Genomic DNA, 72,089 nt, shown 5'->3' with positions numbered 1-72,089 from the left:
CCTCCGATTTTCAGTGGTGTTAATTACACCTTTTGGAAACTGAGGATGTGTATATATCTTAAGAACATTAATTGGAAGGTGTGGAGAGTTGTCTCTAAGGGAAATTATGTTCCTATGAAAACTGAAGGTATAACTAGAGTTCTTAAGACTGAAGAGGAATATAATGATAATGATATGAAAGTTGTTAGTTTGAATGCGACTTCCATGAATAATTTGTAATGTGGTCTTGATGTGAATGAATTTAATAGAGTTATGGCATGGTGAATTTAATAAAGTTATGGCATGGTCATCTACTAAGGAGATATGGGATAAGTTAAAGGTCACATATGAGGGTACTAGAGATGTGAAAGATTGTATGATTGATATGCTGATCAGTGAGTACGAAGCCTTTAGGATGAACACTGGTGAGTCTATTCAGGGCATGTACACTAGATTCACACACATCATAAATTCACTGCATACATTAGGAAAGACCTATCCTACATATGAGATGATTAGGAAAGTTCTTAGAGGCTTACCTCTTGTTTAGGAAGTTAAAGCTACAACCATTTCTAAGGGTAGAGACATTAAGGCCATGTCACTAGACAAACTAGTAGGTTCACTTATCACCTATGAATTAGCTATTAATGAGAGACTTAATGAGCACAATAGGCTGAGAAAAGTAACTGCACTAAAAATGTCTACTAATTCATCTAGTGAGTGCAGCGAACCTGATTATGGAGATGATATGGCCATGCTAACTAGGAAATTCAGCAAGTTCTTCAGGAAGAACAGTAGGCTATATCAAAAGTCTAGGTATTCTGTAACTGCGAAGGGAGAGTCAAATTAGGATAGCTTCGAGGGGGGTGAATTGGGGATTTAAAAACTTTCTTTTTAATTCCTTTTAAGAATACTTAACTTCTTTTATTGTTTAACCAATTCTTTTACTTGTTTGTTTAATTCGCCAAACACACAATAACTTGGTTTCTTTTATACAATCAACAACACAAGCACTTAAACAACTAAATCACCAAACAACCTTTCAATCAACCACACTATCCAAACTAATCAAACACAATTTGAAAGCAAACAACCAAACCAAAATTAAGATATACAGTAGTAAGAAATTAGGACGATTGTTTGTTTATGTATGCCTTATAAATATGAATCAAGCCCTGTAGTTGAATGATATGCTTATTAAAATAAATTTGCTTCTTTTATATGATTTACAACCACACATCCACACTCTTCCCAAAATTCAAAATTCAAGTAAACTATTAGTTAATTTTCTTTAGGTGTTTTAACTAAGTAACGTACTCCCGTATGGTTTCCGCAAAGTATGGTTTAACCAACATACTCCCTTTCGGTTTCCGCAACCCAAATCAAAATTAAATTTTAAGTTTGTTTGATTTCCAAATATACGTAGTGTTTATGATTTCAAATTTAAACCATCCACACAATACAAATATGCTGAAAATAAAGAGTAAGGGAAAGAGAGAGTGAGACATAGGATTTTACGAGGTTCGGCTTCAACACAGCCTATGTCCTCGCCTTTGGAAAAACCACCAAAGGATTCACTAAACTTGTTCCTTTACTGGGCGGAACAATACCTTTACACACTCCTTCAAAAGACTAGAGCAGCACCTCTCTAAGCGATAATCCCTCGCCTAGCCAACGATCCAAAAAACCTGGAATCATCACAATCTACAAGAATATAATATAAACTCTGTGTACAAAAAACACTCTCAAAATTTGGAGCAGGTTGTACAAATTGAGATGTAAATTGTACTTCAAAAAACCAAAACAAATCAGAATATATAAAACTCTAAAGTTTTTAGAAGTCACTAATGGTTCCTTTAAAAGGGAAATGGAATTGCAACCCAGAACCGAACTTTGATATTTTCAATCTACAAAAGAACTTCAGGAGAATTTCAACACAAGATGAATTTCAAATTTTATCTGATTTCTCTCCTTTCTTGTGTTTTCTCTATCTTGTTTTTTTCATTACCCAAAGAGGTATTTATAGGCTTTTTCAAAGAATTATGTCCTCATTAAATTAGGTAGCATTAAATTATTGAAATAATTTTGAATTTCAAAATTTTTCAAAAAATAATTTTCTCATTTAATTAGGTAGCAATAAATTATTGAATTAATTTTGAAATTTAAAATTTTTCAAAAGAACAATTTCCTCATTTAATTAAATGATTGAACTAATTTTGAAATTCAAAAATTTTCCAAGGAACAATTTCCTCATTTAATTAGGTAGCATTAAATTATTGAATTAACTTTGAAATTCAAAATTTTTCCAAAGAACAATTTCTTCATTTAATTAAATTATTGAACTAATTTTGAAATTCAAAATTTTTCCAAAGAACAATTTCCTCATTTAATTAAATTATTGAATTTTACTCTTCTTTGCTTAATTAATCTTGGAATATTAACTTGTTTAACCTTAAAAAATGTGTTCCAAGACTTAAACTAAAGTCTCTAAGTCTCTTTGCCTAATGAGCTTCAAAATAAATAAATAAAAACATATTTTAAGCTCTTTTAACAAGGTGTTTCTTAGTTTCTTTTGACTTATGAGAGTTTCACATATCTAACTAGCATTTGGCTTTGAAGTATTTATAACAGTTCTTCTAATTATGGTCTTCTTAAATTCTTCAGCCTCCTTCAACCTTTTGAAACTTCTTCATTTGTCATTCATTGCCTTCAACATTCTAAGGAGCTTTCACTAGATTAACATTGAGCTTCAACCTATCAACCTTGAGAGTTCTTTTACCTAAAACACATCACCTAATATCATATGTTAAAGCATCCTTTATTTTGTTATCATCAAAATAGGATTGAAAAGCCTAATTAGGTCAACAATCTCCCCATTTTTAGTGATGACAAATGAGGAGCAAAAAATATGAATAAGCATAAAAAATCTCCCCTTTACAACTTGTTTTATTCTACTCCCCCTTACAATAAGCATTATTTTAACAATTTGTAGATCAAGATCAAACATGCTCATTGCCTAATTTTTCATTCTTATCGTGCTCAACATGCTCAAATATGATCCCCCTTACAATAAGCATTATTTTAACAATTTGTAGATTCAAGATCAAACATGCTCATTGCCCAATTTTTCATTCTTATCGTGCTCAACATGCTCAAATATGATTTTTCACTATCATGCTATCATGTTCAACGTGCTCAACATTCAATATCATGCTCTCAATCAAGCCAAAATTTTTGCTCCAAATACTACTCCTCCTTTTGACATCAATCAAAAAGGGTAAACATTTAAAAGAACATATGATCACACACTTCTCAATCATGCCAAAATTAGTATCATATTTCATATTAGGCATTCTTATTTCATATGTGTTGTGACATTTTTGAATTTTCAATCATGCATATGGTGCTCAACATTCATATTTGTGAAAAAAAAAACTTAAAAAAAAAATTGTCATACATAGTGCATCATTCAAATACTAAGATCATGACAATATTACCAATGCTCATAATCATGTTGTATTACTTAAAGATCAAGTGATATATTCATGGATACCAATATAAATCTTAGTTATTCATATTGAAATTTTTTCATGCACTTTTCATAGATTCTAATTTTTCATTCTTTCATGTGATCATAAGCATACATGGTCAAGATATTTAATAAATAACTTTATGCTTAGATTTTCAAAATACCAATTTCAAGATGCCAATTTTTCAAACATCCACATGTAGCATGCTGCATATCACATATTATAAGTCTATTTTACAAGCAACAAGGAAAGCAATTCAAACTTAGTGTTGAATTATACAACACATCAAAGTACATGTCAAAAAAAATTTGATCACTTAAAAGAGACAAACCCTAGGTGATCCTAGAGATTGTAGATATTTCTTTAAGTCTGGTTCCTTTTAGTTTACTTTTCTACCATGTAGTAGACCAAGTTCTCTTCTTATGGTTATAAATCTATCTTCTAAGAGTGGTTTAGTAAAGATATCAGCCCATTGGTCATTTGTATTGATGAATTCCAGATTTATGTCTTCTTTTTGAATATGATCTCTTAGGAAGTGGTGTCTTATGTCAATGTGCTTTGTTCTTGAGTGTGAAATAGGATTTTTAGATATGTTAATCACACTCGTGTTATCACACTTAATTGATACAGTTGTGTACTTTAAATTGAAATATCTTAATTGTTGTTTCATGTAAAGAGTTTCTGCACAACAACTACCAGCAGCTACATATTTGGCCTCAGCAGTTGACAAAGCCACAAAATTTTTTTTCTTAGAAAACCAAAAAACTAAAGATCTTCCTAAGAAGTGGCATGTGCCACTTGTACTTTTTCTATCTATCTTACAACCGGCATAGTCCGCATTTGAATAACCGATCATTTTAAAACCAGTGTCTTTAGGATACTATAGTCCTAAGTCCATTGTGCCTATTAAGTATCTTAGGATTCTTTTAACGGCAATTTGGTGTGATTCCTTAGGTGCTGATTGAAAATGTGCACACATACACACACAAAACATTATATCGGGTTTATTGGCTGTTAGATATAATAGACTTCCAATCATGCCTCTATAGTGCTTTGTGTTTATGGATTTTCCCTTCTTATCTTTGTCTAGGCTGATGAAGGTACTCATAGGTGTGCCTATGGGTTTACTATTTTCCATACCAAATTTTTGAATCATATCTTTTATATATTTTGTTTGACTTATAAAAGTCCCATTTTTTGCTTGTTTAATTTGCAGTCCAAGAAAATAGTTTAATTCCCCCATCAAGCTCATTTCAAATTCTTCTTGCATACATTTTGCAAATTCTTTACATAGATGTTCATTTGTAGCACCGAATTTTATACCATCTACGTAGATTTGAACTAAAAGTATATTATTTTCCTTATTTTTAATGAACAAGGTGCTATCAATTTTTCCTCTTAAAAATCCCTTCTCAATTAGAAATCCACTAAGTCTTTCATGCCAAGCCCTAGGGGCCTGTTTAAGTCCATACAAAACCTTAGTTAGTCTAAATACATGGTTAGGGTTTTCAATATTCTCAAAACCAGGGGGTTGTTCAACATATACCTCTTCATTGATATATCCATTCAAGAATGCACTTTTGACATCCATTTGGTATAACTTAAACTCTTTGTAGGAAGCATAGGCTAACAACATTCTAATAGCTTCTATTCTAGCTACAGGGGCAAATGTTTCATCATAGTCTATTCCTTCTTCTTTATTGTACCCTTTTGCTACAAGTCTAGCTTTGTTTCTAGTGATTATACCATTTTCATCCTTTTTATTTCTAAATACCCATTTAGTTCCTATGATCGAATGGTTTTCTGGTTTGGGTACTAATTTCCATACTTGACTTCTTTAAAATTGGCTTAATTCTTCTTGCATTGCAACTATCCATGATTCATCCTTAAGGGCTTCTTCAATATTTTTAGGTTCATTTTGGGATAGGAATGCATAATGATTGCAAAGGTTCTTTAGTGAAGGTCTAGTAGTCACACCTCTAGATGGTTCACCTATAATTTGTTCTTGAGGGTGATCTTTCTTATATTTCCATTGTTTTGGAAATTCCATATTTTCTATGAGTTCATCTTTTGACTTTTCTTTGATTATTTCATTTTCCTCCTTGATTTCTATCTCATCCTCCTTTTTGAATACATCATCTTTTTCTTCATTTTTAACCTCTCTTGAAAGAGGGCTAGATTCATCAAAGTCTACGTGAATTGATTCAACTATGATTAGAGTTCTTTTGTTGTAGACTCTATAGGCTTTACTATTTGTGGAGTATCCTAGGAAAATGCCTTCATCCGATTTAGCATCAAATTTTCCTAAGTTGTCTTTGTTATTTAGGACGAACACTTACATCCAAAAGCATGAAAGTACTTTATGTTAGGCCTTCTTCCTTTCCACAATTCATAGGGTGTTTTGTTTAGGTTTGATCTAATGGAGACCCTATTACTTATATAGCTAATTGTATTTACAGCTTCGGCCCAAAAATATTTGGGTAGGTCATTTTCATTAAGCATGGTCCTTTCCATTTCTTGGAGGGTTCTATTTTTCCTTTCCACAACTCCATTTTGTTGTGGGGTTCTAGGTGCCGAAAAGTTGTGATTTATGCCATATTCATTACAAAAATTTTAAACATTTTGATTCTTAAATTCTCTTCCTTGGTCACTTCAAATATTTGAGACATAATATCCTTTCTCATTTTGAAGCTTCTTACATAAAATGATTAATGAGTTGCAAGCTTCTTCTTTGTTAGCTAGGAACAACACCCATGTGTATCTTGAGTAATCATCAACAATTACAAAGGCGCATTGTTTTCCTCCTAAACTTTAGGTTCTAGTAGGACTAAACAAGTCTAAGTGTATGAGTTCTAAGGGTCTACTAGTTGATATATGTTATTCTTTTTGAAACTTTTCTTGGTTTGTTTTCCTAATTGACAAGCATCACACACTTTATCTTTGATAAATTTTGTTTTAGGCAAGCCTTTGACTAAATTCTTTTTGGAGAGTTTGGATATAAGATCCATGCTAGCATGTCCTAACCTCCTATGCCAAAGCCAACTATTTTCACTCATGGCTGCTAGGCAAGTTATGTCTTGAGAGATTAAACTATCAAAATTTATGCAATAAACATTGTTCATTTTAAGTGCAGTGAATAACGTTTTTTGATTCTTAGAATCTCGTATTATGCATTTGTCTCTCTTAAACATTGTTTCACATCCTTTGTCTCTAAGTTGACTAATACTTAGTAAATTATGCTTTAGACCATCTACTAACAAGACATCATCTATAGAAAATGAAGAGTCTTTACCTATTTTACCTATTCCGATGATCTTGCCTTTTGCATTGTCACCGAAGGTTACAAATCCTCCATCCTTTGGAGTGAGAGAGGTAAACTTAGATTTATCTCCCATCATATTCCTTGAACATCCGCTGTCCAAGTACCATTTATCCTTAGACGGAGTGGTCCTAAAGCAAACCTAAAAGAAATGATTCAAGTTGTTACTTTTGGAACCCAAAACTTCTTAATTTCCTTTAAATTTTGTCTATTTTTAGTATTTATCTTCCACTCATCTTTTACTTTAGTATACTTTTTCTTAAGTGGACAATTAAACATTATGTGTCCTTTCCTTTTGCACATATGGCAAGTGGTGTGCTCATGAATATTTGTTGATGAAGTACTTGCATAATATTTAGATTGATTTACAAAATATCCTATATACAAGTTTTTCTTTCTTTTGTTTGAGGCTCCATTATATCCAATTCCTTCTTCGTTGTTTGCCATCCTTTGTTGTCCTACCATCTTTTCAAAATTATCCTTTCCCCTGGTAAAGTTGTAGATGACCTTTTCTTTCTCTAGAATTTGGTTTTTGAGATCATTCATTTCTTGCATTTTCTTGCTATCTTCATTCTCTTGAGACTTAGCTAGTTTTTGAGATAAATTATCTATTTTCTTCTCAAGATCTTCAATTTTTCTTTTTCAACATGTTTTGCAGATTCAAGTTGATTTTTAAGTGCCTCATTTTTTTGTTTCAAGCTAATGTTCCTTTTTGAGACTTTAATAAACTTGTTATGTAGAAAGAGTAATTCATTTTGAAGTTCTTTGTAAGAGGACATGCTTTCACATGAATTACTACAAGATTCATTACACGAATCTTCAGAGAGGGAATAATAAGAGTTTACGTCTTCGTTATGCGCAATGAAGCACATGTGTGCTATTTCTCGATCACTTGGTTCACTTTCCAATTCACTCGAACTAGTGTCATCCCAAGTTGCCTTCATTGCAGGCTTCTGGTTTGATGTGCCCGCCCTTTTTACAATGATAGCAAGTGGGAGGATCATTTTTTATTTTTGTATTCCTTTTTATTGCTTTCTCCTTTTTCAGTTTTTGATCCATTAAATTTTCTAGTGAATTTTTTGTTTCTTCTTAAGAATTTTCCAAGCCTTTTAGTTATTAGAGCTAAGTCATCATCTTCTAATTCACTAGATTCATTATCTTCCTCACTTGAATATTCTTTCAAAGCTTTTAGAGTTATAGACTTCTTATTTTTGTTTTCAGTGCTTCTTTCTTTTAACATCATTTCATAGGTTAGAAAAAATCCTATGAGTTTCATCTAAGGAAGTTGTTTTAAGATTTCTTCCTTCCGTAATGGCTGTGGCTTTTGGTTCCCAAATAGGTGGAAGTGCTCTTAGAATTTTACGGATCATCTCATGGGTAGAATAAGTTTTTCCTAAGGCACTTAATGAGTTTATGATATGGGTGAACCTAGTGTACATGCTTGTTATACTTTCATCAGAGTTCATTCTAAAGGCTTTATATTTACTGGTTAACATATCGATTCTACTTTCCCTAACATCTACTGTGCCTTCATAAGTTACTTCTAATTTATCCCAAATCTCTTTGGTAGTTTTACATGTCATTACTCTGTTGAACTCATTTGCATCAAGTGCATAGTATAAAGCGTTTATTGCACTTGAGTTAATTTGCAACATTTAATAATCTGAGTCATTTAGTTCGTGTTATCTTTCTTTAGTAACGTCATTTTCCATCACTGTAGCTTGTGAGGATCATTTCCCTTCTTTTGGGATTTCTTTTTTACAATGTTCCATTCTTGCAGTCCATTGTTTGAGTAGATTCTCATTTCGTCGCTTCCAGAAGGAGTAATTAATCGACAAAAAATAGGTGGCCCTAGTTGAGGATTGACCCTCACCAAAGGGAGCTACTCCTATTTGTGTCAGTTAGATATTTTATATAGCTAGTTATTAGGTTTGCCTAAACTGGGCTCTCTATACCATTGAAATTAGGATTAGCTTCCCAAGTGAGGGGGCGTGAATTGGGAATTTAAAAAAACTGATCTTATTTAATTCATTTTAAGAATACTGAACTTCTTTTATTGTTAAACCAATTCTTTACTTGTTTTTGTTTAATTTGTCAAACAGCGACAATAACTTGGTTTCTTTATACAATGCAACCAACACAAAGACACTTGTAAAACTACTAAACACCAAAACAACCTTTCAATCAACCACACTATCCAATAAATCAAGCACAATTGAAAAAAAACAACAAACCAAAATAAGATATACCAGTAGTAAGAGAAATTAGTGTGCGATTGTTTGTTTGATGTATGCCTTCTAAATATGAATCAAGCCCTGAGGGAAAGATATGCTTGTTTAAAATAAATTTGCTATCTTTTATATGAATTTACCAACCACACATCCACCTCTCCAAAATCAGAATTCAAGTAACCCATTAGTTTAAATTTTCTTGAGGTTTTAAGCCAAGTAACGTACTCCGTATGGTTTACCGCCACAGTTGGTTACACCCCCAAGCGTACCCCTTTCGGTTTCCGCACCAACATCAAACATTGTAAAACTTTAATATTGTTTGATTTCCAAATATACGAGTGTTATGATTTCAAATTTAACTATTCCACAAATATAAAATGCTGAAATAAAGCGTAAGGGAAAGAAAGAGTAGACATAGGATTTTACGAGGTTCGGCTTCAACACTCAGCAACGACCTCGCCTTTGGGAACAAACCACCAAAGGATTCACAAAACCTAACCTTACCAGGCGAACAATACCTTAGACACACTCCTTAGAAGGCTAGAGCAGCATCTCTCTAAGAGAAAATACTCTTGTCTAGCCAACGATCACTAGAAAACCTAGAATCCTCATAATGATACAAGAATATAATATAAATTCTGGAGTACAAAAGAAATATCTCAAATAAATTTAGAGCGCAGTATTGTACAACAATTGAAAGATGTAAATTGTTCACTTCAAAAAAAACCAAATTGTAAAATTGAGAATTATAAAACTCTAAAAAGTTTTAGGAGTCACTAATGGTTTCGTTTGTGAAGAGAGAATGGGAATTGCAACCGAAAACGAGCTTTGGATATTTCAATCTACAAAAATTGTAGAATTGCTCCGAGACAAAAGATGTGAGTGTGTAGACAAAACTTTAGGAGAATTTGTCCGGCACCAAGATGGAAATTTCAAATTGGATCGTGATTTCTCAAGTCTTTATTGCGTTGTTCTTACTCTTTGTTTTTTTCATTCCCAATCGAGATATTTAGAGGCTTTTTCAATAGGAATAATGTCCTCATTAAATGAGGTAGCATTAAAGATGAAATAATTTTAAATTTTAAAATTTTTCAAAAAACAATTCTCATTTAATTAGGTAGCAATAATTACTGAATTAATTTTGAAATTAGTAATTTGTCAATAAGAATAATTCCTCTTTAATTAAAGATTGAATTAATTTTGAAATTCAAAATTTTTTCCAAGGAAAATTCCCTCATTTAATTTGGGGTTAGCATTAAAAGTATTGAATTAACTTTGAAAAATTCAAAATTTTTCAAAAGAAGATTTCTTAATTCTATTAAATTTATTGAATAATTTTAAATTCAAAAATTTTCCGATAGAAACAATTCCTCATTTAATTAAATGTTGGAATTAATACTCTTCTTTTCTTAATTAATCTTGGAATTATAAACTGTTCAACCTTAAACAAATGTGTTCCAGACTTAAAAATAAAGTCTCTAAGTTTTTTGCCTAAGGAGCTTCAAAATAAATAAATAAAAACATATTTTACGCTCTCTAACAAGGTGTTTCTTAGTTTCTTGTGACTTATGAGAGCTTCACATATCTAACTAGCATTTGACTTTGAAGACTTACAAGTATAGTTCTTTAAGTATGGTCTTCTTAAATTCTTCAGCCTCCTTCGCCTTTTGAACTTCTTCATTTGTTATCATGCCTTTCAAATCATTCTGAGGACTTTACTAGATTAACATTGAGCTTCAAACCATTCAACCTTGAGATGTTCTTTGACCTAAAACACATCACTTCATATCATATGTTAAAGACGCTTCATTTTGTTATCATCGAAATAGATTGAAAAGTCTAGCAACAGAGAGTCTAGTAGAGAAAAGTAAAAAATTGAATGCTCCCACATGTTCATTGCAACAAGGTTGGGAACTCAAACCTGACTGGTCCTTTGCTGAGAAGCCGAGTTAGGAAAAAGATAACAAACATGAAAGCATGTGAACGTCATGGGTAAAACTAAGTAGCAGTGACTCAGAATCGACGCAATGATTTGGAGGTTGGATAACTATGCTTGAGGCACATGGTGATGAGGTATTGTCTCTTGTTCTTTATCTTCATATTATTCTTCTAATGATGATGTAATTCTATCTCATGCCATTGAGAGGAATTGCAATTTGAAATATCATGTGTCTAAAACTGTTGAATAAAATGACCAAGGGTTAATGATGTGTTTGAAAAGAAATGTGAAAATGGTCAAAATTATTTGAAATTGCTAAGAACCTCATGCCTCGACCCTATCACAGCTTCCAGCCCCCCTTTCGGCTGCCGTGCCCTGTCCCCGATCGAAAATATTTAATCGTGGGGCGGGCACACCTGCGGTTTATTCTTAAAGAAAAAGATTTGAAAATTGCTGAGCTTAAGAGAAAATTGGAGGATAGCTCCAAAATTGTTTCTAAATTTACTAAAGGCCAACAAAATTTTGAAAAACTCCTTGGGGCCTAAAGAAATTCTATTAGCAAAGAGAGTCTTGGTTTTAATGCTGTTGAAAATGTGAGATGACGCTAGTAGTCTTTATTTATGGAAAATTTGTACGTAGTACAATTCAAGATCCTGAAATCCCACCTAAAGACAAGGGGTGAATGAAATGTTTTAAATGCAAACAAATCAGTCAGTATTTAGTTTGGATTTGTACAACTTATAAATAAACATGTGAAAATTAGACAAGTGTGGAGGGTCCAAAGGAGATCCAGACACTAACCCTTGGGATCCAAATAGAATTTGGGAACAGCGTCAGTACTTAGTCTTTCTTGCAGGTTTGTTTGAATGGATCGTCCCACCTCCAGGATAAGTGGTATTACCTTGGATCGCGGTGCTCACGCACATGACCGATGACCAAGTCCAAAATTTAAGGATGGAGGATACGTGACTATTCGACGACAAGTACTAAAGGGCACCATCATCGACGTAGGTTAGGTTGGGAGGAACCTTCTCTTGTCATGATGATGTTTTACTAGTTGATGGACTAAAAAACATTAAATTTTGCTGAGCATTAGTCAACTATGGGAATAAAGGCTATAGGGGATCATTTGAAAATGCAAAATGATAGTTGAAACTAAATCAAATACTGGAAATTCTTTCATTGCAAACTCGCCATGAAATGTATATTACACTACATTTGATAAATCTAGTTTTCACAACAAGTAACTGATTTTTTATTACAATAAATGAAGCTGTTGGTTATGGCATAGGCAATTAGCACACGCTAGCTGAATTTGTTGTCAAAATTAGTAAGAAAAGACTTAGTTTTTGAAAGATGCCTTAAAACACATTTGTGAACCGTCTTTCCATAAAAATAGTGATGCATGTCAAAGGGTAAGCAAACAATAAGCTTAAGAAAAAGAAAAATGATATCTACATAGACCACTGGAAATGCTTCACTTAGATTATTTGGTCCTAATTCAGTTCAAAGTCTAGGTGTGAAAATCATAGTTTCCGTGATGTAGACTGATTATTCTACGGTTCCACGGGTCTCTTCTCTCACATAAAAATGATCATGTGAACAATTTTACTAAGCTAGGCAGGAGAATTTCAAAAATCGAAAAAAGGCTATAAGAAAAATATAAGAAGTGTAGATCCTCCGGGTACTAAATTTGAAAAACGATGGCAATAGAAAAATTATTGGACCTAGAGACCATATCCACAAACTTTTCTGCACCTAGGAACCCTCAACAAATGGTGTGGTGGAAGAAAGACAGGTCACTACAAGAAATGGTAGATCAATGCTAATGGAAATAAGCTATCTAAATGTTAAGAAGCTAAAGCAATACGTACTACATATTATTATAATGAATAGGGGTCTATAGGCCCTCTTAATATAACACCTATGAAATCAATTGGAAGAGGAAAACGAACCATAGACAATATTTTCTATTTTCATGTGTTTTGGTAAAATGCTTTGATGCTTAGGGATTACTGAGCATCTAGGGAAATTTGATTCTAAATCTGATCAAGGCATTTTCCTAGGTTATTCTCTTAATAGAAAAGCATATAGAGTGTTTAACAAGAGAACCTTAACTGTCATTGAATCTATTCATGTTGTATTTGATGAATCTAATCAATTTTCTAAGAAAGATGATCAAGATGATATTGATGTTAGAAGATGCTTAGACAAGCTATCTATTAAAAATAATGTGAATGAAAATTTAAAAATAAATGATAAATCATCTGAAGATAATAAAAATGAGAGTGAGGTTCAAGAATTGCCTAGGGATTGAAAATTTGTTAGCTTTACCGTGATCCCAAGAGGGGGGTGAATTGGTATTTTTAAAATTTATCGCTTAGGTATTCCTCCTAACAGCAGTATGTTCACAAGCCTATGGTCAATCTAGTGTAAGTAATATAAATGTATCAGAAATTGAGTAAAGCAGTTTAATTACTCACACAAGCACCAAAAAGCAATAAAGAGAGTGTGACATGCAGATATGTATTCGAGGTTAGGCCAACTGCCTACGTCCCCGCCTTGGCTAACCAGCACAAGGATTATCACAATAACTTGCTCACTTAAACGGGTGGAACGACACCTATACAAACCAAGTCAAATTAACACGAGACTGGCCTCAACCTTTACACCAATCCTTACCGAGCTGGATTACCGCCCCCTCAGGCCATGCCTGGAATCTCTCAGATATACAATCAAAAGGTAAAATATAGGGGTGCTTTCACGTAAAGAAAATTTGTACCACAAATGTACGCAATCACAAACACCATAGATGATTTAAAATGTAAGCTCTTCGTGGTCTAAATATTCAACTCTTAAATATATTTTCTATCTTTGTAATACGTACGTGAGAGTGTCAATAACAATCTTTGTATTTTAAAATGTTTCAATCCAATGTGTTCACATAGAATATCAAACAAGCCTCAAGAATATCAATTAGTAGAATATCTCAATCACATGAATATGTATATGCTTGGACTTGCAAAATATATATGATCTTTGTTTTCAACAAAAAAAATATGAGTGAATAAATATTGCAACAAAATGTTTCACCTAAAAAAAAAATATCTCCTCAAATGGTTTTCAAAATAAAGAGCAATAGATATTTGTAAATGATTTTGAAAATATTTCGCAACCAAAAGCAAATACGAGCTTCTCAAGATGTTGCAACAAATATGCAATCTCAAAAGATTTAGTAAAGTCTTCTTAAGATGAACTTATTAGCAAAGTCCCCTAAGAATCCTTTTAGTTGGCTCTCAATAAAAATGGATCAATCTCACAACAAGTAGAGAGCAAACCTTCCTATCTAAACACTCAAGAACACTTACAGATGATTTAATGAGTTTTGAATGTACGCTAGAGTGTATTTTGAAGAGTATGAGCAATGAGAAGTATTTTGCTTGAAAGAGAATTTGATTTTCTAATTTTTCTAATCGATCCTTAATTCTCCCAAATGAAAGAGTATATATAGACATACCAAAATTTTTTACCGTTGGGGACCTATTAAGGATTGTTAGAAAAGTTTAATGATGTTTAAAACATTTTAACCCTGTTTAGAAATTTTAACTGTGGTAAAAAATTAGGTGCAACCCAAGAGGCCCGATCGACCAGAAAAAGTTCGATCGACCAGGACTCATATGGTTCGGTCGACCAGGGAAATTTTGAACTAAGTGGTTGGTTGACCGAAAGACCTTTTCCAAAGGTGGTTTTCCATTTCTCGGAGGTTCGGTTGACCAAGCCATTTTGAATTGGTTGGGTCGGTCGACCAAACTACTGGGATTTTTCCCGAGGAGCCTCGGTCAACCAAGTAGTTGGAGTTTATTTTTGTCTCAGTCGACCAGATGGTCAAACTTTTGACCCAAGGGGGTTTCGGTCGATCAAGGCTTTTTGAACTACCTTGTTCGGTCAACCGAAAGTGCACCAAGTGTGCATTTTGGTCCCATTTTGAAACATACAAACCCTATTCAAGTTCCTAACAAACATATGTGCAAATGTGTGTGTCCTAGGGTCATTTATCTCCAAAATTAAGACACCAAAAAAGTCCGGTGTTGGTTGACCTTTGGTCAACCGAAGGGAAAGCCCTAAGGTCATTCTACGGTCACATTTTGGTTTGAGCTTACAAAATAAACCATGCATGTGTTGTGTGTGCTTTTTACAACCAAATATCCTAATTACTATTACAGACCAATTTGACCACTAAATATATATTATAACTGAAAAACACGAACTGGTCTTCTACCTTTAAGCTTTCACATGCCATCAATGTGTCTGCAAATATAGGCTTGCACATGAACTGGATATTCATTAAACACAATCGTATTTATTATTATCAAAACCGGGCGTGACCTATAAGGTCAACAAAATTCATTAGAAATCATCCCTTAGATCAAATCATAGGTGAACCTTCACATGGTGTAGCCACCAGATCCTCCTTAAGAAACCTCATGAGTCACTTTACTTTCCTATCCCAAGAAGAACCCAAAAATATTAAAGAAGCCATAGAAGATGAGTCTTGGGTGATGTCTATGCAAGAAGAGCTTAATCAATTTGAAAGAAATAAAGTGTGAACCCTAGTTCCTACGCCTAATGATCATACAACTATTGGAACAAAATGGGTATATAGAAATAAGAAAGATGAAAATGAAATAGTAACTAGGAACAAGGCTAGAGTTGTTGCACAGGGTCATAATCAGGAAGAAGTGATAGATTTTGATGAAACCTATGCTCCTATAGCAAGAATGGAAGTCATCCGTATGTTACTTGCTTATGCCACTTTTAAGTACTTTAAGTTGTATCAAATGGATGTTAAAAGCGCATTTGTTAATGGCTACATTAATGAAGAAGTGTATGTAGAACAACCACCCGGTTTTGAAAATCATAAATATCTTGATCATGTATACTTGTTGTCTAAAGCCTTCTACTGATTGAAGCAAGCTCTAGAGCTTGGTATGAGAGGTTTAATTGTTTTCTATTATAAAATGGGTTTACCCATGGCAAAATTAACACTACACTTTTCATCAAATCTAAAAATGATGACATGCTCCTTGTGCAAATTTATGTAGATTATATTACTTTTGGAGCAACTAATGATGATTTGTGTAATGAGTTTTCCAAATGCATGTAAAGTGAATTTGAAATGAGCATGATGGGTGAACTTAGTTTCTTCCTTGGGTTGCAAATTAAATAAGCAAAATATAGGATGTTTATATGGCAATCGAAATATGTCAGGGACTTGCAAAAGAAATTTAATATGGATGACAGTAAAATTATTGGTACTCCTATAAATTCTTCCATCAAACTTGATAAAGATGAGCAAGGAACCCTTGTTGATGTGGAACTATATCGTGGCATGATAGGTAGCCTTCTATACCTCACAGCTAGTTGACCTGATATCATGTTTAGTGTATGCATGTGTGCTAGGTTTCAAGCCGCTCCTAAGGAGTCTCATCTATTAGTAGTTAAACGAATCCTTAGGTATCTAGTTGGAACTGTTGAGTTAGGCTTATGGTATCCTAAGCATACTATATTTGAGATTGTTAGTTATACCGATGCTGACTTTGCTGGTAGTAAGGTTGATAGGAAGAATACTAGTGGTACTTGTCACTACATAGGACAATCTATGGTTTTTTGGTTCTCTAAGAAACAAAACTCAGTTTCCTTATCCACAATCGAAGTAGAATATATTGCAGCGCGCTAGTAGTCGTTGTGCTCAAACTCTATATATGAAACAATAACTTGTGGATTTTAGGTTGCATTATAATACAGTACCGATTAAATGTGATAATACTAGTGCAATCAATATCTTAAAGAATCCTATCTCACATTCACGAACTAAACATATTGAGATTGGACATCATTTATTTCATGATCATGTGTAGAAAGGGATGTGGCACTTGAACTTGTGTGCACAAATGAGTAGTGGGCTGATATTTTCACTAAACCACTTCCAGAAGATAGATTCATGCATATTAGATGTGAGTTAGGTCTAATGTATAGTAAATATGTCTCCTAGATATTTGATAGATTGCACAAACTTAGGGGGAGCTTTCTAATAATTTTAAGTCTAACAATTGGTATCACTTTATATTTATCACTGATTTAAACTTTATGAATTTGGTTGTATCTTGATGTGTATGATCTTCATATCTCTTTCCTGTTTGATTGGCACATTTATGTTTTTTGTCTTGATCGTGCTGGATTGTTTGAGTTAAGTAGTTGTGGATAAACTGTTTATTTAAAACTCAAATAATGTCATTTTCATACAAGTATTTTATGGAAAATGTTCTATTTTCAAACGGCATGCTGCCGAAATATCTAAAAACTTTCTCAAACCTATCTTGTATCTAAATGTATCATACTTAACGCCTATAACTTTAAATATATCATAACCCTTTTTTCTTTTGCCAAAAGGGGGAGAAGAGGGGAAAATTGGGTATTTGAAAAATGTTTGAAAAATGTTTGCACTGTTAAATCTTTAACATTATGCATATTGACAGTGGGAGCCTTTCAAGGCTATACCCACTTTTGCATGCTGTATTTTTCATCATAAAAAAGGGGGAGAATGTTGACCTTAAAGGTCATACCCGATTTTAATAATGAGAAAAACTCAAGTATTTAATGTCTATCAAGTTTGTGTATAGGTCCATATGAGCAGATTACTTGATGGCATATGTAGACTCCAAGTCTAAAGATCCAGAAGAATTCTTTTTAATTGTAATCTATATTAATTCGGGTCTGTAATAGTAACATAGGAAAAAAGGTCTGTAATAATCCCTGTATATCATGCATGTAAAATCTAAAAAGCTCAAAAGATCTTAGAAAGACCTTAGGTCCATGCACAAGCACATAAGATGTTCCCAAAATCACTTATAATATCAGGGGAATAAATTGAAGTGAAAATGGACTTATAGGTAAAAATTGTGAGGCTTTGGGCAGCCAAACCCCAGGGGTTCAAAACACCTCAGGAACCCAAACCCTTGACGAATCAACATGTTGACTTGGGTTTCGGACGTCCGAACCATTTTGAACGTACTGTCCACAGGCGACCAAACCTTGTTTTTAACTTTTCCCACCAACTCGGCAGCCCTAACTTCACGTTTGAAATTGTCTCGGGCTACTGAACACATGGATTCGGTAGACCAACTCAAGATCGGGCACCCGAATCACAGACAATGTGGGAATTTCCTGTTTCAACAAACCGAACTCATACTCAGGCGACCGAACTTCTAAAAATAGCTTTTTTTGTTGAGTCTATTTGGGCGACTGAACTATGATTCAACCACCTGAAACTCTCGGGTTGTTTTATATTTTTACCGCGGTTAAGGTGGTTAAACGTTGTTAATATCCTTAAATGGTTTTAAAACAATTTTAATTATTACCCTTATGTCCCCCAACGACTATAATTTTGCCTATGCCTATTATACAAGTTCATTTGCAAGAATTAACCTATAATTAGTAAATTGATTAGTGAGAAATCCTATGAAAAATTACAAAGCCTATATTTTCTATACTACTCTGAAAAAATCCCAAACACTCTCATACTTCATTTTTCTTAATTATTCAAGCCTAGAGAGAAAGAGAGAGAGAGAGAGAGAGAGAGAGAGAGAGAGAGAGAGAGAGAGAGAGAGAGAGAGGTTAAATTAGTTGTGCTTCATTCTAAATAGCCCTATACTCTTTTTGTTGAGAGTTTTGGCTAGAGTTATTCCTACTGATTTAAATAAATAAATCTTGTGTGGGAAAACTCATTTGCTTTAGGGTCTTTGCATAGACATTGCAATATTCCTTAAGCATTCTTTTGTGTGCAAAATATTTTACAAAGGCTGATTTCATACAACTCTTGTGCTTGATACATTTGAGAAAATATTTTTGAGTTCATTTGAATATTATTGCTATCATCTTTGAAACACTAATATGATATTGAGATTTGATATACTTTGCTTTCAAAGATTAGCTTGTTTGAACACTCTTATGCATATTTGATATTATCACCATATTGAGTGTTGATTGCACATAAACACCACTGAGCTTAATGTTCTTACCTGTTCGGTGTGTTCTGATTATTACTGGTACGTGTCTACTCAATTGAGAAGCATCATATTTGTACACACCTTTTATTGAGAAATTTGTTGTATTGCAGGTGTGGCCTAAGGGAGCGGTAATCTAGCCTGGAAAAAATTATTTGTAAAGATTGAGGTCAGCGCTGTGCTAATTGACCTGGTTGTATTTAGGTGCTGCTCCACCCATTAAGTGAGCCTATAGTGTAATCCTTATGCTGGTGAGCCAAGGTAGGGACATAGGCAGTTTGCCAAACCTCGATAAAATTTATGGTGTTGTCCATATTTACTGCTTTATCATGCATGTTTAGTTAAATTACTTGTGTAATTTAAATTTTCGCTGAATTGATATACTGATTTATTTTAAACGCACTAGATTGACCTTAGACTTGTGTAATAATGTTGCTAGTATATTGACCTAGGGGTTAAATTTTTAAAATACCAGTTCACCGCCCCCCCTCCTCTTGGGATTACAGTAAAGCTAGCATATGCTGATTGTTTGCCTATATGTTGATGATCTAATCTTCAGTGGCAATAATTTAGAGATGTTTGCTGCTTTCAAGATGAGCACGGTTAAAGAATTCGAAATGACGGATATTGGCTAGATGACTCATTTTCTTGGTATAGAAGTCATGCAAAGCGAGAAGGGAATCTTCATCTCCTAGAGCCACTATGCAAAAGAAATGCTGAAGAAGTTTGAAATAGACAAATGCAATCCAGTGACAACTCTGGTTGAAACATGATTGGAGTTGAGAAAGAATGAGCAAGGAGATGTTGACCTCACATATTTTAAGTGTCTAGCTGGAAGCTTGAGGTATTTGACGTGCACCAGACCAAACATACTCTATGGAGCTGGACTTGTCAGCAGGTACATGGAGACTCCTGACCAGTCCCATTTGAATGAAGCGAAGAGGTTACTCCATTATGTCAAGGATACCATCACTGATGGTATGTTTTATTCATCAGTAGGTGATTGCAAACTTATAAGTTATTTAGATAGCGATTGGGGAAGAGTTCTTGATGAAAGAAAAAGCACGATTGGATCCACATTCTTCATGAAAGATATATCGTTTACATGGTCATTAAAGAAGCAACCTATCATAACGTTGTCATCATGTAAAGTTGAGTATATTGCTACCAACTCAACTGTTTGTCATGGTCTATGGATCAGAAATGTACTGAAGTATATGGTATTTCTTTAAAATGACCCCACAGAAGTCTTCATCGACAATCGATCAGAGATTGCACTTGTGAAGAATCTAGTTTACCATGAAAGAAGCAAACACATTGATGCTCAGTATCATTTTATCAGGGAACATGTCAAGAAGAAAGAAGTAGAGTTGATATCTTGTAGAACATATGATCAAATTGCTGATATTTTCACAAAGCCACTTGGGCATGATATTTTTGCAAGACTGAAGACAATGCTCGGAATGACAAAACCAGGAGAGTCAAATTTAAGGGGGGATGTTGAAGATTAAACTTGACGGTGGGATGGTGGCAGCAAAACTTAGTCGGCAGCTGCTCCACCAACACAGCCTAACATTATTGAATTTTCTTAACTACAGGCAACCTACTCCACCTACCAGCTAATTTCGTTGAAACTAATATCCACCCACCATTCATCCTTTGTTATAAATAGGGGTGTGTGTGTGTGTGTGTGTGTGTGTGTAATGTAATGTGTGGTGTAGAGAGGGTGAATAACTAGTGAGAGATTTTGTATTGAGATTTTCCTCTGTAATTTATTTCTAATTTATTATTGAAATTAATTGTTTTTCAATTGAGTGCAATTCTCACTGAGTTTCAATCACAACCAGTGATTGAATGAGTCCTCTCCACCCATCATTTTTTAGGTGAATGAAAATACATTTAAATGAACATATTGACCAGCCTTTCATAAAACTTATCAATCTTCTTAGGATCATTTGTCTAGCTACATAATGTGAGGTTGTTCTTTTTTAATTTCCTTTTACACCTTTATTTGTCAGGCAAATCGACAACTGCATCAAAAGGCAATCAAATTGTCTAAAAATATTGTGAAATTAAAAAAAATTCTACTTTCAACCATAAAGGCAACTTCGAAATTGACGAAACCTTGCTTGTAAATCGCACTACGTACTTTTGCACTACATTTCCACATGCTTGAATGGTATATTTTGCTGAGCATTGATCAAGGAAGAGGGTAATTTGATGATGCAAAGATGGAAAGGCCAAATTTTTTTTGCTACTTCATGTTGGGTTTCTCCTCTGGAGTGTTGCTAGGTACTTTTTTTTAGCAACTTAAGACTTTATCCAGGGTAGAATTCTTTCAAAATTGGCCGACGTGTGAACATTTGATGCTAAGAAATATAAGGGAAAAAATTCATCTTTTCACTTTTTAAAAGCTACAAAAGCTTATTCACTAAATATTTTACACTAAAGCAATTAAATATACTTCTATGCAAGCCACATGTACTAATTTTGACTATTTCGAAGCTTCAAATGTTTAAAGCTTACCATCTTCTGTTGCATAATATTCCCAAGTCGTACACAAATTGACATTCTTAATAAATGAGAAATATAAAGTTGTGGCTAAAGTATTTGAAAACCTTCAAATCTTCAAGAGATCTTATTTGAATATTGTTGTCCTATTTCTCTAAGACAAATTCTCAACAAATCTATCTTGAAAATATCTATTAAAACTATTGACCATTTACAAAATCAGAATGCAACATTTCAAATATCAATAAGCTCATTCAATTTAACTATATCGCTTTTATGGGATTCCTTGATTTTAAGAACCACATACACATTTTATATTGTAATTAGGAGCAAACATTAGTATAATTACAAAATTTTGTTATCATTGACAAATTAGCAAGAGATCTTGAGATAGACAAATTTTTAAATCAATATCATTGACTTTGTAACTTATAGGTGTAAAAGTCCAAACACTATGCTAAAATATAAATTAAGCCTAGATTTTAATTTGAGATATAATTGGGTAATATTAGTCTAACATAGAACTAGGAAAATTATCCATTGAATTAAAATGACATTAATTTGTTTGTACTTTTCAAAAATAAAAATAAAAAAATGAAAAATCATATTGAGAAACATACATATGCACACAACCATCGTGGTGAAAAAGTAAAATGAGTAACGGCTCTATTTTAACCCATGAGCTTAAGATTTTAGTGGCAATTTTTTTTATAACTAAAAGTTGTCTTCAACGTCCAAATACATCCTCCTTTTTTTTTGTTTCCGCCTTATTAGGCGGTAAAGGCTAACTGAAATTGAATAACACAAAAAATAGATTGCCCATCTCCTACCTCCTATAACACTTCTCAGTCCCACCAAAGTTTCTAATTAACCATAAATAATCTTTTGATTTGATTTGATTTGATTTTATTGCTAATTGCTTAATTGATGGCAGCTGACAGCCTACAAGGCGAGGCTAGGATTTTGATAACATAAAGTCAACCCCTATGGATGCCTTCTTCTCCTTTTTCCTATTTTTATTTATTTAGGGGCTGAGCGTAGCCTTCCTGGACACAGCTTTGAGTGCGGAAAAAAAACAAAAAAAAAATTAAGGTTAATTAATTAGGCTAGCAGTATATTAATAAACTCATGTTGCCATTGTCTTCAAAAGTGGTTTTGATAGCGTCTATTATTATTATTATTATTATTATTATTATTATTGTTATTAATAATTTTTTTGATGGGTCCTGGACACATTCAATGAAGGTGATATAAAAAGCAAGTTGTCTTTATGAATAGTAGAAGACTTAAACTATAATGACTGGCCTTAAATAATCTGCCCAAGTTAGAACATTTCAACGATCTATTAAAGGTCAATAATATCAATCCAAATGACCAAGTCTTATCAAACCAACATGAGGTCATTGATTCAGTAACATAAACAAACAAAGCTAATGACAGGAACTCAAAATCCTGACATAACACAAATTGCTTATACCATTTTAGTAGTCGTCATAATGTGTTTAAGGGCAACAGTCCCCGTTATAAAGAGTAAATCTATTTCATAATGGTTCCATTGCCATGATCAAGGGTAGCTATCAAAATTAGAATTTAACTAAAGGCAAAAGACAAAAATTAAAAATCCATAAGAAAAGTGGTACGTAATCCTTTTTAAGCATCATATGCACTGAGTCCTAATGAATAAAATTTAAGCATTGAAGGACTGACATCGGAACTTCATTCAACTCAGTATCCATTGCAAGTCTTTACACTTTGTACAAAACTTAATCCACAAGCTAAAGAAGAACTACATCATTGATTTTTCATTAACATGTTCTACCCATTGATGCTTTTTTTTTTTTTTTTCTATGGGGTGAAAACAATACATTCTTAAACAAAAATTTCAATATATTTAAGAACAACATGCCAATATAAAGGTGTTCCCCTTCAAATAGAACGAGGGGCAATTGCATCTGTAGACACCCTAAATTGTTCGGGCCTTATATAAAATAAAATGAATTAAATAAAATTTTATTTTATAAAATACAATATACAAAAAAATAGAGATATAGAAAAAGAAAAAAAATACATTTTTTACATGGGAAAAAAAATGAAAATAGGAGGTGGGCCAGTAATCTTTAATATGCAATTTGAACCTGCAAAGAAAGAGCAAGGGGAAATTAGACATGTGCAGGAAAATCAAAAGTAAATGTCATGATTTAAATCAAATTGTTGAATGATTTAATCGATCATTCCTCAAAGGCTAATTGGGCAATCAGAATTAATCAATCAATCACAATTTATTTTAAATAATCTCTCAAAAGCCTACAAATAGAGGATACATAGAGGAAAATTCACAAACAAAGACATTCAAATAGAGAGATACGTTGAGGAAAATTCACATATAGAGGCATTCAGATAGTGAGAGTTTTCATAGAAAAATTTGTTGGAATTGGTGTGATCCCAAAAGGGGGGGTGAATTGGGTTTTAAAAAACTTTTCGACTAATTTAAACGTTTCACCGATTCACCACAGTTCATATCCCATTCAATGTATATACTTGTATGTGAAGCGAGTTTAACAATAAAAATAAACATACATGTGTGCAGTATCTTATTTAAATTAAATGTGTGTAATTTTGACATTAAATAAACATTCATACACATGCTGAAAATAAAGTGCAGGAATTTAAATAAGATAAAGAGAGAGAGAGAGACACCAGATTTGTTATCGAGGTTCGGCCAAATCAGCTGACATCCCTGCCTTAGACTTATCCCAAGGATTCCACTATACCTACTCACTTAACCAAGCAGAGCAAAAGCCTTTTACATCCTCTTCTTATGGGGCGAGGAAAACCCCAGCTCAATTACTAGGTTGAGCCAAACTAGTCTCACTTGCGGGGCTGAGACTCCCCAGTTCAATTCAAGGCTAAACCGAGCCGATCTCATTTACGGGGCTGAGACTCCCCAGTTTAATTAACGAGCTGAACCCAACCATTACATAAAAACCATTTTTGTACATGAAAAATGCTTTTGAAATACAAACAGAGATGTACATGTTTAAGGTCAAATAAATGCACTCTAATATGATATGTAATAATGTTCGGTAGAGTAAGGGTGCTAATCTAAATAATCAGTGCACAAATAGTATGTGTGAAAATATGAGTATTATGTTCTCCTATAAATATTTTTCAAATAAATAATATCTGGAGAAACAAGGAGTTTTAAGCTCAAAACAATTTGTGCAATAAATAATTTTTCTTCCAAAAATATTTATAGAAGAAATGATCGGGAGAAACCCTAAGCAATATTCTCAAAAATGTTTTTCAAAGATTTGATACCTGGTGAGAATATGTGCAAATAAAAAGCCCTAAATAAAATACTCTCCACAAAGATGTTTTTGAAATAAAATACATGAAAGAGAGTAAGAGAGATTTGTATAAAAATATTTTGCCCCAAAAGAGTGATTTAAACAATAAAAGGCATTTTAGGGGAACTTTGATTAACCAAGGACTAGAGAGAAAATTTATGTTAATCAAAGTTACTAATCAAAGCAAATGAGGGGATATTTATAAATTTTCTAAAAATTATGGCAGTTGGGGATACGAAGATCATTTTAGAAAAATATTAATGATATTTAATTAAAAATAACCTTGGTAAAAATAATTTAACCCGCGCGATTCGGGTGCTCGACCCAAGGTTCGATCGCCCAAAGAGACTCAGCCAAAAAAGTCATTTTAAAGAGTTCGGTTGCCCGAGTCTAGGTTCGATTGGCTGAACCAAAGTCCAAAAAGTTTTGGCGTGCGGTTCGGGTGCCCGGTGCAAAGTTCGGTTAATCAAACATACAAGTTTGGTCGCCCAAGGCCATTTTGAAGACGGAGTTCGGGTGCCCGGAGAAAGTGAAAAGTACACTGACAGGGGTTCGGTCGCCCGAGGGGGATCAGTTCAATTTGGTTCGATCGCCCAAACCAAGTCAAACTTTTGACCTATTCAGGGTTCGGTCGCTCGAAGCGTTTTAAACGCAATGGGCTCGGTCGCCCAAACACACTCATCATTTCCATTTTAGCCAAAAATAAAACCCCTGATATGAAGAGTGATATTGGGGACTTTGTGCACAATGTGTGGGAACCTAAGGTCTATTTAAGGCAAAAAAACCTTGCGTCAGTCGACTGAAGGGTGCCCAAAGATACGTTCTGTCCTTATGGTCTGTTTATGGCCTTTCTGAGCGTTCAACATATCATGCAAGATGTATGCATTATTACATACCAAATGATAAAAATTAAATGCAATACAATAAGAAATAAATGTCTTCTTCTTTTGCTCTTCTCTTCATGGAATGCGTCAAGTTATATGTAGGCTTGAAAATCTGTCTTGGCTTCCATTTCTCCTGTATCTTATATCTGTGTAGACATGTAGACCTGTTTACATACTAAATGCACACATAAGATACTTGTGCTTTGTCAGCATCAAAACAGGGATCGGACTAAAAATGTCAACAAAATTTGTGCAGTGATATATTCATACAAGGTGTTAGTTTTAGAGGGTTATTCAAGAAGTTTCAATTAGAGAAAATTCTAATTGAAAGCTTGAGGAAAACTTTGAAAAATTGTAAAGTTTAGGAGCTCTGAGGATTAGAATTTGGGATTCAAAATTTGCACAAAAGGGGATTTAAATATTAGAAGAGTTGAAGACAAAAGGTAGGTATTAATTTTACTTTTGTTTTCTGTATTTAATTTGGTTTGGAAAATGCACTAAAAAGGAACAGGAGAATCAGATCCAATCGGTAGATCTGACCCATTTGACCAGGTCCACTTGACCCATTGAACTCAGGTTGACCAAACCCATTTGATTTAAGAACCTGCAGACCCAAGACTTGTATCCAATTTGGATATGGGTCCATTAATACTTGAGCCAAGAACCCATACATTTAAAGGTTCATAGTGGGCCAGAGCCCAAATCAACTGTGGCCCATTGGTTAACTAAGCCCACAATAGGCTTGAGCCCAAATTGATTCTCAATAAACCAAAGCGCAGATCCTTCAACCCAATTCACTGCAAACAAGTGCCCAAGCCCCAAAATGAGCCTAACTCGTTTAGAACTTACCGAGACTAGGCCCAACAAGGCTCGTCTGGCCCCAATCACAAAGTTTAATTGAGAGAGGCCAAAGTACTGTTAGCTACCTTAGATCTAACCCTAGTTAGATCCAACCCGAGCCCCAAATAATGTTTGGTTCAAATGAAGACAAAGGAAAGAAAAAAAAAATGGACTTATCATGATTTTTGATGTGGTATTGAATATTCAAAGATCTCTACTTCTTCAATGTAAGATTGGGGCTACAAAATAAGAGAAATAAATGAAAATCTAAAAGAGAAATGAAGAAGTGTATTAAATCTAAAAGAGAATGAAGGAAGTAAAAAAGAAAAAAAAATAAACAAAAAAATCTGAAAGAGAATGAAGGAAGAAATTTTTTTTTTTTAAATAACAAAAAAATTGAAGAGAGAACAGAAAAGAGAAAAAAATAAAAAATAAGAGAAGATGGAAGGCAGAACAAAGAGATAGAAAAAAGAAAGAGAGGGAGCAGAGTACAAAATTAATAAAGAGATTAGAGAGGATGAAGAATGAATAGGTGAAGAGATAGAAGGGATAGAGAAAGAAAATAGAAGAGAAAAGAGAGGGAGAGAAAGGGAAGAAGAGTAAAAACTGAAAAAGAAAAGGGAAAAAATTGGTTTTTATATTTAGGGTAGCGGGACACGTGTCACCACCGCATGGCAACACGTGTCGTATTTTGGACCAAGTATATCAGGGGCGACGTGGCCAAATCTCGATCGTCCAATTTGTATTTTCTTTGGACGATTAGATCGCTACTATGTCAGCAATGTTTGTTAAAAGATTGAGACCACTTAGATTGTACCACGTGGCAGGGTGACGTCATCTTGATGTCACTTTGTTGCAAAAATTCAAAAAAATAAAAAAAAATGAAAATAATAAACTGAGTGCGACCACATGGCAGAGGTGACAGATGTCACCCTATTGTACTAAATTGAAAAAAAAAAAAATCCTTTAAAATATCACGTGTCCCCACTTTGGTTGAACACGTGGTCCCCACTAAATTGAACAGTTGTCCCAATTTAAATCTCCTAAAGCATTTTTTTTATTTTTTTATTTTATTTAGAATTTTAATTAGTTTTAATTTTATAAATTGGAGAAAAATAATAATAAAAAATTAGGGAAAATAGGAAAAATTTTGAAAAAAATATTTTTGAAGTGAGGAAAACTATTTTGAGTTAGTTTGGCTCGGAATTTAAAAAAAAAATTGGAAAATTAAATACCAAACAAATGGGGAAAAGGTCTTTAAAAATCCCAAAAAGCTTTAGAAAAATGTTGAGATTTTTTCAGAAAATCACTACAAATTTTTTTTAAAAATCTGGGAATATTTTTAATGATACTTTTTGGTTAAAATTTGATGAATTTACTTGATTTTTATGTGGGTGCGTCTCAATGATTTCAAAAAGGGTATAAAGGCTCATATGTATTAGCTTTGAGGGGGTCTATCTCACTACAAAAAAAGAAGGTTATTAGTGATGGTTTCAAACCATCACTAATAATAGCAAACAATCACTAATACTTATTAGTGACGGCTTAGTGCAATTTTGAATTGGTCACTAAAAGGGCAGTTACAACTAATTATTAGTGACAGTTTTTAAAACCATCACTAGTAATGGAGTATTAGTGACCTTTTTATTCCGTCACTAAAAGTCTAAGACCGTTACTATAAATTACACATTTTCTCACTAGAAAATCGTCACTAAAAGTCTAACTATTAGTGACAGTTTCAAAATCGTCTCTAAAAGTCATGCTATTAGTGACACTTTGAAAACTGTCAAGAAAAGTATTTGTGACGCACAGATTTTTCATATCATTTTTTTTTCCATACAAATAAAACATACACCACATAACGGCCACGTCATCTACTAATATCATAATACATAACTTGACCTGAAAGCGGGTACCAAGTATACAATTATACTCATATACATAATCCTAACAATGAAAGTCAATTCATAAACATATGCATACCACATCGAATATGCATACCAGAGTACTACCATTTTTTAAATACAAGTCAACCACAAAACTCTAGGGAAATTAAACCTCCCATTTAAAAAATTTGACCGTCATAAAAAATTCAAAACAATCACGTGACAGATGACTGTCCATTTTGGACAATCGTCTGTCCAGTTAAAACAAAAGGGCAGAAAGGTGGTAGTTGTCTGTCCAAACGCAAGCAGACGCCTCATTTTGCACTGGCAGTCGACTGTCCAGTTCTTGACAGTCGTCTGTCAAGCTGTCAACTTCGAGTACCCTTCAGTCTTTTGGTCATAACTTTTTCTATATAACTCCAAATTTGACTTTCTTGGTGTCAACTGAAATCGAAGAGAAAATCCTAAAACTTTCATGTTTAACACATTTTAAAATAAAAATGCTTGGACATAGAAAAATGCACATCAATGTAGATGTAGAAACATTAATAGCATTTGAGAAATCCTCTTTTTGGTGGTTTTTATTCCATAACTGATTCTAACCTTTTTAAAACAATTTTTGACCTTATAAAAATATTTTCCAAGTATGTTCGAAAGTATCTAGGTCCAAGACATTAACCTAAGAGCTTCATGCATCGATATTGAAATTCTTTGAAGTACTTACATGAAATTTCCTAGACTCTTTCAATTCTTGAATTCCTCGAGGCCTTCATACTTGCTTCATCTTTCTTTGAGCTTTCCATGTTGATCACTTGGGCTTTCATTCTTTGAAGCTATTTCTAAAATATCAATGCTCTCATGATCTTCAGGCTTTAAACTTTAAATCCATGCTTCAAGCTTGATATAATCATCCTTATCTGAGGTACAAGCTCTCATGAACTCTTTAACCTTGCATTCTTCATTTAGTCCTGAAAATAAATCACTTAACATAGCATGTTAAGATCCACTTGTTTGTTAGCATCAAAATAAGATGTTAAGCCTTATAATGCCAACAATACATAACATGCATATCTTTGATACCATACATATACAACTCGCCCCAATAAGCGAAAACAGATGTTCCATACTAATCTGCATAATCATACATAGCGGAAAAACATACATCTTCTAATAAAACATACAAGAGTTTCTAACTGTTTCCCCACATACATCCATACATACTAAAAACATAACCTTCTATTACAAACCCAAAAGATAACTTGGCCAAAACCCAATACATATATAAGAACTTACATAAACAAACAAAAACACTACGCTCTAGGATCCCTCTAGAATGCTTGAACAAGTTTCCTATAGGACCTGAAATAAGATTTGTATATTGGGTGAGACACTTCTTAGTAAGGCAGATTATATTACATTAGTGTGTGAATACATGAGTTTATTCTAGTAGAAACCAATTACACATTTAAATCATTCACAAACCTGTAATATAGGAGATATCTATATAATTCCTGTATCAGATAATTTGGCACATTATAAGCGAAAGTCCCAAAGGTTGGGGTAGGGTATAGGCCCATGCATTGTGCGATCCCTCCGCTCAGTACTCAAAGCTATAACTTTGCCCATTTTATTTTTAAATCATGTATATGTATAACAAACTCATCTCGACTTTGAAACTTCATAACTACACCATTTACTTCACCTATGGCACGAGTTGTGCGTTCATCATGCTTTGATCTAGACCTGGGGGCACCACGTGTAATAACTCGAACTCGTAAAAATTAAAAGAAAAAAATAAAAGGAAAAATGAAAAATAAAAGAAAAGGAAAAGAAATTCAAAAGGGCAACAAGTAGGGACTCGTCGTTGAACAATGTTCTGGGTTTCATCGACGAGTATATGTGCCTCATCGATGAAGATTTTTCGAGGAAGGTTTTGAGTATTTTTGAAATTCTTCGATGAACTCACAGTTTCATCGATGAACATTCTTCTTGAGCTCATTGATGAATCCACGTGTCTTGTCGACGAAGCTATTCTTATAAATAAGAAAGCTTTCATTTTAAGAGAGAAATTCCCTCTCCTCACGCCACTCTCTCTCTACCTATAACTCTCTCACCTTCTCTCTTTGATTTTGGACCCAATTTAGCACGGATTGATGATCAGGAACCATCTTGAGGTCCCTAGGAAGATTTTCTGCAATATAGGCGGAGCATATTTTCAATTTGGAGTACCTGGGCACCACTCCAAAACTAGGGTAAGTAGGGTATTTTTAATATTAAGTAAAGTATTGGGAGTGTGTGGGTTTAGGAGATGATAAATGATAACTATCCTAGGATTAAACTAATTATGCTAGGATGTTTGGAATACAGGGTCTCATTTTTAGTTTGGTTTAGGTTGAATCTTGAAGAGCAAGTAAGGGGAAAATGTTATAGCAGCTTTTCATTAATTTTAAACTGGTTAAATTTGAGTATACAAATAATATATATATATATATATATATATTTTTTTAGATTTGATTTATCTAATCAGTTAGGCATTTGAAAAATAATGATTTTGATTATATTTTATATTTAGGAAAAATCGTGTGGTATGAAAATAACTTTTATAATTAAAGGGTTGCGAGTATTGCGTGATTATGATTTACTGTTTGCTTGTGGTTATTTTTTGGGTTGTAAACTCTGCTTGGCTGTAAATATTGTTCAATTTTGAATATTGTTTGATTGTGAATAATGTGGTGAATGCATTGATGTGGCTAAATGATTGGTTATACTATGGATGTGTATTGTTCTATGGTTCATGTAAATTGCGATATAGCATTGGCAGTGGTATGAGGATGTCGTTATATCGTACCTGATATAAATCTCCATATAACATTGGTAATGGTATGAGGAGGTCGTTATATGGGCATTTACATTAAGGGGGTAAAACATTGGCAGTTGAATGAGGAGTTTGTTTTACTGATTTACTATGAACGATGTTGTGTGAGTGGATTTGTGACCTGTGTGGTTGGGAAGCTTGTGTAGTGACCTGTGTGGTTGGGAAGCTTGTGTAGTAACCTGTGTGGTTGTGAGTCCTTTGTGGATGTTATTCCTGTGTGGATGTGAGTCTTGTGTAGACTATATTACTAGTGTGGGTATTGACCCTGTGTGGGTGTGATTGAAGTATGTATGTATCCTTTGTGGATTGGATGTGATATGCGTATATGCATGGATCTTTGTGAAATGATTAGCATTGGATGCGTGTAACTTTAATTACATAAGTATTTATGGTAAAATAGAATTCTCCACTCGAGGGCTTGCTGAGAAATGCGAGTGCCTTGGTAATTTTTTGTGATACCATAGTAGAGGGAAGCTACTTGTATGGGCGGGTATTCTTCCCTATTCTCGGAGACTTTACCTGGATACATAACTTGAGGATTTACTGAGTAAGTTAAGTGCCCTAGCATTAGTGTTAGAGCAAAGGGAGACCACTTGTATGAGCGGGTAAACTTTCTTATTCTCGGGAAGTATCTCTAAAAACATTTATGTTGTGTGTATATTATCAAATATCCGTGATGTGATTGATGATGTGGATTCTTTGGTGCTAATAATATTGAATAGTAGATGATTATATTTTTGCATGTATTAAACTCTTTACCACACATTTATTATTTTCAACAAGTGTCGGATGCATTCTGCGCAAGTGTTGGTATCCAAAATCTGTTGAATAGTGACACTTCAATCTTTATTACAATCAACAACTCAAGACTTATAAATATTTTACAATTTATTACTTTAATCGAACTTGTAAACCTTGTTCAGACCCTAATTGAAAGAATACCCCCTTTCCAAATTGATTGTTCATATTATAAATATAGATGGTACATGTTAGTTGCAAGAAAAAAAAGAAAAAAGAAAAACCTAATTTTCACATTTAAATAAACTTTATAATCCTGGAAATGTAAATTTTTAGGATTACAACACACTAAGAAGCACAATCAAAGTTGAATGAATGAATATTATAGAGATAAAAGATTAAAATAAGGAAAAAATCACATCGCCAAACTAAAAAATGCAAAAATTAGAGGCATAGAGATCACTTACTGATTAAACACAAAGGATTCCAACGGTGGCGGTGGGTACTGGCAATGTAGGGAGGAGGGACGAGGGAGGAGTGTGAGGGAGCTGGGAGAGGGAAGGGTTTTAGCAGCATGAGGAGGAGGGAGGACTGCGAGAGAGTTGAGAGAGGAAAGGGTTTTGGTGGTGCAAGGAGAAGGGAGGACTGTGAGGGAGCTAGGAAAGTTTAGTTCCAATGGTGGTGGTGGGTATCAGTGGTGGAGGGAGGAGGGAGGAGGAGGAGGAGGAGTGTGAGAGAGCTGCGAGAGAGAACGGGTGAGAGGGAACGTGATGGTTTAGAGCAAAGAAATGAAAGGTTTAATGGTGTTTTCTGTGTGAGAGTTTTAGTGACGGTTTCAAAAACCATTACTAATAGTCTACTATTAGTGACAAAAAGTTTCTTCACTAATACCCAAAAAATCGTCGATAATTTTTTCTAACAATAGTTTGAGTGGAAAATCTACCTTTAGTGATGAAAGTATTAGTGACAATTTCATTTTATCATTTTTCATCACTGATGATCAATACACTATTAGCGACAAATTTTATTTTCGCCACTAATGGCTTATTGTTAGTGATGATTTTAGCTCCGTCACTAATAATTTTGTTACTCATTATATGGACCTTTCTTTAAATTAGACCTCAATTTGGGCTAACGACAGACTATTGTGACTAAATTTAAGGGATTAAAGGACCATTATGAACCTTTCTTTAAATTAGAGTCCAATTTGAGCTAAGGGCAGTCAAAGAATAGGGTGACCATTCTTTGGAATGTACTAAACATATCGAGGTTGATTGCCACTCATCCGCAGGGCATTCGAAGCTCAAACTATATCCCTTCCTCATGTGTCTAGCAATCTTCATGTGGCATATATTTTCACCAAGGCTCTCACACAGCAATGAAATAATTTTCTTACAAACAAATTGATGCTTATGGATCTCGCATCAATTTGACGTGAGATGTCAATATAAGGCCATAAATTATGCCTTATTCTTCATAAATAGGAGAGGAGATTTAGCTTACCATGTATAGCTTCCTAAAATCATTCTATGTAACTTAGTTGGCTTACCATATATAGCTTCCTAAGATCACTATGTGCAGATTTAAGTTTCCTTGCACAATTGGCAGTCTTGCCTATATACTGAAAGACCTTCTCAAAGGAGAGGACAATTCGAATGATTATGTTAAATATAACAAATTAAAACTAACTAAAAGGAGATGAAAGAGGGATGCTAGCACTACAAATAGAAATCCTATGTTGTATATTTTGACATTGTATTTCAAATTATGAAGTACGTCCAAAATCAAAATATCAAGGGCAAGATTAAATAATATCAAAAGAAACTAATATATAAAACTAAAGACTCCACAAAATCAAGGCCTTAAAAAACTATCAATTTTAGTGCAGGGAATACAGGAAGGAGGGATGGTTCAATCGTGTGGGGAGGTTTGAGATTTTAGTGCGAAATGGAAATAATGGTTATGGGTATGGGTTTTAGTGACAGTTACAACACCATCACTAATAGTCCACTATTAGTGACGAAACTTTTCGTCACTAATACCCAAAAAATTGTTCGTTACTAATATCCAAAAAATCGTTGCTAATATATTACCGCAATAATTTGAGCGGGAAATCCCCTTTTAGTGACGAATGTGTCAGTAATGATTTTATTTTCGTCACTAAAAATGCATTATTAGTGAAGATTTTAAAAACTGTCACTAATACGTTGACTATTAGTGACGAATTTAATTTTCGTCACTAATGACTCATTATTAGTGATGATTTTGGCTCCGTTACTAAAAATCCCTTTTTTGTAGTGTATAGAACTTAAGGGGAAATAAAAAAATAATAATAGATAGTCGTATTGTCAATTAATGGATAGTCCAATGATTCATAGTTTTATTGTCAATTAATGGATAGTCCAATGATTCAACATTGACATTCATATTTAAAAGTTTTTGTTATACCCAAATTTTTAAAATGGACGGTAAGAATTTTGAAAATAATAGATAGTCTTGTTGAAAATACATATTGGTGTGAGGTAATTGCCATTAATGAAATTGTAAAAAAATTTAATATTGCTTTTATGAGCATAGTTTTTTGAGTTTTTGATTTGAATTTATGTGAATTTGAATAAAAATCAAAATAATTTTGATGGGGTAAACTTTTGGTTAGGTTGGTATTCGTCATGTATATCAAGATGCTTCCTATGAGGAGTCCCCTCATCTTAAAAATCTGGCCGTCTATTAATAAAAAATTTAAAAGAAAAATGAATTTTTAGTCCACCTAATTCAATTTTATATTGGGATTTGTTTATATCTACGCAGCTTTAAATTCAAAGGCGCAATCTTGCATTGTCAGTAACAGTTGATCACAAATTCAGAGTCAACGCCATTTTCTTTTTAAAGATCACGATGATTTAATGGGGATATATATACACATATAATAATAATAATAATAATAATAATAAGGAGAAAGTAAAGAAGATTATACGAGGAAGGCTTTGGAGATGAAGCTCAATTCGCCCTTAAACCTACAGAAACACCTTTAGTTTGCGAAGTAAACTCCATCTTTTACTCCCAACTTCATGAATTTCCCTTTGATTCCACTAGAACGAGACCCAGGTTACCTGGTTCTGCCTTCGACGATGACACCGCCAGCGAAGGAAGATTCACAAGCTGAAAGTCACTTGTTTGAATCTATTTCCAAGGACATAGTGGATATTCTCATGAACGACGACATAGAGGAGAAGTTGGGTACTTTTGTCGACCCCTTGGCTCTCAGAGCTACTGAGAAATCATTTTACGAAGTTCTAGGTAAGAAGTATCCTCCCTCACCTACCCACCTCACTCTTTGCAATCCTGTTGAAAAATTTTCTTGCAATTATAGTAGTTCCAACAATTTTATTTTTCAGTCCACTTCTCAAATGCCCTTCAGTTCCAAGGGGATTTTTGATGATGGATTGATGAAGTCTTCTGTAACTACGCATCCTTTTTCTAGTCCTTTAAGTAGCAACAGGGATGAGTCCATTTTAATGCAGTTCAGAAAAAGGGAAGAGAAAGCTCACAAATATCTCCCGGTTGTTGATTTTGACAGCCATGATCTAGTGGTAGAGAAGAATGATAGAGGTGATTCAGATGGAGAAGAAGAAGAAGAAGAAGAAGAAGAAGAAGAAGAAGAAGGAACGGTTTGTGGCGAAGTGGACGAGTTATCGAACATGCTTCACCAGGTTTTTCTCTTTGCTGACACAGAAAAAGAGCATTCAAAGTGCACTGCTAATGAAGATTCCAAGAATAACCGAGCTAGTGGATTGATTGGTGGGAAAGATCGAGTGAAAAAAAGAAGAAATGAACTAGTGGATTTAAGGGATCTGCTTATTAGTTGTGCAGAAGCCCTAGCTGCTACTGACATTACGACTACAAATAAACTTTTAAAGGAGATTAGGCAACATTCTTCTTATATTGGTGATGCATCTCAGAGGATGGCACATTACTTTGCCAATGCTCTTGAGGCACGCTTGGCGGGTACTGGGGCTCAAATTTGTGCTGACATGTTTTTCGTGAGACCACCATCTATTGACATGTTGAAATTCTATCGATCTTTTTCCCTTGCCTGTCCATTTGGAAGGATCTGTTTAAATTTTGCAAATCAGCACATTTTGGATGTGATTGAGAAAGGAACAAAACTTCATATTATAGATTTTGGTATCACATTTGGATTCCAGTGGACCATGATTGTGCAAGATCTCTTAGCTAGAGTTGGTGGAACTCCTAATCTTCGCATTACAGGCATAGAGCCTCCTCAAGATGGTCCTCGAACAGCACAAAGAATCGAGGAAACAAGGCATTGTGTGGAAAAATATTTTGAACAGTTTAATATCTCATTTGAGTATAATGTTATAGCAAAAAAGTGGGATAGTATTCAATTTGATGATATTAAGATCAACAAAGATGAGGTCATTGCTGTGAATTGTCTATTCCAATTGGAGAATCGTCTTCCCGATGACACAGTTGCATTGAATAGTCCAAGAAATATTGTACTAGACCTAATTCGAAAAATAAATCCTAAAATATTTATCCATGCTATTAGGAATGGATCTTTCAATGTCCCCTTTTTTGTTAGACGGTTCCAAAAGACGATATACCACTATTCTGCATGGTTTGATATGATGGATAAAATATTTCCTCGTGAAAATTCATTTAGGTTGATGTTTGAGCAAGAGATGCTTGGGCAAGAGGTTGTGAATATCATAGCATGTGAGGGTTTAGAGAGGATTGTGAGGTTTGAGACATATAAGCATTGGCAAGCGCGTAATACAAATGCTGGATTTAAGCAGCTTCCATTAAGTAGAGAACTTATGAAGAGATTAAGAACGAAGGTGATGTCTATGTACGACAAAGATTTTATGATTGAGGAAGATGGTCACTGGATGCTCTTGGGATGGAAAGGCAAAATATTCCAAGCTTTCTCTTGTTGGGTTCCAAATGAGTATTAAAGGCATTTTTCACATAACTTTGAACTAGTGAATTTCTTTCAAGTTGGAGTATTGTGTTGTACTTGATCCCCATGATGATTTTAAACAATTTACACCCATTTTTCATGATCAACAAACTACAATTACATCATTTTAACTAATTAACTTGCTTGTCTTCCAATTTTCCTATTCAATGTTTTCTTTGTTTTTTGGATTTGTTCACCTGTAGTTGGAATTGTATAAGAACTGGAGGTTTCTCCATGCCTTACTAGTTTGAACATTTTTATGGTTCACTCCTTTGCAAATTTATGTTGATCGTTGGGTTTATAACGAAAGTAAAATACTAGGAATTTTTAGAATTTTCATCCTTCTTTTTAAGTCCTTTAATTTAATATATTGTGTTCTTTAACTGTTTGAATCAATTGCATATCCTTCACTTTTTCAAATCAGCTGCATATATTTCTCCAACACAAAGTAGGCATAAATTATTCTTGTGCATAAAAAAAAAAAAAAAGAGAAAAAAAAAAAAAGATTCATGAATGAACAAATTGTTTTGCACTTGTATTTGTATCATTCTTCTTCATTTATCCATAAAAATATTAGCTTAATCTCCTGCCATTCAAGTGATTTATTATGAATGAATTGGTGGGAAAATAATTGTAGAGATCTGGAAAATAGGAATAATAAGAACAACAAAGGAAAAGAGGGAAAATGGTTTGGTATAGACCAAACGGTCGACGGTTTTGTGGGAGCTCAAAAAACCGTTGACAGTTTTGTCAGGCAATGCTTAATAAAATGAGTCTTGTAGCTCATTTTCTTAAATCAAAATTTTAAAATCTCTCTCTCTCTCTCTCTCTTTCTCACAAGGGCTGCAGCTAGCTCCCTCTCTCCCCTCAATTTCTCGTTCGATTTCAGCCCAAATCAACTAATAAACGTGATTTCGGGATCCGAGCGGTGATTGTCTGCAATTTAACCAAAGTAATTTTGTGAATCGAGTATTTCAAGCACCACTCCAAAACCATGGTAAAGAGGTAATTTTTTTTTTTTTTTTTAATTTAGCTAGTAATTGATAATATGTGGGCCTAGGTTGACTCACTCGAAAAATGAGCAGCTCGAAAGCTATCCCAAGTATAGGAGTTACGTCGTGTAATATTAAGCCCAAGGGCTAGATCGTCTCCTCAGGGAATGCGTTTTAATCTCAGATTTAACGTTCTTCCAATCAAAATTAAAAAGGTACTGAACTTAGTTCAGATTCGGGATTTGCAAAGTTGTTGAGATTTATTCTTAACAAATTAAATAACACGCACATTAAATCCTAACACTAGCATTTATTAAATAAAACAGCAAGAATGAAAACCCTAGCCTACTTAAGGAAACCCTGAAACATGCATTAATTAAAAATGGCAACTTTGAGCATGGAATTAAAACACGCAGGAATGGAAACTTAATCAGACACAAACATGCACTAAAAACTATAACTTTAACACAATTCAAGAATTCAAACCAAAACTTAGTACTTTAAACACTTCAACTATATCTAGACGATATAAAAACACGAACTTTAACATGAAAGAACCTAAACTAAATCAAACCGCAATTAAAAACTAAATTTTTAAGAAAAGAAGGCAACTAGTTTAATAAAAACTTTTTTTTTTTTTTTTATAGTTTTTTTTATTCCAAAGCTAGACCAGATACTATTAGAAATAATTAAATGACATGAAAGGATTCACTAAAAAAGTTGCCCCGCGAATCAAATAACTAGTTGAAACATACAAATATTAAAACAACTCAATCAACATCCCAAGGCTATTCTTTTCAATAATAAAAATACTTTACTTAATAAAAGATGAAAGCAAAGAAAGAAAAAGGAAAAAAAAATAAAGAAAAGAAACAAAGGAGAGAGAGATGATGATGCTCCCGGGTGTTTCCATAGGTAGCATAGCTGCTGCTACTGCTTGGGTCTCCTCGGGTCTTCAAGGGAGCTGTTGTTGTGCGCCGTGAATTTGCAGAGGTGCTGGCTGGGCAGTGCTGAAGGAGCAGGGGCTAGTGCGTGGCTTCGGGACTGTTGCAGCAAGTTGCAGGCAGTTCTGGAGGATCTGCTGCTGCCGGAGTTGAGGATGCTACAGAGGATGGAGGGGCTAGCCGAAGGTGCTGGTGTCTGGTGTGTGGAGTTGCCGGAGATACAGAGGAAGAAAGGAAGGGGAGTTTAAGGGAAGGACAGAGAGAAGAGACAGGGAGAGAGTAAAAGGGGAAGAGGAGGAACTAGGGAAGGAGGAATACAAACTGAAACAGAGAAAGAGAGGACGGGAATGAACCAAGGAAAAGAGAGGAAGAGAAGAAGAAGAAGATGAAGAGGAGAGAATGGGGAGCCCCGGGGGCTGCCTGTGCAGGGGGAGGAAGCAGGGGAATAAAAAGGGAAATTGGGTGCCCTAGGATCCAGCGTGGGACAACCCGACCCGTTTGGAATGAGTTGACCCGTATTGTTATATTTTTTTTTCATTTTTTTCATTCTCTGTTCATTGCAAATCTGACTCTTCTGGAGCCCTTTTCTCACAAAACTCAAAACACAAAAGTTGTAGATAATCCTTTCCTCCTTTTCCAAAAATTTGGATCGTCATGATCGGAGTTCGGATGGAAAAGTTATACACGAAATATGAACAAGTGTCAGTTTTGGTTCCCGGGAATTTTCCTACGACAAAAAATTACCAAAACTTCATAAATTGTGCAATAAAGTTCAAGAATGATGATTTTGGCACTTTATTAAAATATTGGACAATTTTAGACATTTAATTAAAAATATAAACCGTAAAACCCGGGTTAAGATGCCCAATTACGCAGTTTTGACGTATAATCACACCCCCCAACTAACGTTTTGCTAGTCTCTAGCAAATGCGTGAATGAATTTCAGGGTGGTGTCTACAACTACATACTCCAGTAATCATGAAATCAATGCACATGCGACATAATTATACCACTTCACATACAAGAACATAACTAAATTTCACACAAGCTTGTTCATATTCAATGCACACGACTCCGAAGCATGTCACTCATGCAAGTTTCATCGTTTATATGTCATTTAAGAGCAGTATACTCACATGAAGTTAATTAGTGGCACATTCAGGGTTAATGCAATCATATAAGTTCGAGTATAAACAGGTAAACTCTCGAGGTGTGTGATGTGTGTGACTTAGTACACCTAGGACGCCAGTGGACACCTACAGAAAGATCGCTTTGACTCGGCCTAACTGGTATACCTTCAAGAACACTCAAAGGAATGGGTTCACTCATCATATGTGAGGAGGAGTGTCGCGATCAAACATCCCACATATTAAAAGGAACAACACTAAGTATATGAAGTGGACTAGTCTGGAAAGGATCTAGCCTATCTATGAGGTGTTGGGTCCTTCACCCTAGCATCTTCTCACCTACTCGCCATATCCAATTGAGACCACCCTAGATCAACTTACTCACAAACTTGTCGTGAATACATCTGAGGCATTAACCGGTTGAAGCATCTTCATACGTGGAAAATATGTGTCGTCCTTGACTTTTTGTGATATGTATTTGGGCCGACATTGACATTTCATTTCATGCGCATGTGTATTGCTTATTATTCCTTCTTTTACTCATTCTTCATTTTCTGTCTTTTCTTGATCTATTAGGACAATCATAACACTTCTTTTGTAATCTTCATACCATCAATGGGAATTGAGCTCGAATAGTGGTCTATGAACTAAGTCTATCTCTAGGGGTGGCTCGGCCTTCACATCTTGAGTAGGCTACAAGACCTAGGTTTCTATCTCCCCACTAGGTGTCACCTCTAAGCTAGCAAATCAAAACATAGACTAGTGTACAAAGGAATCATCCAGAAAAAGAGAATTGAGTTCCATGAACTCTGATATTAACGCTCAAAAGAACGATAAATAGCTCAAGGATATCTCACAAGGTGTCATAGTCGCCACGGGTGTTCTCTCAGTGCTCACAAGGAACCCTAAGTGCAATGAATCACGTAAATGTATTTATTTAGCCTCGTGAGATGCATGTAGATACAAGAAATTATATAGCCAAATTAACACGAATGTACTACCAATCGATTCTTCATGGAGTCATAAGATCATATAGAGAGAAACTACGCATGATTGACTCAAGTGTGTCATTATTAAGTTATACATGAGTATGTAAAAGGGTATGAATCAGTGTTAAGCATGGCATATTGCAATGTAATTCCTCAGTGCTCCTCCTTTCTTTCTCTCTCTTTTTGATTTTATTTTTTTGATTTTTTTTTGTTTTTTTTAAATTAAAAACCTGGTACGTGTACGTGCACAGTGTCACATGCAAATGCTCATCCCCCCCCCCCCCCAACTAAAATGGAACATTGTCCTCAATGTGAAAGCATAAGGAAAATAAAAAATATTGTGCACGGGAAAAGTAAGGCGTACCTGAGTGGCGAAATAATGGAAAACAAAGATCGAATTATGAGAAAATAGACCTGAAAACTAACTAAAAATAAATAAGATAAAATTAAAATACAAGAATGAAAAGAAAAACATCACAATTGTTTGGTGGAGGCTCTGGAGGAATTTCGTCTGGTGGTCGCAGGTCTATAAATTGCATCGGCGGGTCTCCAAATTTGTGCCGCCAAAATCGATCAGTCTTCAAACCTGCATGAAAATTAACCTCAAATGAATTAATGCGTGTCAAAATACCAAACAATTTGTGTGCAGGTCGACCCTCGTGTGTGGATAAGAAAGGGTCTTTATTCAACATTGTGTCCAAGAAATGTGCTTCTTTACGAACTAACGGTTGAGAGAAAGTGATCGGAATAATTACCTGCAGTTCTTCAGAAGCATTAACATTAAAGGTTTTACCTGGTTCTTTGAAAATTATATGCTCACCAGACTGGTCACCCTCTTTATCGGGTGTATATATCATCATACCACTGCAAGAGTCTACCTCCACATTAGGCTCCTTAACATATGATTCAGGCGGGAGTGACGGTTTCACGATTTCTGAGCTCAGAGTATGAGGTACCACAGGTTGGTACTCCGTATGAGTATCAGTCTCCTCATCAACTAACTGCTCCGCTTGTGGCCCCATTTTCTTTGATTTTTCTTTGACCTCTTCTAGTTCAGCCACGACTTCTAGTGTTGGGACAACTGGTTGTCTGACGATGAGCATCTCAGGTTAGGGAAATTCTTTCTCGCTTCTCAAAGTAGTGGTGGCCTCTGCTGTCTCAAGAGAAACATCATGTATTTGTTGTTGTGGTTGCTGGTACTCTTGAGGACTAGGCTGAGGTTTTGCGAGCAATTCTTCGTTTTCTAAGATATCCAACTGTGTGCTTATCGCATTAATGGTATCCCGCAATTCATTATTATGGTCAACTTGAGTTTGCATGAATTGCTGGAGCATGTTCACCATATGTGTTATGCTATCCCCGAAAAGTTTTGACGTCGTATAGCTCGGAGGGATCTTTTGTGGCTGATATTGAAGCAGAGGGTTGTTTTGCAAGTTTTGTGGCTCATATGCATCACCACCACTAATTGTGCTGATAGGGTGTGCAGTCATGGGTGCCTGAGTGTATCGTGTGTTGCACTGTGGGACATTGTCAGCTAAGTAATCAAAGAATGATAATACCTGATCTAGATCCTCGCTGACGGGCTCTCCATTAGACATAGTCTGGACAAAACACTTGCAATCAGGGGTAAGAGCAATATAAAAACAATCAACTAACCTCCATGAGTCAAACCCGTGATGTGGGCAAGTACTTAGCAGATCCTTGAATCCTTTCCAGCAAGCCCCAAATGTCTCGTCATCCTGTTGCACAAAATTAAGAATCTGTTCCTACAAAAATTGAGTTCTCTGTGAGGGACAAAACGCATGTAGGAATTCACGCTCCACATCAGCCCAATTAATGATAGAGTGAGGTCTCATAGAATGAAACCAAATCAGTGCCCTATCCTACAAAGTAGCAAGAAATAAATTCAGTCTAGTAGATTCGTCAGCTCTAGCATAAGAGAAAAACATGTTGCAGGTTAACTCAAATTCTGCTAGGTGCTGATAAGGGCACTCAGATTTTGTCCCGTAAAACTTGGGTAGCAATGACGTCCTCCCGCGCTGCATCATGAAATTAAGCTCGTCATAAGGCAAAATAGTGGAAGAGGATGCAGTGGCATATTCAAGCTGCAAAAAGTCCATTATCGTGCGCGGTGCAGGTGCAGCCATTTTTCAAAACTCAAAATTTTTTTTTTTGTTTTCTATTTTTTCTTTCTTTTTCATAAAACTAACAAAAATGATGGGAAAAATGCAAATTTGAGACTAAGACTGACATTCCTCGGCAACGGCGCCAAAAACCTGACTTACTCGAAAAATGAGCAGCTCGAAAGCTATCCCAAGTATAGGAGTTACGTCGTATAATATTAAGCCCAAGGGCTAGATCGTCTCCTCAGGGAATGCGTTTTAATCTCAGATTTAACGTTCTTTCAATCAAAATTAAAAAGGTACTGAACTTAGTTCAGATTCAGGATTTGCAAAGTTGTTGAGATTTATTCTTAACAAATGAAATAACACGTACATTAAATCCTAACACTAGCATTTATTAAATAAAACAGCAAGAATGAAAACCCTAGCCTACTTAAGGAAACACTGAAACATGCATTAATTAAAAATGGCAACTTTAAGCATGGAATTAAAACACGCAGGAATGGAAACTTAATCAGACACAAACATGCACTAAAAACCATAACTTTAACACAATTCAAGAATTCAAATCAAAAATTAGTACTTTAAACACTTCAATAATATCCAGACGATATAAAAACATGAACTTTAACATGAAAGAACCTAAACTAAATCAAACTGCAATTAAAAACTAAATTTTTAAGAAAAGAAGGCAACTAGTTTAATAAAAACTATTTTTTTTATTTATTTATTTTTTATTCCAAAGCTAGACCAGATACTATTAGAAATAATTAAATAACATGAAAGGATTCACTACAAAAATTGCCCCGCAAATCAAATAACTAGTTGAAACAACTAGTTAATATTAAAACAACTCAATCAACATCCCAAGGCTATTCTTTTCAATAATAAAAATACTTTACTTAATAAAAGATGAAAGCAAAGAAAGAAAAATAAAAAAAAATAAAGAAAAGAAACAAAGGAGAGAGAGATGATGATGCTCCCGGGTGTTTCCATAGGTAGCATAGCTGCTGCTGCAGCTTGGGTCTCCTCAGGTCTTCAAGGGAGCTGCTGCTGTGCGCCGTGAATTTGCAGAGGTGCTGGCTAGGCAGTGCTGGAGGAGCAGGGGCTGGTGCGTGGCTTCGGGACTGTTGCAGCAAGTTGCAGGCAGTTCTGGAGGATCTGCTGCTGCCGAAGTTGAGGATGCTATAGAGGATGGAGGGGCTGGCCGAAGGTGCTGGTGTCTGGTGTGTGGAGTTGCCAGAGAAACAGAGGAAGAAAGGAGGGGGAGTTTAAGGGAAGGACAGAGAGAAGATACAGGGAGAGAGTAAAACGGGAAGAGGAGGAACTAAGGAAGGAGGAATACAAACTGAAACAGAGAAAGAGAGGACGAGAATGAACCAAGGAAAATAGAGGAAGAGAAGAAGAAGATGATGAAGAGGAGAGAATGGGGAGCCCCGGGGGCTGCCTGCTCAGGGGGAGGAAGCAGGGGAATAAAAAGGGAAGTTGGGTGCCCTAGGATCCGGCGTGGAACAACCCGACCCGTTTGGAAAGGGTTGACCCGTATTGTTATATTTTTTTTCATTTTTTTCATTCTATGTTCATTGCAAATCTGACTCTTCTAAAGCCCTTTCCTCACAAAACTCAAAACATAAAAGTTGTAGATAATCCTTTCCTATTTTTCTATAAATTTGAATCGTCTCGATCGGAGCTCGGATGGAAAAGTTATGCATGAAATAAAAACAGGTGTTGGTTTTGGTTCCCGGGAATTTTCCTGCGACAAAAAATTACCAAAACTTCATAAATAGTGCAATAAAGTTCAGGAATGATGATTTTGGCACTTTATTAAAATATTAGACAATTTTAGACATTCAATTAAAAATATAAACCATAAAGCCCAAGTTAAGATGCGCAATTACCCAGTTTTGACGCGTAATCATAGGTATGTTGAATGGCTATTCTTTTGGGGTTAAGTTGATTGGATTAGGGTTTATGAGTACATGGATTTTGCGCGTACACTGCAGGTGCGGATTAGAATCCCTATGAGCTTTTCTTTAGGGATTAGGTAAGGAGATAGATTAAGTCATGTATTTTTAGAAAAGTTTACCGGTTATGATACAGTATTTGATTCAGAAATTATAAATATGGTTCATTGACTCACTCGAAAAATGAGCAGCTCGAAAGCTATCCCAAGTATAGGAGTTCTGTCGTGTAATATTAAGCCCAAGGGCTAGATCGTGTCCTCAGGGAATGCGTTTAATCTCAAATTTAACGTTCTTCCAATCAAAATTAAATTGCACTGAACTTGGTTCAGATTCAGGATTTTCAGGATGGTTCAATTTCACTTTTGACAAATTAAATGAAACGCAATTTAAAGTCCTAAAACTAACATGCAGTGAATTAAAGAACACTAATGGAAACCCTAACCTACTCGAGGAAATATCGAAGCATGTGCTAATTAAAGATGGTAACTTCGGACACGGAATTAAAAGCGCACTATGGAAACTCAATCATATTCAAGCACACACTAAAAATCGGAACTTTAACAATTCAAGAACTCAAACCAAAATGCAACACAAAAAAAAGAACAATGACAGAAAATAAAAATACGAACTTTGATAAAACCGGTCCTAACTAAACCAAACATCGAAACAAAAATTAAATCTTGGAAAGAAAAAAAATAACTAATTTAAATATGAACCCAAGCGTAATTAAATATGAACTTCCAACTAAATCTACCAATAAAATAAAATACAAATAACAAATAACTAAACAATAAACTATTGCAAAGATAATAAAATTTTCAAAACCCAAACTTTGTAAATACCTTCAGTAAATAAAAAACAATACCATCCTATATCAATATTAAAAGAGAAAAGATAAAAGAGAGAGAGAAAAAGAACAAAACAGAGCAAGAGGTGGCTGTTTGTGGAGTCGCTGATGGTGGCTCGGGTGTGGCTTTGTTCTGGAAGAGCTCTCGGCCTGCTGCTGGAAGGGTGGTTGTTGTCCTGGAGTCGCAGCTAGGCTGCTATTCTGGCTACTGGAAAATTGTAGCAAATTGCAGAGGAGGATCTGCTGCTGGCTGGTGTTGCTATCCTGGGGCTGCTGCTGCTTCTTCGGGTGGCTAGCAGGCTGGTGCAATGGCTGGGAAGACTGGGAGATTAACCAAGAGGGAACAGTAAAGAGAAGGAGAGAAAGGACAGGAAAAGGGAAAAGTAGACAGGGGAAGGAGAAGAGGAAAGAGAGGAAGAGAAGAGAGCAAAGCAGAATTTAAAAGAACAAAAAAACAAACTAAAGAAGAAGAAGAAGAAGAAGAAGAAGAAGAAGAAGAAGAGGAGAATGGGGAGCCCTGGGGGCTGCCTCCGCAGGACGAGGAAGAGAAGGGTTAAATAGGATAGGGGGGAAAGCCCTAGACCCGGATAGGAGACCCGACCCGACAACTTGACCCAATTGGAGTTGACCCGAATTGCTATATTTTTTTCATTTTTTTCATTCTCTGTTCATCGCAAATTTGACTCTTCTAGAGCCTATATCTCACAAAAATCAAAACACAAAAGTTGTAGATACTCCTTTCCTATTTCTCTAGAAATTTTAATCGTCTCGATCGGAGTTTGGACGGAAAAGTTATGCATGAAATACGAACAGGTATCGGTTTTAGTTCCTGGGAATTTTCCTGCGAAAAAAAAATTGCCAAAACTTCATAAATAGTGCAATAAAGTTCAAGAATGATGATTTTGGCACTTTATTAAAATATTGGACAATTTTAGATATTTAATTAAAAATATAAACCGTAAAGCTCGGGTTAAACGTTCAATTACGCAGTTTCGGCGCGTAATCATTCATCTAGACATTCAGGTTTATGGAAACCCTATTTATGATTTAAAGCATGTTTTTTTGGGAAATATGATGTTTGAACTGAGTAAACCCTAGAAACAGATTTGATGTTATTTTTAGAAAGATATAATCTTCTCGGACTATTAGCATATTATAGAATAACACTCTAATTGTGTGGCATGGGTATAAATATTTCACTGCAAATATTAGCATGTCAAATTGTTTTATGATTACACAAAATGAGTACAATTTGATAATGATTTTTAGTAAAACCATAAACAATACAGAAATTATATTTTTCAGTATATCATGATCTTTCAGCAAGCCCAAATGTCGTGATAATTCAACCAACCCAAATGTCATGATAATTCAGCAGGCCCAGATGCCGTGAAAATTCAGCTGACCTAGATGCCGTGATAATTTAGCCAGCCCAAATGCCATTATTATATATATATATATATATATATATATATATAATAGTTCATTCAGAAATGTTAATATGACAGATTTTACATAGAATCTTGAAACTTGTTATACTACAGTTATTTATGAAATGTACTATATGATAGCAGAACCCTGATGATTTAGTTTAGTTTTAGAGCACGGTACCATAGCTATCAGTTAAGATTAGTGCCACCACAAGTCTCAAATAGAGTGTTGGTGAATGGATAGTCGATTAAGCCTAGTGTATTAGTGTGCCCTTCAGAAAGTCCGAACTAGGCTGGGCAGGCCAATCGTACTTATAGACGAGTCAGTTTTGGCTTAGCATGGTAGGCCAACCATTGCTAGGTCTCGCCTACGGGCTGCACAACCTAATCATGTGGGGGTAATACATAATAACAACTAGCTATCCATTCAGAGGATAATTTTAGTATTATACAGATATAGTAGATGATTTACATGAATACATAAATTATTATGACATAGTACATCTATGTTGAAATATGATTTCTTCAGATTTATACAGAATAGATTTACTTAATTTATTAGATGCAGTTAATTAGGTACAATATATGTTTATAATAGAATAGAACTCATGTACCACACACTGATGTTAATTTAGCCCACTTACTAAGAGGTGTCTCACCCCAGAATTCAAACATTTCATGAAATCCATACTGATTTGAGGAGCAAGCTCTAAGATAGAGGAGACTTTAGTACTGTCCTAGTTTCATGGTAAGCGTTTTAGTTGGAAGATGTATTTTTTGTATCCCTAGGTTATTCTATGGTTTCTTTTTGGGCATGTTCATGTATATTTATGGAGACAGTAAAACTCTGCTATTGTGCATGAGGACAGGTTCATTCTGTTTTTTCGTTGCATAAATAGTACGTATGTATGGATACGTATATCCTTGGTACCCATTATGGGCCCAAGATTACATTGGTTATATTTTGTGGTACTAGAGTTCAAAATAGAAAATGGAAATAAAATAAGATAAAATTATTATAACAGAATTTTTGGGGCGTTACATTGTGGTATTAGAGCTTAAGTTGTTAGGTTCTGTAGACTTTAGTATATAGCAAAAAGCAATACCAGAGTATAGGAATAGATCTTGAAAAGGATAGGAAATGAGTAGATTAGGATTTTAATGAGTCAATGTTGGAAATTAAGATGAGAATTTAGGGTTTTGTCCCACAGTATGGACGCAGGAACTTTCTTGGTTGTTTTTGTATTTTTCCTGGAATGACAATTTCAGGAAAATCATGGTAAACTATCGTTGGGTTTTGTTTCTAAATTGTAGGATTGAATCTTAAATTAAGAATAAGGACATTAGGTTAATGGGTTATATGAGGTTCTTAGTTAGATTAATGTATTAGTCATGTTATGAAGTTAGGATTCTAAGATTATGTTGTTCTATTTTCTGGATGGACCTTGGGAATGACAATACGAACGCTGGTGGTGGTGACGGTGTTGGGCCTTCCAGTATGGACGACAGTGACTCTGATGTAGTACTGTGCAGTGTGGCCCAAAAAGTAATGGCAAAAATAGTACAAAATTCTAAGGAAAAGAACTGCCCACTAGCTGATCAGGGCTGCTCGATTAGACATTTTACTTGTATGAATCCCTTGTCATTCTCACAAGGAGCTGACCCATTCGTGGTTGAGAATTGGGTCAAGGAGATTGAGAATATATTGACATTGTTGCACTGCACTGATGAATAGAGAGTTCTTTATGCCACATTCAGATTGATTAGTGAGGCCGAGTGGTCGTGGACAGCTGTGAGAGTATTGGAGGAGCAGAGACCACTACCTGTAGTTATGACTTGGAGCCAGTTTAATTTAAAGATATGTTCTTTGATTGATATTTCCATGCCACCACTAGGGAAGTTAAAGTGGTGGGGTTCCCAAGTTTGACCTAGAGGCACTTGATGATTCAGCAGTATTCAACAAAGTTTGTTGAGTTGTCCCACTTTACCCCGTACATAGTCCCAGATGAGGTGAAGAAGGCAAGAAAATTTAAAAGAGGCTTGAGGCAAGAAATTTATGAGCAGGTGGCAGTTCTAAAGGTACATGATTTTGTAGAACTGGTGGATAGGGTCGTCGTAACAGAGGCGAGCAGGCAGAGGGGTGCCGAGGTGCAGAGTCAGAGGGATAGACTAGTGCCTGTGTAGAGATCCAAACCGTAATAAGTTGGGTTCATCGATGAAGGAGTCACACTCATCGACGAAGTCCTTCAAAGCCTCTTCGAGGAGGAAATACCGAGCGAGTCAGTAAAAATATCCAAACTGGGTTCGGCGATGAACGTATAGCCTCGTCGACGAGCCGTGTGGTGGATTCATCGACAAAGGCACCACCTTGTCGACGAGTTTGACTCAGTCAAAGGCTCTATAAATATCCATTTTGGTTGCTTGGAAGTTAAGTTTCTCTCCAAACACACACTCTCTCTCTCTACCAACAAAAATTTTCTCTCTCTTTGAGAATCTTCGCCATTCGACGCCCGTTTTTAAAAATGGAAGTTCCTACAGGGATCAGAGGAGGAAGTTCTACAACTTTAGCGGATCAGATCGTTATTTTGAGGATTTTTGGGTTTTCCCAAAAATTGGGGTAAGGATCTAATTTCAATTTCGATTGAATATTTGGATAGTAGTCGAAGTTATAGAAAGGTTATGTTCTGTGGTTTTTAGGTTTCAAGGATTCCGGGTTGTCGGTTTGGACCATTTCGTACGTGATTTTATTTTTCGGTTTAAGATAAGGGGAATTTGATTACAACAGTTATTTTTGGAAATACTAAATCACTAAAAAGTTAGGTTATGCTTATATGTATGATTTAACTACTTATTTGCTAAATTTCACCAAGTAGAAATGCCGGTTTTGCGATTTTCTGATTTTTGGTAAAAATATGTATTTCAGCGTATGGACTCCAAATGTTTTAAAATTTCTTTATTTGGATTATTATGTATGTAGGAGATGCCTGAATCCTTTATTTTTATATAAAATGGTGTTTAATTATATTATATATCATATAGCGGATTTTTCTTAATTTAGTGTGACATGTGGATGAAATTGAACTTGTGAACATTTGATATTATTGATATGGATTATGGGAACAGAGTTCCAACTTGTTATAATGAAAATATGGAAAATAGAGGCCGGTTATACACCGAGCTGTATATGTAAAAAGGGAAAACCAAGAGGATACGTGCCAATTTAAACCTGATATGGATATATGAGTTTGTGAAAATACTAGAATTGCATAGGTTATCATATTTTGTTATAAATTGTACATATGATAAATGGAACCACAACTTGTTACCAAAGGAGTTGAAAGATACTCCAGAAAAAGGGGTTGAAAGAAACTCCAATGTGAGAAGTTGAAAAAGTTTCATTAATGGAGGTGAAAGATACTCCCAATGGAAGGGAATTCCTCAGCTGTAAAGGTACAGTGCAAGCACACATGAGGGATCCGTGTGGATACATAAGATAGTCGACCTGCGTGGAGTTAGTAAGCTTCTGATAAAAATAAATCAGGGGGCGGTCAGACTATAATAGATACTCGGCAGTGTCTGCACAAACAGGACATTGTTAGAGGTATCAATGCATAACCCGTGCCACAGGGTAAAATAGGCATTATATGTGATACAAAGCTTTTGGTCATTCTATATTCATATACATGATTTAAAAGCTGATATGGGAAAATGGTATTGTTTATATTGATATATGTGCAGTGCTTCGGTATTGAAAACCTTTGTTTTATACATATGGATACATGTTTTAAATTGAAATACTCACATGTGGTCACACACTAATTGTAATACTTTCTTCCTTACTAAGAGGTGTCTCACCCCATTATACAACCTTTGTTTTCAAGTTTATTAGGATGTCGGTCTTAGTAGCTAAAGGGACTGGGGATATTGTTTTTTGGTTTAGCTTACGTAAGCATTTGAATCCTGTATTAAAGTTGGATGAAGTTCTGTTTTGGAGGGTTGTAATAACAGGATTTATTATATATATGGATTTATGTAATTGTGGATGTATTAGTAAGCTCTGGTATAAGTCTAGTAGAAATCCCAATGAATGTTTATGTTTTTCCGTGACATTTACATTGGAAATATTACATGGTTTACACCCGTATGACCTTATTTAGGGCGGGTTGTCTACGTATCTTGAACAGTTACAGGTATTTTGTATGAGTGAGTGACACCTGGGTCTGTATAAAGGGCTGGGTCATTATAGCCTGCCTGATTATAACATTGGGCAACTAGTCTAACCTTATTCCTAGTTACTACTCCATTCTCATTTTTTTTATTTCTATATACCCATTTAGTTTCAATAATTGTATAATCATTAGGCCTAGGAACTAGGGTCCACACTCTACTTCTTTCAAATTGATTAAGTTCTTCTTGCATGGACATCACCTAAGACTCATCTTCTATGACTTGTTTAATACTTTTAGGTTATTTTTGGGACAAGAAAGTAGAATAACTCAGTAGGTTCTCCGAGGAAGATCTTATGGCTACACCACTGGATGGTTCACCTATGATTTGATCTACATGATGGTTCCTAATAAATCTCCAATCTCTAGGCAACTCCTGAACTTCATTTTCATTGTCATTATCTTCAAATGATTTATCATTTACTTCTAAATTTTCACTTGCATTGTTTTCAATAGATAATTTATCTAAGCATTTTCTAATGTTAATATCATCTTCATCATCTTTCTTAGAAAATGGATTAGATTCATCAAAAATGACATGGATAGATTCAATGATAGTCAATGTTCTTTTATTGAAAACCCTATATGCTTTACTATTAAGAGCATAGCCTAGGAAATGCCTTCATCAGATTTAGAATCAAATTTCCCTAGATGTTCATTATCCCTAAGCACAAAGCATTTACAACCAAAAATATGAAAATAGGAAATATTATGTTTATGATTGTTCCATAATTCATCAGGGGTTTTATTAAGTGACAGTCTAATCAACACCCTATTCATGACATAACAAGCTGTTGACCTTATAGGTCACGCATGGTTTTAATTATGACAAATACTCATTATATCTAACGGGTGTTTGAGATTATGTGCAGGAACTTAAATTGAAAGATCTTAATGCACATGGAAGATAGTGAAGATTGAAGACCTAATTGCTTTATGTTGCAATATATTTCATTTATGAAAATTATCTATAATAGTAATTAGGATTTTTACTTGTAGTAATCACATACCCCACATGCATGGTCTAATAGGTAAGCTCAAAATTGAATAATAACTAAAACTAGCCTAGAAAAGACCTTAGGACACTCACCATTGCACTTGTATGTGTTAGGCACTTGAATAAGGTGATTGTGTAATAAAACAGGACCGAAATGCACAAAACGTGCACCTTCGATCGACCGACCTGTGCAGTTCATTTTGCCCCGGGTCGACCGAACCCAATCTGGGTCAATTGGTTGACCACAGTCCCATCTTCCGAGCTTTTGAAGCTTATTTGACCCCGGTCAACCGAACCTCCTTGAAGTTAACAGTTTGACTTCCTGGTCGACCGAGAGATTTTTGTATTCCACCAACTTGGTCGACCGAGTTCCCACATGTGGGAATCCAATGATTTGGTCGATTAACCAATTTAGTTTATTCTAGTCCTGGTCGACTGAATCTCTCTAATTTGGAAAAATCGCCTCAGACATACTTGTTCGGTCGACCGACCTTGCAATTCATTTTTGGCCCGATCGACCGAGCCTTAAGAACTTCGGTCGACCGAACTCATCCTAGTCGACCGGTGCTCTCAAGTTGGACCCATTTTTTTACTGTGGTTAATTTTTTTAAATGAGGTTAAATTAATTAAATATTGTTAAATCTTTTCTAATAATCATGACCATGTCCCTAACTGTTATAATTCTAGGGGAGTCTATATATACCCCTTCATTTAGGAAAATTAGCAATAAGATTAGCAAGACCGATTAAGAAATTATCTCATTCTCAAAAATCCTATTACTCGTTCTCATACTCCATTTTTCACTCATACTTACCTACTACCATTGCTTAAATCCTCTCTAAGTTGATAAAGTGATTGTTTTGAAAAAGTTTGCTCTCCTTCTCTTGATTGATTGATTCAATTTTCTTGAGAGCAAAACCTTGAGTATTCTTAGGAGACTTTATTAATAAGTCTTGCCTAAGAAGACCTCGTCTGATCTTCTAAGATTGTATATTCATTGCAAACATCTTGTGAAGCTCATATTTTATTTTGGTTGCAAAATATTTTCAAAATCATTTAAAAATATCTATTGTGTTTTATCTTCAAAAATATTTGAAGAGATATTTGTTTATGAGTTAAAAATCTTTGTGGCAATATTCATTGACTTATATCTTTTTCTGATTACAAAGATTCAAAATCTTTTTGCAAACCCAATTTATATATTGCTCAAGCTTTATATTATTGAGAAGATCAGCTAGTTGAAATATATATATATATATATATATATATATATAAGGATTAATTGATATCTTTGTTTGAGCATTTAGATTGAACATCTTGTGATACAAAGATCATATAGGTTTGCACTCTCACGCACCGAATACATCGATAACAAATACTTATTTGAGAGTTGACATATATTAAACCACATTGAGCTTACTTATTATATCGTATTGGTGGTGCATGTGATTGTGCGTAACTAGGTACACATCTACTTTACTTGAAAGCATAATCACTGTACCAATTTCATTAATTGTGAAAAATACTGTTGTATTTCCAGGCGTGGCCTGAGGGGGTTTGATCTAGCCCAGAAGGATCGGGTTGGGGTTAGCCCTGTGAATTTGACCTAGGGCCTTCTCCGCCCTGCAAGGAGAGTTTGTAAAGGTTAAGGTCAACCTTGTGCTAATTGACTTGGTTGTAATCGGTGTTGCTCCACCCATTAAGTAAGCCTTTAGTGGAATCCTTGGGCTTGCGAGTTAGAGGCGTGGACGTAGGCACAGTTGGCCAAACCCCGATAACATATCGTGTGCCTTGTTTATATTTCTCCACTTTACATTTACTATACATGTATGTTATGATGTGAATGATGTGCTTGATTTAAATTTCCTCACACTACATTATTGGAGCATTAGAATTGCATAAAAAGACCTTAGGTAGTATTATTCTAATATTTCGTTTAACCTAGGACATAAATTTTTAATATTCCAATTAACCTCCCTCCCTCTTGGGAATACACCAATTCTAACACAAGCAGTATTTATGGCCTCGACCAAAAAATATTTAGGTAAGTTATGTTCATTCAGTATTGTTCAACCCATTTCTTGTAATGACCTATGTTGGCCTAACTAGGCTTTTTAATCTTGTTTTGATGATAATTAAATGAAGGATGATTTAACATGTGGTGTTGAGTAATGTGTTTTTTAGGTAAAAGGACTCTCAAAGTTGATAAACTAAAAGCTCAATGCTAATCTAGTGGAACCTCCTCAGAATATCAAAGCAATGGACGACAAATGAAGAAGTTAAGGGAAAGCGAACCTAAAGTCAAAATTGAACCTCAAGAGGCTAAAGGACCTACTAATTTAAGGAGATCATAATTAGAATGACTACTATAAGTACTTCTAAACCAAGTGCCATTTAGATATGTGAAGCTCTCAAAAATCAAAAGCAACTAAGAAAAACCTTGTTAAAAGAGTTTAAAATATATTTTTAAAATCAAAGCAACAAAGGTCTTAAAGGAAGGAAAGTTTTCAAAAGTAAAAATAAGTCAGGCACCTAACAGATGATTATCTGTTTATAGACAGACGACTGACAAAATTTGAGTGTGTTAAACTGAAGACAGTGTCCTAACAGACGACTTCCAGTGTTCTGGGTTTAAAATTTAACCATGACCGACAACTACCTATATTTTGGCAGACAACTGCCAATATTTTGAGTTTCCGATTTAACCCTGGTAGACGATTGCCATGTCGTGGCATACGACTGCCATGTGGAGCAGATTTTAAGAACCATGGCTAACTTTTAAAACTTTAGAGCTTCATATATTCTATTTTGCTTTGGTTTTTACAAGTACAATTTAGATCTCAATTTGTATAACTTGCTCTATATTTTGAGAGTATTTTTTGTACGCAGATTTATATTCCATATTCTTGTACTTTGAACGGTTCAAAAGATTGATTGGATCATTGGACCAAGTATAGGCTGGTGCTTGGAGAGGTTTATCTCTTCCTGAAAAAGAGGGTAAATTGTGTAAGGTTTTTTATTCCACCCGGAAGGAACAAGATTTAGTTAAATCCTTAGGTGGTTGACCTAAGGCGAGGACGTAGGCTAGGGTAAGCCAAATCTCGTAAAAAGTGGTGGTGTTATTCTCTTCTCCTTACTTTCCTTTTAATTTTAGCAACCATATAACTTGTGTAAATGTTTTAATACTTGAAATAATAAAGTAATACTTATTAGAATTTAAGTAAACCCAAAAGGGCCTAATTTGTTCTTGGGCTTGTGGAAACCAAAAGAGAGTACATTGGTTAATCGATCTCTTACAGAACTGAAAGGACGTACATTGATTGGTTAACATCCAAAACTTGTTAGCTGAAGGTTTAATTAAATTCTGATATTGAAAAGGTGTTTGGTTGTCATTGCAATATTCAAATTCATAAATCAACAACAAGAATTAAACATTCATTTGCAGGACCTTAAAATATTCCGAATTGATTTCTTGTCTTGTGGTTGTTGTGTGTGAATGGTAAATTAATTGATTGTGAATTGATTAAAATGAAACAGGAGTTAGTGTGTATTGCCTAATTAAGGAAAATACGAGAAAACCTCAAGAGATTGTAAAAAGAGACAAGAGCTCATAAAGAGGATCAAAGAAATTTTTAATAAACCCAATTCACCCTCCCCCCCCCCCTCCCCTCTTGGAACTACACCTTAGGTTTCAATCGGTATCAGAGAAAGGTTATAGAAAAACCTAATAAGTTGCTATATAAAGATCTAAATGGCACAAATAGGAGTAGCTCCCTTTGGTGGGGATCAATCCTCAACTAGGCCACCTATTTTTTGTGGATTAAATTATACCTTCTGGAAGCAACGAATGAGAATCTACCTTCAAACTATGGACTGGAAGGCATGGAACGTTGTAATAAATGGAAATTTAATCCTCACTAAGCTAGTTGATGGAAAAGAAGTACCTAAAGAAGATAAAGAACTAAATGACTCAGATTATAAAATGTTGCAAATTAACTCAAGTGCAATAAACGCTTTATACTGTGCACTTGATGCAAATGAGTTTAATAGAGTAATGGCATGTAAAACAGCCAAAGAGATTTGGGATAAATTAGAAGTAACCTATGAAGGTACAGTAGATGTTAGGGAAAGTAGAATCGATATGTTAACCAGTGAATATGAAGCCTTTAGGATGAACTCCGATGAAAGTATTACAAGCATGTACACTAGGTTCACCCATATCATAAATTCACTTAGTGCCTTAGGAGAAACTTATTCCACTCATGAGATGATCCATAAAATTCTAAGAGCACTCCCATCAATTTGGGAACCAAAAGCCACAGCCATTACAGAAGGAAGAAATCTTAAAACAACTTCTTTAGATGAACTCATAGAATCTCTTCTGACCTATGAAATGATGTTGAAAGAAAGAAGCACAGAAAACAAAAATAAGAAGTCTATAACTCTAAAAGCTTTGAAAGAATATTCAAGTGAGGAAGATAATGAATCTAGTGAATTAGAAGAAGAGGACTTAGCTCTAATAACTAAAAGGCTTGGAAAATTCTTAAGAAGAAACAAAAAATTCATTAGAAAATTTAATGGATCAAAAGTTGAAAAAGGAGAAAGCAATAAAAAGGAATACAAAAATAAAAATGATCCTCCCACTTGCAGTCATTGTAAAAAGATCGGGCACATCAAACTGGAATACCCACAACTCAAGAAGGAAAAGAAGAAAAAGAAGCCTGCAATGAAGGCAACTTCGGATGACACTAGTTCGAGTGAATCGGATAGTGAGCCAAGTGATCGAGAAGTAGCGAACATGTGTTTCATGGCGCATAACGAAGAGGTAAACTCTTATTATTCCCTCTCTGAAGATTCGTGTAATGAGTCTTGCAGTAGTTCATGTGAAAGTATTCCATCTTATAAAGAACTTCAGGCTGAATTACTCTTTCTACATAACATGTTCATAAAAATCTCAAAGAGGAACACAAACTTGAAAGAACAAACGAAGCACTTAGAAATCAACTTGAATTTGCAAAACTTGTTGAAGAAGAAAAAGATTTAAAGATTGAAGAACTTGAGAAGAAAGTAGATAACTTATCTAAAAAATTAGCTGAGTCTCAAGTGAATGAAGATAGTAAGATTATGCAAGAAATAAATAATCTCAAAAATCAAATTCAAGAGAAAGAAAAGGTCATCAATAACTTTACCAAAAGTAAGGATAACTTTGAAAAGATGGTAGGACAACAAAGGATGACAAACAACAAAGAAGGATTTGGTTATAATGGAGCTTCAAACAAAAGAAAGAAAAACTTGTATATGGGATATTTTGTAAATCAATCTAAATATTATGCAAGTACTTCATCAACAAATATTCATGAGCACACCACGTGCTACATGTGCAAAAAGAAATGACACATAATGTTTAATTGTCCACTTAAGAAAAAGTATACAAAAGTAAAAGACGCGTGGAAGATAAATGCTAAAAATAGGCAAAATCTAAAGAAAATTAAGAAGGTTTTGTTGACTCTACGAGTCCAATCTTGTTTTGATAATGACAAATCACTTGGTATTTGATCTGTGCATCGAGTTTGTGAACAGGAACAATATTAAGCAAGCACGGAAAGATAATGAGTCATGGAATCCTTCAAGTAAATCTTACACATCTTGGCAAGTACCATGGAACTCAAAGAGTACAAGAATCAAGATACAAGCGGCAAAGTTCAAGAATCTTTTGGGAATGGGTATTTAGAGCTTATGTGTTTACATTGTCATATGATTTATTTTGAAGCTCAAATATAACTTAGAGTGATTTTAGGTTTCGTGCATTTTATGTATATCATTAAGGAACTTGTATGAACTTAGAAATGTTTTCAAATCATTGAAAAATATGTTTTATAAAAGACCCAAGAAGGGAATCAAAGTAGATTTTTAACTTAGAAAAGAAAATTTGAGAAAAAGGGGAGTTCGGTCGCCTGAACTTTACTTTAGTAGCCTGAAGAATAAGTTCGATAGCCTAAAGATTAAGTGTAGCCGCCTGACGAATTAAATGGGAAAGACAGAACCTGGCAGAGGTACTTCGGTCGCCTGACCCTAGAACCTCAGGCGCCTGAAGTTGTCACTTCAGGAGCCTGAACCCCAGTTCGGTTGCCTGAACTTGCGGGAAAGCCTTAAAAAATCAGATTTTTATTAAAAAAAAACACGCGAGCTATCTGATTGATCCAACGTCTAAGATCAATCCTAAGGGTCATACACTATATATATTAAATGTATAAACCCTAGAATGGAGAAGAGACACACAAGAAAGAAAAAACACACCTTCTTGAGAGAACGTTGAAAATCTACTCTTAGTGCTATACGATTGCTTACTTCTCGATCTCTAATCTTCAAGCTTGAGCAAATCAACTCAAATTCTCAAAGGGAACTTGCTTACTCTACTGTACTTCAATCTAGTATTGAGGTTTGATCTTTCAAGTTTATATTCTTAAGAAATTCTCATCTCATTGCTTGTTCTTGACTAAGTATTGAAAAGTTTTGATCTTGAGTGTATCAATTCATATAAAACATATTTTTTAGAAGATCATTACTTGAGAAAACTTATTTAACTTGGTTGATTGATTTTTGATTCAAGTGGGTGTTCTTCAAAGGATTTATATTTTGATATATTAAAGCTTGATTAAATATCCTTGGTACTTATAACTATATTTCTAAATTGAGGGATATTTTCTAGAAATTAATATTCTCAGTTTGTGATAGAATACATGGAATAAAGATTTGTGATTTTGATTAAGCTTGTTTTCAAGACAAAGATTTTGTTAACGAGTTCACTTCAAACCTACTTTTGCATCTTTACAAAAGTAAACCAAGAACCCTAGTTAACTCCGAGGCATTTCAAATATATTTTAACTTGGGAGTTTTGAATAAATTGGGATTTGTGTGTTGATGCATAATCATTCATAAAACGATTGTATCGTTTTCATACATTCACGAGCTTCAAGTTATATCATATGTTAACGTGTTAGAAATTTGAATTGTACTCACAAGCTTTTGTTAGAAGCATTGTTTTGAGTGCTATTTTACAGAATCTATTATATACACGGTTTGGTGTGTGAACCGGTGTGTGAGGAGAGAGCTGTATCTCTTGTAAGCAGCGGAGTAGGAGGAAGCTGTACCTCTTGTAAGCAGCGGATTGTACAGGAAGCTCTGTCCCACTTTAAGGAGTAGGGCTTTTAGTGAATCCTTGAGTGGTTGCTCAAGGCGAGGACGTAGGCCTGGTTGGCTGAACCTCGTAAAATCGCGTTTGTCTTCTCTCTTCATTTTACTCTTTATTTTCTGCATTATATTTAAAGTCAAGTATATTGCATACATAGATAAGATTGCCACACTCACACGTAATTGAGCAATTAGAAGTAGGTGGTAATTTTAGCAGAAATTAGATAAGGGAAATATGCTATGCTAGAAATTTATACAGTTTATCATTTATGTATAATATGTTTGAAATTACTGTGTGGCTTGAGAATATGGGTATAGTAAATAAACATGTTTTACAATATTTTTAGGATATGTTTTACAGAATAAACAGCCTGTGGTTATGTTTTATAGTATTTACATAATACCATGATTATATAGTTTTCAGTACCATGATTGTACAGTTTACAGTACCGTGATTATACATCTTTCAATACCATGAGTTACAGTTTACAGTTCAGTTCAGAAATACAGATGATACAGTTATAGTTTATTACAGTGTCATGGTTAATATAGTTATTACAGAATCATGGTAAAACAGTTAGTTGTATATAGAAATATGTTATATAGTATCAGACCCTGTTGGACCATACAGCAGAGCACGGTACCGTAGCTACATACAGTTTATAGAGTGCAACCACCTATTCAGATAATACGTGGTAGTAGGTCGATCGTATATTGCCCTGGCGTGGACAAGCTCCCCATCAGATATGGGTTGAGGAGGGCAGATCAGACCGAGGGAGTATAGTGGTTTACCCTAGTCGGCCAGCCAGGGTAGATCCCACCTACGGGCCGCACAACCCTGTCATGAGGGGTTAAATCATGACACACACTTATCCATAGGGAAGTTTTCAGTTATTATTATGTATATATAGATTTAAAGAGAAAGAGAAGATACTTATGTGCATTAGAAGTATTTTAAATAGTAACCTAAAATACTGATATGTTAAGCAACATGGAAATGGTGGTGGTTTCTATTACGTGTACTGTATTTACAGATCCAATTATACATGATTTTATAAAAACAAATTTTCATAATATTGTAACTCATCTGTCACACACTAGTAATAGCATATTTCGTCTTACTGAGCGTTGGCTCATCCCAATTAATTTAATATTTTTCAAGTGATCCAGGTAGGCGAGCAGATCAAACTCGCAGATAGAGGGGCCTCGGTATTGCCTTGGCAGTAGTGTGAGTATTTTTGTATAGCCCTAGCCAGTTGAGGGTATTATGGAAAACAGAGATATATATATATATATATATATATATATATTTATTTATTTATTTATTTATTTTGGGAAACACTTTAGCACTCTGGTATTATATATAACTACGTATGGTTATGCTTATTTGATTTCTACTTCTTGTTGCTTAGGTTGATGATTGGGTTTAATCCAGTATAGTATTAGAGCATTTTAAATGTTATAGTATATCTAAAAAAAAAACCAGTTAAATAGCAGCTTGTTACATCTAGGGTCACCTAGGATTTGTCTCTTTTGAGTGATCAAAATTTATTTTGACATGTACTTTGATGTGTTGTATAATGCAACACTTAGCTTGAATTGCTTTCCTTGTTTCTTGAAACATAGGCTCATGATAAATGAGATACAACATGCTACGTGTGGATGTTTGAGATATGATGTTGAATCTTGGCATGAGTGAGGAGTATGCGGTCATATGTACATTTTAATGTTTACCCATTTTGATTGATGTCAAAAGGGGGAGTAGTATTTGAGCAAAAATACTATTTGAGCATGTTGAGTGTCATTGAGCAATAACCATGATCGGTCTTGAATCTACAAATTGTTAAAATAATACTTATTGTAAGGGGGAATAGAATGAAGCTAGCAATAAGGATGATCGGTCATGGATCTACAAATTGTTAAACTAATTCTTATTGTAAGGGGGAGTAGAATGATGCTAGTTGTAAGGGAGAGATTTTTTTTTTCTTTTACTTCTTATTTGTCATCATCAAAAAGGGGGAGATTGTTGGCCTAACTCGGCTTTTCAATTTTGTTTTGATGATAACAAAATGAAGGATGCTTTAACATGTGGTGTTGAGTAATGTGTTTTTTTGGTAAAAGGACTCTCAAGATTGATAAACTAAAAGCTCAATGCTAATCTAGTGAAAGCTCCTCAGAATATCAAAGGCAATGGATGACAAATGAAGAAGTTAAAGGCAAGCGAACCTAAAGTCAAAAGTGAACCTCAAGAGGCTAAAGTAGGCTGAAGGACCTACTGATTTAAGGAGATCATAACTAGACGGACTATTGTAAGTACTTTTAAACCAAGTGTCATTTAGATATGTGAAGCTCTCATAAATCAAAAGAAACTAAGAAACACCTTGTTAAAAGAGTTTAAAATATATTTTTAAAATCAAAGCAACAAAGGTCTTAAAGGAAGAAAAGTTTTCAAAAAAAAAAAGAAGCCAGACACCTAACAAACGATTGTCTGTCTATGGACAAACGATTGGCAAAATTTGAGTGTTTTAAACTGAAGACAGTGTCCTAGTAGACGACTGCCAGTGTTTTGGGCTTAAAATTTAACCATGACAGACGACTACCTATATTCTAGTAGACGACTGCCAGTATTCTGAGTTTCAGATTTAACCATGGAAGACAACTGCCATGTCGTGGCAGACTGCCACGCGGAGCATATTTCAGATCTCAAACGGGAAGTTCTCTTTTAAAATTGTGAATTTTAAAATTAAGTCAACAATTTTTTTCAAATGTTACCTAACTTGATGAGGACATTGATCTTTGAAAAAACATATATATACTTCCTTGGATAATAAAAAATTTTGAATTTTAAAATTAAGTCAACAATTTTTTTTTTCAAATATTAACTAACTTGATGGAGATATTGATTTTTGAAAAAGGCATATAAATACCTTCTTGGGTAATGAAAAATTTTGAATTTTAAAATTAAGTCAACAATTTTTTTTTCAAATATTACTTAACTTGATGGGGATATTGATCTTTGAAAAAGCATATAAATACCTCCTTAGGTAATGAAAAATTTTGAATTTTAAAATAAATCATTTAAGCACACATGCAAGAAACAAAATATGTCTCACATAAGATCATATCTTGCCAAGAAAAATATAAAAATATAAAAATATTCCCCTTTTGACATCATCGTGAAGTATTTGGGGTGCGCTTGCTGAAAAAGAAATTTTAAAGATAATGCAACCACTATTTTTTTTTGGTATTTCATTTAAGTACAAAACTAAGCATGACCAGAAAAAAACAACCACAATGATCCTAAAGATATCAAAGAATTTAAAACAAGGATCTTATGGCAACATAGGCGATTTTGGAAAAATTATGTAGATTAACTTAAGATATTCAATAAAAACAATACACTTAAGCACATGCCACAATGAATTTCAATAAATATCTAAGCCTTTTAAAAAAAATTTGTGAGCATATCAATATAAGAGTTTAGTTTTAGATGTTCCCCCTTTCAATTTGAATCCATGCTTAGTTACAGGGAATTACTTATACTTGATAAAGATTAATTACATTAAGTATGTCAAGTAGTATAAGCCTTTTTGCAAAAGCACAACTATACTGAGGTTTTGCAATAAAACACAAAGAATGATAGTGCCTGATCCAGTTCCTTGCTGAAGAGTTCTCCATTGCACATGGTCTGGATAAAGTGCTTGCAATCAGGAGTAAGAGTTGTATAGAAACAATTAACTAACCTCCATAATTCAAACCTATGTTGTGGACAAGTACTTAGCAGATCCTTGAATCTCTCTCATCAAGCCCGAAAAGTCTCATCACCCTTCTGCGTAAACTAAATGATCTGTTCCTACAAAAATTGAGTTCTCTAAGAGGGACAAAACCTATGTAGAAATTCACGCTCCATATCACCCCAATTAAAGATAGAATGAGGTCTCAAAGAATTAAACCACATCTACGCCCTATCCTTCAAAGAGGCAAGAAATAAACATGGTCTAGTAGATTCATCAGTTCTAACACAAGAGAAAAAAAAATATTGCAAGTCAACTCGAACTCTGTCAGGTGCCGATAAGGGCACTCAGATTTTATCCCACAGAACTGCGGTAGCAATGACTTTGTTGACCTTATAGGTCACACTCCACTTTGATAATGACAAATATTGATATTTGATGTTTATCAAGTGCTTGTCCAGGTTTTAATTAATATCCCAAAGGAGGACACTTGAGAAAATAAGAAGACTGTGAAGTTTTGTAATCTGTATTGTAATTCATATCGGTTTGTAATAATGAGGGTATGTAATAGTAATTTAGGCATGTTGATGTATGCTTATCATTTGCACATCATGCACATAAGATATAGTGTAAGCTCAACCAGACCTTAGCAAGACCCTAGGCTCCAACACTCACACACACATTGCATAAAATATGAGTGTGAAATAACTGTGCTAAAATTGATCATATCTAAGCATGCTAATAGGATTCGGGTGACCAAAGCTTAAAAGTACAAAACTCCTCGAGTGCCCACGGGCGATTGAACCAATATTGTGCATATCTTCGTTAGGCGCCCGAACCCTTCGAAAGGGACATCACACCAACTCGGGCGACCGAGCTTTTCAATTCAAAAGAGCCTCGGGCAACCGAACATATGCGTTTGGGCACCCGAAGTTACGTAGCTTTGCTACTATCTTTGATTCGGGCTATCGAACCTTTATATAGGCAATCAAATCTCATTTGAAATCTTGTATGACTGTGTTTATTCGGGTGACCGAACCAAGGTTTAGCTGCCCGAACCTCGGACGGTTAAAATAATTTTAACCGAGGTAAAACTGGGTTAAGACGGGCTAATTGGATTTTAATCATCTATGACCTTTTTAATTATTCCCATCTTATCCCAAACGGTTATATTTTTACCCCTGTCTATAAATATGGGTTCATTTGAGAGGATTAGTAAAAGATTAGCCATAAACAATTAGCAAAAAATCCTCTCTATTTGAAAATCCCACTTTGCTCAAATACCCTAAAATACTCATTCCTTTGATAAATCTTGGTATTGTAAGAGCTTAGTGAGTGTGCTAGTGATTGCTAGTATTGTTAATACTTTTAGTGTGCTTGTGTGATTTAGATAATATTTTTAGGGAGTTTAGCTTAGGCTTATCCCACGTATTTTCATACTATAAATCTTGTGTTGGGATAACCTAGTAAGCTTAGGATATTTGCTTTGTTATTGCAAGTGTCCAATAGTTTTATTTTTGGTTGTCCAAAAATATTTTCAAGCAAGCAAAGGATTTTCAAACTAGTAGTGTGCCTATTTCATTGAAGAAAATCTCCTTGAACTAGTTTGAATATCTGATTGATATCTTTGGAATACTGATGTGCTATTAATTTGTTATTTGCTTGAATTCCAATGTATAACTAGTTTGAATATCTGATTGATATCTTTGGAATACTGATGTGCTATTAGTTTGTTCTTTGTTTGAATTCCAATGTATTGCTTGTTTAGAACACTCTTGAACGTTATTGTGATCATATCTTGTTGAGTGTTATTTGCACGTATATACAAATCACTAAGGTTACATCTACCAACATTGTTGATGTGTATGTGATTGATTAAGTATACTATGCGTATTTGGGTACATATCTGCTTTACATGAAAGAACAATCATTGTAACAATTTGTTTGAGGGAAATATTGTTGTATTTCCAGGAACGGGCCTGAAGAGGGAGACAAGCCTTGTGGAATAGTCTCGGATTGGCTTAGACCCAATTAGGAAAGCTAGGTACGCCATCCTGTTAAGGCGCGTCAGTTGAGGTCAGCCCCTTGAATTGACCTGGTTGTATTAGGTGTTGCTCCACCCGTTTAAGTGAGCATCATAGTGGTAATTCCCTTGCTTGACAGCCAAGGCAGGGACGTAGGCACAGTTGGTCGAGCCTTGATAACATATCTTGTGTGCACTATTTATCTCTCTACAATTTATATTCCTGCACATGTATGTTATAGTTGGTGAATGCTGTGCATGATTTTAACTTTCGCACATTATATTTATCTGCGCATTTGGAACTGCATAAAAAAATCCTAGGTTGTGAATGTACTGATACTATTTAGGTCAAACCTGGGAAAAATTTTTAAATTCCAATTCACCCGCACTCTTGGGAATACACCGAAGCTAACAATTGGTATCAGAGCCACATAGCATCGACTAGTTGTTGTTTTGCAAAAAGATCACTTATGGCTCATAGCTCCGTGACCCCTTTCCCTGAGGGACCATCTTCCACACGACCTCCTGTTTTCAGTGGTGTTAATTACACCTTTTGGAAACAGAGGATGCGCATCTACCTTCAGAATACTAATTGGAAGGTGTGGAGGATTGTCTCTAAAGGAAACTATGTCCCTATGAAAACTGAGGGTGTAGTTAGGATTCCTAAGACTGAGGATGAGTATGATGATGATGATATGAAAGCTGTTAGTATTAATGCCATTACCATGATTATTTTGTACTATAGTCTTGATGAATTTAATAGAATTATGGCATGTTCTACTGCAAAAGAAATACGGGATAACTTAGAGGTCGCATATGAGGATACTAGGGATGTGAAGGATAGTAGGATAGATTTGTTGACCAATGAGTGTGAGGCATTTAGGATGAATGTGGGTGAGTCCATTCAGAGCATGTACACTAGATTCACACACATCATAAACTCACTGCATGCATTAGGAAAGACCTATCCCACACATGAGATGATTAGGAAGATCCTTAAAGGCTTACCTCCTGTTTAGGAAGCCAAGGCTACGACTGTTGCTGAGCGTAGAGACCTTAAGGCCATGACCTTAGATGAATTGATAGGTTCCTTGATTACTTATGAATTATCCATAAATGAAAGACTTAATGAGCATAATAGGGGTAAGAAAGTGACTGCACTGAAAGAATCTAATAACACATCTAGTGAGTGTAGTGAGTCTGACACTAATGATGAAATGGCTATGCTAACCAGAAAGATTAGCAGATTTTTCAAGAAGAACATGAAGCCATTTAGAAAATATAGAGACTCTAATAATGAGAAGGGAGAGTCTAGTAAAAGAAAAAAAAAAATCAAATGCTCCTACATGTTATAACTACAACAAGGTGGGGCACATCAAACTCAACCGCCCACTGTTGAAAAAGGAGGCTAAGAAAAAGAAGAAAGCCATGAAGGCTGAGACTTCATGGGACAAATTCAGCAGTAAGGACTCAGATTCAAATCATAGTAACACAGATGTCGCTATTCTGTGCTTGATGGCACACGAGGATGAGGTATTGTCTTCTAGTTCCATATCTTCTTATTTTTCATTTGATGATTATGATTCTGACTGCATGTCTACATTTAGAGAATTACAATTTGAATATATTCATGTTTCAAAATTATTAGGTAAAATGACCAAAGAAAATAATGATTTGAAAAAGAAATGTGAAAATTGGTCAAAATTATTTAATATGGCAAAAACCTCTCATGCCTCCATTTTAAAAGAAAAGGATGCTACTATTGTTGAGCTTAAGAGAAAATTTGAGGATAGCTCCAAAATCACTTTTAAATTCACTGAGGGAAAAAAGAAAATTTTGAAAAATTACTTGGTGCCCAAAGAAACTCCTTAAGTAAAGAGGGTCTTGGTTTTAATGGTATTGAAAATGTTAGATGACCTAATCTTTTCTTAGGACACTTTACACGTGAGTCAAAATTTCATATTCCTCCTAAACAGCCTAAGTGTAGATTAAGATGTTTTAAACATAAACAAATTGGTCACATTCAATTTGATTGTCCGCTTAGGAATAAGCATGCTAGAATTAGGATGGTATGGGTAGTTAAGGGAGATCCTGCCACTAACCCCTATGGACCCAACAAAATTTGGGGACCAGCATCAGTCACTTAGCTTATTTTGCAGGTATGCCTAAGATCTTCCTCCTCCAAGGACAAATGGTACTTGGATAGTGGGTGTTCACAGCACATGACTGGTGACAAAGGCAAATTCATATCAATTCTTCCCAAGGATGGAGGCTATGTGACATTTGGTGACAATGCCAAAGGACACATCATCTGGGTAGGTAAGATTGGTAAGGATTCCTCCCTTACTATTGATAATGTTTTGTTGATTGATGGACTGAAACATAATCTGCTTAGCATAAGTCAGTTGTGTGACATAGGATATATAGTATCTTTTGAAAATGAAAAATGCATAGTAGAAAATAAAATAGATCACAAAGTGCTTTTTACTGTTGATAGACATGAAAATGTTTATACCACCTCTCTTGATAATTTAGCTTCAGAACAAGTAACATGTTTTTCTGCTATAAACGAAGCTAGTTGGTTATGGCATAGGTGCTTAGGATATGCTAGCATGGATTTATTGTCTAAACTTGTTAGAAAAGAATTAGTTAAAGGTTTGCCTAAAATGTCTTTTGTAAAGGATAAAATTTGTGATGTATGTCAAATGGGTAAGCAAACAAAATCTTGTTTTAAGAAAAATAAATTCATATCTACTACTAGACCTTTAGAGATGCTTCACCTAGATTTGTTTGGACCTAATTCTGTGCAAAGTCTTCGTGCTAAATCTTATACCTTTGTACTTGTGGATGACTTTTCTAGATTCACGCAAGTGTTATTTCTTGCACATAAAAATGAATCATGTGAACAGTTCACCAAACTTTGTAGGAGAATTTAGAATGAAAAAGGGATATAAAATAGCTCACATAAGAAGTGATAGAGGCATGAAATTCAAAAATGAAGGCATAGAAAAATATTGTGACGTAAAGGGAATATCACATAACTTCTCTGCACCTAGGACACCTCAACAAAATGGTGTAGTAGAAAGAAAGAATAGGTCACTGCAAGAAATTGGTAGAACTATGTTGAATGAGCATAACTTACATAAATATTTTTGGGCTGAGGCCATTAATACAGCATGCTATATTATGAATAGGGTATTGATTAGACCTTCGATTAATAAAACACCCTATGAATTGTGGAACAACCACAAGCCTAATATTTCCCATTTTCATGTGTTTGGTTGTAAATGCTTTGTGCTTAGAGACAATGAGCATCTAGGAAAATTTGAATCTAAATCTGATTAAGGTATTTTCCTAGGATATGCATTAAATAGAAAAGCATATAGGGTTTTCAACAAAAGAACATTAATTGTGATTGAATCTATTCATGTTGTATTTGATGAAGCTAATCCATTTTCTAAGAAAGATGATGAAGATGATATTGATATTAGAAAATGCTTAGACAAACTCTTTATAAAAAATAATGCAAGAGAAAACCCAGAAGAAAATGAAAATTCATTGGAAGATAATGAACATCAGGAGTTGCCTAGAGATTGGAAATTCATTAGAAGTCATCCTATAGATAAAATCACAGGCGAACCATCCTGAGGAGTAGCCACAAGATCCTCATTGAGAAATATAGTAAATTAATCTGCCTTCTTATCCCAAGAAGAACCTAAAAATATTAAAGAAACCATAGAGGATGAGCCTTGGGTGATGTCCATGCAAGAAGAACTTAATCAATTTGAAAGAAGCAAAGTATGGACTCTAGTTCCTAGGCCTAATGAGCACACCATCATTGGAACTAAATGGGTATATAGAAATAAGAAAGATGAGAATGGGGTAGTAACTAGGAATAAAGCTAGACTAGTTGCCCAAGGATATAATCAACAGGAAGGGATTGACTTTGATGAAACATATGCTCCTGTTACTAGGTTAGAAGCCATTTGCATGCTACTTGCCTTTGACGCTTTTAAAAATTTTAAATTGTTTCAAATAGATGTTAAAGCGCTTTTCTAAATGGCTACATTAATGAAGACGTATACGTAGAACAACCACCCGGTTTTGAAAATCATAAACATCTTGATCATGTTTATCGGTTGTTTAAAGTCTTGTATGGATTGAAACAAGCTCCTAGAGCTTGGTATGAGAGGCTTAGTGGTTTTCTACTAGAAAATGGGTTTACTTGTGGCAAAATTGACACTACACTTTTCATTAAATCCAAAAATGATGACATGTTGCTTGTTCAAATTTATGTGGACGATATCATTTTTGGAGCAACAAATGATGAGTTGTGTAATAAGTTTGCCAAATGCATGCAAAATGAATTTGAAATGAGCATGATGGTTGAACTTAGTTTCTTCTTAGGGCTACAAATTAAGCAAGCTAATCATGGAACCTTTATATGCCAGTTTAAATATATCAAGGACTTGCTAAAAAAATTTAATATAGAAGATTACAAAATTCTTGGTACACCTATGAACTCTTCCATTAAACTTGATAAAGATGAGCAAGTAAATCCTGTTGACGTAAAATTGTATCGTGCCATGATTGGGATTCTCCTATATCTCACTGCTAGTAGGCCTGATATTATGTTTAGTGTGTGTATGTGTGCTAGGTTTCAGGCTGCCCCTAAGGAATCTCACCTAAAAGCTGTCAAACGAATCCTTAGGTATCTAGTTGGGACTATGGAGTTAGGCTTGTGGTATCCTAAACATACTACCCTTTGAGATTGTCAGTTACACTGATGCTGACTTTGTCGGTAGTAAGTTTGATAGAAAAAGCACTAGTGGCACTTGTCATTACTTAGTACAATCTCTTGTTTCTTGGTTTCCCAAGAAACAAAACTCAGTTGCCTTATTCATAGCCGAAGCAGAATATATTGCAGCTGGAAGTTGTTGTGCCCAAACTCTTTATATGAAACAACAACTTGTGGGTTTTGGATTGCACTATGAAACAATATCGATTAAATGAGATAATACTAGTGCAATCAACATCTTTAAAAATCCTATCTCACATTCACGAACTAAACATATTGAGACTAGACATCACTTTCTTCGTGATCATGTAATAAAAGGAGATGTGGCTCTTGAGTTTGTATGCACTAATGAACAATGAGCGGATATATTTACTAAACCACTTTCCAGAGATAGGTTCATACAAATTAGACAAGAGTTAGGTCTAATGCATAGTAGGGAAGCTTCCTAGATGTTTCATAGTTGGCATAAATTTAGGGGGAGCTCTCACATAAAATTTATAAGTCTTAGCACCTGCTATTATTATTGCTTTTTATTATTTCATAAACTTTGAAAATGTAAATTATTGCTTGTGAGCACATGTCTTATAGTCTGCTCATAATGGATGTAATGCAGACTGATTACTACATGTGTTATACAATTTTTTTTTTTTTCACATCATGATGATTTTGAGATGCTTATTTTATTGTAAAATTATATTGGACTGTTCGAGTAGTTGTGGATAAACTATTAGGGAATATAAACTTAAACAGGTTACATCTTATACAAGATTTATTTTCGAAAGTCTGATTTACAAACGGCACTCTGCCGAAAATTTTCTAAATCTTTCCAAAATTTCTCATGTATAAATGTAACAATTACCCATTGCCTAGAATTTTAACTCTTATAGCCCTTTTTTCTTTTGTCAAAAGGGGGAGATGGATGCAAAAATAATTAGGAAAGGTTGTAATACATGATGCATATTGTTAGGGGAAGCTTATTTAAGCTATACCCAATTTTTTGCAGAATGTATTTGTCATCATAAAAAAGGAGGAGAATGTTAACCTTATAGGTCGCGCCCGGTTTTGATAGTGGCAAATATTGATATTTGATGTTTATCAAGTTCTTGTGCAGGTTTAAATTAATATCCCAAGGAAGGACACTTGAGGAAACAAGAAGACCGTGAAGTGTTATAATCTGTATGGTAATTCATATCGGTCTATAATAATAAGGGTCTGTAATAGTAATTTAGGCATGTGGATGTATGCTTATCACTTGCACATCATGCACATAAGATATAATGTAAGCTTAACTAGGCCTTAGCAAGACCCTAGACTCCAACAGTCACACACACATTGCATAAAATATAAGTGTGAAATAATTGTGCTAAAATTGATCATATCTAAGCATGCTAAGAGGAGTCGGGCGACTGAAGCTTTGGAGTACAAAACTCCTTGGGCGCCCGAACCTTGAAGGTCAACGCGACTGAACCAAAATTGTGCATATCTTCATCTAGTGCCCGAACCCTTCGAAAGGAATATCCCACCAACTCGGGTGACCGAGCTTTTCAATTCAAAAGAGCCCCGGGCAACTGAACATATGCG

The 72,089-nt window shown here is 34.7% G+C and overlaps 1 protein-coding gene across 1 annotated transcript; it reads left to right on the top strand.

The window, feature by feature from the left end:
- The first annotated feature begins 35,270 nt into the window (after positions 1-35,270).
- Positions 35,271-46,405, top strand: LOC131148050 (scarecrow-like protein 33). The gene is made up of 5 exons (XM_058097789.1): positions 35,271-35,751; positions 35,875-37,001; positions 39,107-39,301; positions 44,333-44,524; positions 46,250-46,405. The coding sequence occupies exons 1-5, from the start codon at positions 35,271-35,273 to the stop codon at positions 46,403-46,405; spliced, it is 2,151 nt and encodes a 716-aa protein (XP_057953772.1).
- Positions 46,406-72,089: the final 25,684 nt, after the last annotated feature.

Source organism: Malania oleifera, chromosome 2, assembly GCF_029873635.1.
Source record: "Malania oleifera isolate guangnan ecotype guangnan chromosome 2, ASM2987363v1, whole genome shotgun sequence".
NCBI lineage: Eukaryota > Viridiplantae > Streptophyta > Magnoliopsida > Santalales > Ximeniaceae > Malania > Malania oleifera.
The sequence above is the reverse complement of the archived record's forward strand: the minus strand, read 5'-3'. Positions and strand labels throughout refer to the sequence as shown.

What these genes read in the sequence shown, in the direction of transcription:
- LOC131148050 (XM_058097789.1), top strand. Translation starts at nt 35,271, where the DNA reads ATGACACCGCCAGCGAAGGAAGATTCACAAGCTGAAAGTCACTTGTTT. An exon ending in TGAAGAGATTAAGAACGAAG is followed by an intron (nt 37,002 to 39,106) that starts GTGATGTCTATG and finishes GTGAATTTGCAG; the next exon opens with AGGTGCTGGCTGGGCAGTGC. An exon ending in GCCGAAGGTGCTGGTGTCTG is followed by an intron (nt 44,525 to 46,249) that starts GTGTGTGGAGTT and finishes TTGTTCTGGAAG; the next exon opens with AGCTCTCGGCCTGCTGCTGG.